Here is a 64,830-nt window from a genome sequence, read left to right on the forward strand (position 1 = left end):
TGACCAGGTGGACAAGAGATTACCATGTTCGTGCACATTCTTGGCATCCATTTACGAAATCGTTACCAGTCTTAATCAATGAGTTACCAGTGCCAATCAATAAGTTACACTGAGTTACACTTCCACAGAATGATAGACTGACGGACTAGTGGACTGATGGAATGATGGACTGACGGAATGATGGACTGACAGAATGATGGACTGACTGAATGATGGACTGATGGACTGACAGACTGATGGAGTGATGGAATGATGGACTGATGGAATGATGGACTGAAGGAATGATTTACTGACAGAATGATGGACTGACGGAATTATGGACTGATGGAATGATGGACTGACGGACTGATGGACTGATGGAATGATGGACTGTCGGAATGATGGACTGATGGAATGATGGACTGATGGAATGATGGACTGACAGAATGATGGACTGATGGAATGATGGACTGACAGAATGATGGACTGATGGAATGATGGACTGATGGAATGATGGACTGACAGAATGATGGACTGATGGAATGATGAACTGACGGACAGATGGATTGATGGAATGAAGGACTTCTTTTTTTGTATACAAGATCGAGGCTCGTGTAAGAGCTAACATCAATCACAAAAAAAAAACGGACACATAAAACATACAATAAAGGAAGCGGGAGACAAGATGGGGAGAGGGAAGCGCACAAGTACAACAGCAGACTGATGGAATGTTGGACTGACGGAATGATGGACTGATGGAATGATGGACCGATGGAATGATGGACTGATGGACTGATGGAATGATGGACTGAAGGAATGATTTACTGACAGAATGATGGACTGACGGAATTATGGACTGATGGAATGATAGAATGATGGACTGACGGACTGATGGACTGTCGGAATGATGTACTGATGGACTGGCAGAATGATGGATTGATGGAATGATGGACTGACAGACTAATGGACTGATGGAATGATGGACTGACAGAATGATGGACTGACAGAATGATGGAATGATGGACTGATGGAATGATGGACTGACAGAATGATGGACTGATGGAATGATGAACTGACGGACTGAAGGACTGATGGAATGAAGGACTTTTTTTTTTTTTTGTATACAAGATCGAGGCTTGTGTAAGAGCTTGATGGACTTGATGGACTGACAGAATGATGGACTGATGGAATGATGAACTGATGGAATGATGGACTGATGGAATGATGGACTGACAGAATGATGGAATGATGGACTGATGGAATGATGGACTGACAGAATGATGGAATGATGGACTGACGGAATGATGGACTGACAGAATGATGGAATGATGGAATGATGGACTGACAGAATGATGGAATGATGGACTGACGGACTGACAGAATGATGGAATGATGGACTGATGGAATGATGGACTGATGGAATGATGGACTGATGGAATGATGGACTGACGTAACCCCCTGTCACGTGTCTGCGAAGCATCGAAGAGTGAGTGTGGAGGATTTAAATCAGTCTGGACAGCTCGAAGTGATGTGTGTTTGTATCGGGTGTGTCTGATGGATGATACTTCTGGAAACAACACCCTTTCAAATTCTCATAAACCATAAAAATAAGTATAAAGGAAACAGTTGAGAGGAAAACAATGTAACTCGACGAGTTTGTGCTTCATCTTGCTTTTTTTTTTTTTTTTTTTTTTTTTTTTACAAGATCGAGGCTCGTGAAAGAGCGAACATTAATCACACAGAAAGACAAACCGACACATAAAACATATAACATCGGGAGCGGTAGCCAAGATGGGGAGAGAGGGGGAAGGACACAAACACAACATTTGAGAGCAGGGACCGAGAGACATGGAGACATCGAGAGATCTGAGAGAGGGCGTGGGCTTTGGGGGGGGGGGGGCATGGGAAGGGGGCGGTGGGAGAGGTATAAAACATATGGACACTGCCAGGACTTCCAGGAAAGAAGTTGGAATTTCAAACAAGGTGGATCTGGGGTGAATTAGCGGGGGTAGAAAAGATCAAGGTTTTGGATGGGGGAAGATAAGAGATGGTGGTGAACAGCTGTTTTAAAGACCTGGAGGGAGGAGTGGGATTGAAGGGAGTGAGGGAGTTTGTTCCAGAGGCGGGAGAAAAGAGGAATGAAAGAGTGAAGGTGAGCAGAGAGCCGAGATTTCGGCAGTTTAACCATCAGAGGGTTGCTGGCAGATCTTGTGCGACCTGTAGGAATATTTGGGGGACAGAGCACAGAGAGAGCTGGGGGTGCAAGGCCGGAGAGGAGTCGGTAGAAGACAGGAAGACCACCTACCTGCCTGCGGTGAGTGAGTGAAAGGCCCTCAGAGATAGCTTCATCGCGGGAGATTCCAATAATTCTGAAAGCTTTGGTTTCAACAGCGTGAAGCCGAGCTAGGTGTGAGGCAGGAGCACCGGCCCATAGGGGAGAACAGTATTCCATTGAGCTGCGGATGAAAGCCTTGTATGTGGTGAGGAGCTCAGGTGTGCCGAGGAAGGACTTCGCACGACGGAGGATGCCCAGTCGGCGACTGGCTTTGGAGGCTAGCTTGGAAATGTGGTTTACCCAAGAAAGATCATGGCAGATAGTGAGACCCAAAAGCTTGAGCGACAGAACTTCTTGGAGAGGATTGTTGAGAAAGTAGATGGGAGGGTTGTCCAGTCGATCTTTTCGGAGAGACATAGTAAGAGTGTGAGATTTGTCAGGATTGAAAGACATGTTCCACTTGTTTGACCAGTCTGTGATTTTGTCCAAGTCTTCAGAGAGTGAGGAGGCTGCAGACTGCCGATCTGAGGGAAGAGGAATGGAGCGGCAGAGAGTGGAGTCATCAGCAAAGAGATAGAGAGGACATGCTTTGAACATTTGTTACTTTACCCCGGGCGTTCTGAACATGGAAAAGGGGAACAGGAATAAATCTCACAAATATCTGTTCTTCGTTCCATCCACATGTCATTGTATTCATTATCACACAGGACTGGCAATCTCACATGGCTGTCCCTTGCACCCTTTTGGTCATATTGTCCAATAATTAATGATAATAATTAATAATTAATTCGAAGAACTAATTAATGATAGTGCTCTGTCGTGCACTGTTGAGCTTTCTTTCTTTCTTTCTTTCTTTCTCTTTCTCTTTCTCTTCTCTCTCTCTCTCTCTCTCTCTCTCTCTCTCTCTCTCTCTGTCGCCACCTATCAGCCGTCGGTGCATTGGGTGTAGCGTCATGGCGGCTGTGAGCAACTGCTCTGTGTTTTGGTGAGTCCGTCGTGAGGTTTCCCCCCTCTCCTGCCCTCCCCTGCCCCCCTCCCTCTCCTTTTCCATCCTGTGTGCCTTGGCATTTGTTTTCATCTGTTCTACACCTTTGCCTTCGAGAGAGAGAGGATTGAGAGCGGGCCCATTTTGGGTGCGGCCTACTGGCGTTGACGGCGCGTTGTAAGCCATTTCTGTGCTTATAATGCACGTTTATTTTTTACTTTAGTTCGTTTATTTAGGTTTGATACCCTCTTGTCCGGCTCGGACAAGCGGGGGGAGGGGGGGGGGTATTTTCGCCGGAATGGCGAATGCACGCTCTCGTCGCGATGACTTTGAAGGCTTAACCAGGAAGCACACGTTTGTGTGCGTGCCTCCGGATGGAGTCCCCGTCGAGGACATCATCCTCGCTGTGGGGAGCATTGTTGGGGATGAAAATATACGTGCAGCTTCGCGTATGAACCAGAAAGTGGTGGTGTTCATTTCGGACGAGGAACTCGTCCATGACGTGGTAAGTGCGGGAATAACCACGGAAAGCGGTCACTTTATGCTGGCGTCGCCGCTATTAACTCCTGCGACGAGAGTGGTTATTTCTAACGTACCACCATTTATCCCAAATGACAAGTTAATGACCGTGCTATCACGGTACGGTAAAATGGTATCGAGGATTTCAACAATCCCTCTTGGGTGTCGGAATGAACGTGTTAAGCACGTAATGAGCTTCCGCAGACAGGTGTATATGGTCCTTCCAGACCGTGGGGACGACACAGGCCTCAACATCACTTTCAAAATTAATTTTGAAGAGGCAAATTTCCAGCTATACGCATCGTCCACCACCTTAACATGCTTTCAGTGTGGAGCGTATGGACATTTAAAACGTTCTTGTCCCAAAGCCTCCTGTGTCAGGTGTGGCAAGACAGGTCACACTGCCATAGTTTGTAAGGAGGAGGTTGCTCTGCTAATGAATACGCCCAGTGGGAGGGAGGTTAACGCTGCTCCACTAATGAATACTCCCAGTGGGAGGGAGGTTAACGTTGCTCCACTAATTGAGATTCCCAGTGGGGGGGAGGTTAACGCATTGCCACCGCTTAAAATTCCTAATGAGGGTGAATCCAGTGTTCCAAGCGTGAACGTATTTATTCCTCCTCAGCAAAATGTTGAAATGGACACTGATAGTAAAGTGGGGACGAGTAAACGAAGGGCTCCGGATGATAGTGACTCATCTGGAGCAGGTAAAAAGGTTGTGCTCGATTTGCAGGCTGTTGGTGGAAAAACTCTTCAGGATGCACCTGGAATCTCTCTGCAAAGCGTGGACCAAATAAATAAAGAGGAAAACCCAGAAAAGAGCATCAGGGTTCAGCCGCTAAAACAACGCGCTTCCATTACTCACACAGACGACGTTAATGATGTAAATAATTCAGGCCATGATACCGTGAATGGTGCATCATTGATCCAAGCGAATGTCGCCGAACAGGCTGACATCCATAATAAATCTGCCAATATAGCAGAAAAGGGCGGAAACATAAATCCACAGGAATGTGGGAATAATGATTTCATGCCAATTGAGGAAATCAGTAATCAATGTGCTGATGTTTCCCAAACACAGCACTGCGTGGACCCCCCAGACAAGGGAAGGCTAGGTTGCATAGCAGGAGAAGAAATCGGTATTGACCCAGACCCCATTGGACCACTTTCTGATTTATCAGAATCGGAAGAGGAGGTGGAGGTAACAGCATTATCACAATTAATGGCAGATCAACCCCCAACCCCTCCCCATATTGTTCTCTCATTCCTCAATGAAACGTATAGACAGCGAAATGTCATCATTGGGGATCATTTCCCTGATTTGGCTCCCTTTATTCAGGCTGCAAAACTAGTCATAAAAAAATCTGAGGAACTAAACCTAACAAAATCGCAGTTTCATCGACTAAAGAAAATCATAACAAAGGCAAAGAGTGAGTACTCACAGTGTCAGACAAAATTTACTAATGAGTGATGAAGACGCTTAATCTTGCAACACTCAATATAAATGGCGGTGGGGCCAGTCACGTCCGCCAGATCCAAGTGAATAGTTTATTCAAACGGAAACAAGTTGATGTAATATTACTGCAAGAAACTCATATTATTGAGAAGGTTGAACATGACTGGTGCAGCATGTTCAAAGGTAAATGTTTCTTCAGTAATATGTCATCTGTATCTGCTGGAGTGGGGTTTTTGTTAAAACCAGGGCCTGTACCTGAATCTTGCCTCTTTCAGGAGGTGATTCGGGGACGTTTTGCCTCCCTAGAATTGGTGATCAATAGCCTGAAGTTTATTATTTTTAATGTATATGCACCAAGTGAGCGTACTGACCGTAAAGCCTTCTTTACTGAAGTGATAAACCATTTAAATTTGTTTGACCCAAATCAGTGCATATGGATGGGGGGAGATTTCAATTGTACGCTAGAGCCCAAAATAGACAGAAATTCACCGGAACCACATCCCGAGTCCCATGGTGACCTCTCCCAGTTTCTTTCAGGTGGGGCTTTTTTGGATGTATGGCGATTGATGCACCCAAATGACCGGCAGTTTACATGGTGTCGATGCTCCAATGGCCAAGTATCCTTAGCGAGGCTTGACCGCTGGTACATCACCCCACGATTAAGGAATATTGTAACCTCCTCAACTATTACCCCTTCCATCTTCTCTGACCACCACATGGTCACGATGGGCCTATCTTTCCCTCAATTCAAACGGAGGAGCGCCTATTGGAAATTCAATACAAGTCTTTTGGATGATACCCTGTTTAAGGAAGCCTTTCGCATCCTATGGATAGCTATAGTTGGAAAAAAGCCCCTCTTTGCTTCCACTAACCTTTGGTGGGATAATATGAAAACTCATATACGACTGTTTTGTCAACAGTTTAATTCCCACATCACTCATGAAAGTCAAATCACATTGGCACGGTTGGAAACCGAAATTCTAAAACTGCAAAACAAAATGGCAGAGCAAGAAAATGAGACAAATTATAAATTGCTCCTTGAAAAAAGGACCCAACTCCGGGAACTATTACAGGAGAAGGCTGCAGGACTACTAGTTAGACTGAGAGTAAAAAGCATTAAAGTATCGGATAGTCCTAGCAAAGCCTTCTTTCACTTAGAAGCTGAAACGAAGCCTCCCCAGCTTATTTTATCAGTTAAGGACCCCAGTGGGAATGAAATTACAAGTTCTGATGGGGGTAAAAATCACTATTAGAAAGTATTATTCTGAACTATTTGCTAAAAAAGATATATATGAGGATAAAATAAAATGTTTTACCTCCCATCTCCCAACCCTAACTGAGACTCAACGCCTGGAGCTGGATGTGCCTTTAAGCCTTGATGAGTTACAGCGTGCCCTGGTTGGAATGGAATCTGGAAAGGCTCCGGGAATTGATGGCCTGCCAGCTGAGTTTTACATGGAATTTTGGGACATTTTGGGCCCGGAACTATTGATTGTATTCCAAGAATCCTTGCGAAAAGGTGTAATGCCACTAAGTCTAAGGAGAGCAGTGGTGAGTCTTCTCCCAAAGTCAGGAGATCTCCGGCGGATGGAGAATTGGAGACCGGTTTCAATAATGTGCACTGACTATAAAATGGTTTCGAAAGCAATGGCAAATCGTTTGAAAAAAGTCATTGGTGATCTGGTTTTACCTGATCAGACATTCTGCATCCCCAGTCGTTCGATTTACGACAACATTTTTTTCGTGCGGGATTTAATGTATGCTCGCCATGACCAAAATGATTTTGGAATATGTTTTCTAGACTTTGAAAAAGCCTTTGACAGCATTGACCATGTTTTCTTGTGCCATGTTCTTGAAGCATGTGGGTTTGGGGTAATTTTCAGGGCCTTTATAACTCTATTGTACACTGACATCTCCAGTGTAATTAAGGTGAACAATGAACTGGTTCCCCCCATAAAGGTTCAGAGGGGGGTACGGCAGGGTTGCCCAGTCCCAGGTTTGCTTTTTGCGTTAGCAATGGAGCCATTACTTTGCACACTGAGAAAGAATATCTCTGGCCTGACCTGTTTTCCTGGAAGCCCACCAATGACTATATCGGCCTATGCAGATGATGTTTGCGTCATTATAAAAAACCACCAAGACATTGTTGCTCTTGTAAAGTCCTTAAGAACCTTTTTCATGGCTTCATCTCTGAAGGTTAATTGGACGAAAAGCAAAGCTCTTTGGGTGCCATACCTTAATAGTTGCCTACCTGTCTCAACACATCTGCCTGCTCTTCCAGAAAACTTGGAGTGGAAAGCAGATGGTGTTGATTACCTTGGTGTGTCCCTGGGCTCTACACAATTTGAGAAAAGGAATTGGGAAGGTGTGACTGGAGAAATAGACAGGAGGCTGAACCTGTGGAAAAGAGCTCTACCGCACCTCTCATTTAAGGGCCGAGTCTTAGTGGCAAACAACTTGGTTGCTACAACGTTGTGGCATCGCTTTATTTGCCTGCAACCACCAGAAGTGCTGCTGGACAGGATACAGGCCAAACTTGTGGACTTTTTTGGGGGAGGCCATCATTGGCTGTGGCCAAGCGTAATATGCCATACTTCATCTGAAGGTGGTCAGAGCCTTGTTCACGTGAGATCCCGTCTCATGGCTTTTCGCCTGTGCTCCATTCAACGCCTCCTATTTGGTGAAAACCTGCCAAACCATGCCTTGGCTTGCCATATTTTACAGCAGGCGGGTAGACTCGGCTATGGTCTCGAAGTATTCCTGACTCACCTTAAGTACGTGAATACATCAACGCTCCCCATATTTTACCAGAGCCTTCTCAGTGCCTGGGAAAGACTTTCCGTGAGCCGTAAAGCGGACACTTACTCCCCAGGGATGTTCGAGGTTGAACCCCTCTTCTTCAATCCTCTCTTCCCTGATGTTCTCAAGAGTCGTCATTTGTGCCAACGCTTTATTGAGGCAGGCATAAACAAAGTATGGCACCTTCGGCCAAACTCCGGTGTCGGGTGGAGGAATGTGGAGGAAATTTCAACCTTGACGGCGATTCGGTCCAAGAGGACAATTGGAACGATTTTGAGGAAAGTTGTTCAAAAACGTCATCAGCTACAGAAACTTTGGACTTGGAATACTTTTGGACACCCCAACGAGTCCCCGTTTCCGAAACTGATTTTTGACTGCTTTCCCAAGGAACTTCCACCTGTTAGCACAGGGACAAGTGTATTGCACGCTGAGAGCAGCAAGAGCCTGTATAGGTGGTGGTTATCTCAAGTTCTTGGTATTCCTCCGCTAAATGGAGTAGCACGATGGAAGAGGCTACTCCCTGCCGGGCCCCCCAATGAACCTGTATGGGAATCAATGTATTGTAAGCTGATTAACAAAAGAACAGGTGATCTTCAGTGGCGCCTTGCCCACTGGATCATCCCATGCAATACATATGTATGGAATTTTGCCCCAATATCTGCATGTTGCCCCTTTTGTTCTGTAAATGAGGATGTTTTTCATTTTTTTATTGGTTGTGAAAGACTTTTTAATTTATTTGAATGGTTAGACTTTGTGTCGTTCAAAATGAATTTCAGATTTACTTTTCGATCCTTTATTTTTGGGCTCAAAAAGAGACGGCAACACAACAAAGAATATGAACTGTTGTGCTTTTTTGTAGCTACAGCAAAGCTTGCTACTTACCTGTCCAGAAAGGAGAGGCGGAATGGTAAGCCCATTCATCAATGCAATGTCATGACGTTTTTCAATGCACTGTGTGCTGCAAGGCTAAAACATGAGTTTGAGTTTTCCAAGATCATGGGTGAAATTAATGGATTTGTAGAAAAATGGTGTTTGAAAAGTGTCTGTGAAGTCTGCCAAAACGAGTTGGTATTATTTTTCTCTTGATTGTTCATAATTTCTACACTTCGTAGTATTGCTGCAGAAGATTGCATTTGTTTTCGGTAAAATTTGAACTGATCAGCGCATGTATCTGTATTGTTTCCTCGCTTCATCGTTTTCTCTTGTTTTTGGCTTTGTTGATTTTATACACTGTACATCCATGCACTTTATATTTTTTGGAATAAAAGGACGTCAAAAGTCAAAGTCTCTCTCTCTCTCTCTCTCTCTCTCTCTCTCTCTCTCTCTCTCTCTCTCTCTCTCTCTCTTTCTCTCTTTCTCTTTCCCCCTGCTGGGCGTTCGTGTATTGGGCGTGGCAAGATGGCGGCTGTGCATGTGTGGTGAGGTGCGAGCTGCTCTGACTTTCGATCTCTCTACCCCCCCTCCCCTCCCACCCCACTTTTTTTGGTCGTTGTTTGCACCTTTTCCTTTCCATTTTTGTTTATTTTCACATTGTCTATTCTCTGTCTCCCCCCACCACTCCATCAAACCCAGTACCACAACCCTCGTCCTCCCTTCCCATTTTTCCTCCCCCCACCTCCCAGTTCCACGCCCGTTCCCCCTTACCTTATTCACATGTCGCGGTTATCTTATCCGCATGTGACGGTTACCAATACGATATGTTTGGTCTAACCCACGCGCACGGGCTGTTGGTTGTGTGGTCGTGACACACGCGCGGCTGTTGGAGCCACGCCCTCTGAAGAGGGTTTTTGGTTTATATAAGCCGTTACGACTTCCATTCGCTAGCAGTTGCTGGAGATTTCTGTACAATAAACAAGCTTTGTACCCAACGAAATGGCCTCTTCTTGTCGTCTTTGGCAACTACTAAACCAGTGACCCCGTCGCCCCCGAACGTATTCGGGGGCTGCACATGAACACGGCAGTATTGCGACCGCAATTTCTTCCACAAGACCTAAACTCGAACTGCCGGAGTTTCAGCAACGACGAGCGGCCATGTGGTTTGCGCATCGCGCTCGGTTCCTCCTCTACGACTAGAGGGGCGAGCCTGCTCCGGGACCCTCCGAAGGAACGCCGTTACGAGGCATTGGCGGCACGGCTGCTCGTAATCTCTGCGCACACAGGCCGAGTATGGCTGCTCGTAACCTCCGCGCACACAGGCCGAGCACTGCTGCTCGTAACCTCCGCGCACACAGGCCGAGCACTGCTGCTCGTAACCTCCGCGCACACAGGCCGAGCACTGCTGCTCGTAACCTTCGCGCACACAGGCCGAGTACTGCTGCTCGTAACCTCCGTGCACACAGGCCGAGCACTGCTGCTCATAACCTCCGCGCACACAGGCCGAGCACTGCTGCTCGTAACCTCCGCGCACACAGGCCGAGCACTGCTGCTCGTAACCTCCGCGCACACAGGCCGAGCACTGCTGCTCGTAACCTCCGCGCACACAGGCCGAGCACTGCTGCTCATAACCTCCGCGCACTGGAGTCTCGTTACCTTTGCACGTGCTGGAGCCTTGTTACCTTCGCGCGCACTGCTGCTCGCCACTCCCGCAACTCCTACTGCTGCAACTACAACTGCTACCGCTGCTCGCCGCTCCCGCAACTCCTACTGCTGCACCTACAACTGCTACTGCTGCTCGCCACTCGCGCAACTACGACTCCTACTCTACATCCTCGGGAGGCCCGCGAGGAACCTCGGCAGCCTCCCCCGAGGCCTTGACCAGCCCCTCGGTCGACTCAACCCCACGGTGGCGTTTTTTCGCGCGTACCGAGGCCGAGCACTGCTCGAGCCTTCTCAGCACTGCCGAGCGCGCCTGCGAACTACGTACATGCCCGTGGGAGTGCATTCTGGGGGGGCGCATGTAGCGGTTACCTTATTCGCATGTCGTGGTTAACTTATTCGCATGTCGTGGTTAACTTATTCGCATGTGACGGTTACCTTATGTTTGGTCATAATCCACGTGCACGGGCCTGTGGGGCTTTTGGTTGTGTGGAAGTGACGCACGCGCGGTTGTGGAGCCACGCCCTCCGAAGAGGGTTTTGGCTTTGTAAAAGCTGTACCACTTCCATTCACATTCAGAGTGCTGGAGATTTCTGTACGAATAAACGAGCTTCGAACCCTACTAAATGGTCTCGTCTTCTCGCCTTCCGCAACTCCTAAATGACAAAAATTGATTTTTCAATATGGCCGCCCTGCCGCGCCCATTTTTGGGCGTGCAATGCCCAAATGCAATCCCAAACTAGTTTATGTCTTAAAGATGCTGCATAACAAGTTTCATCAAACGTAATCAATATTTGTGACTTTTAGAGCGTAGAGGTCGAATTGTTTACAGACGACAGACAGACAGACAGACGGACGACGGACGACGGACACTGGGTGTCGACAAAAACTCAGCTGGACATAGTCCAGTTGGGTTAATAAAAGATTGAAGGAATAGAACGACTCATTCAATGAACGTTAATCCAGACTTGCACGGGATGCTGAGCAACAAAGACATTGGAAGGTAATGTGTGCTCAGCAAACATATACAAGAGCAGCTGTAAAGAATTCGGATGAAGTATCGGATAATATTGTTGAAGATCATCATTGCGGTGCGAGTCCAATGACGTCACCATGCGTGTTTCCGATACATGCAAGTTTAAAAATGAAGAAGAGTCATGGACTCCATCGGCCTCTGATGTGCATTTTAACACTGAATCAACACGTCTTCGATCATAAATTACTTTTTGAAGAAAAAAAGATACATTTTGATTACAACTCAAGCGAAGGAAACCAGTTAATGCCTGTTTCGTTCGGAGCGATTATATACCGCCCAAAGAAGATGCATTTCATAGCTCCAGGAAATAAAAGTGAAATTTTTAATAATTTGTTTTTGTTTTCGCACGAGCTTCCATGTGTGTGTGAGACCCCCCCCCCCCCCGCCCCCATGTGTGTGACCCACTCCCCCGTGTGTGATCCGCTCGTCTGTGTGTGTGTGTGTGTGTGTGTGTGTGTGATCCACTCCCCTGTGTGTGTGTGTGTGTGTGTGTGTGTGCCCCACTCCCCAGTGTGTGTGTGTGTGTGTGTGTGTGTGTGTGTGCCCCACATTTCCCATGTGCACGCACATGCATTCACATGTTATCAGAAGTAAATACATTGTGTAGATTACATCATTTGTGGATCTGATAAATTGCCAGTTACCATTTTGTAAAACTGAATGTGCAACATCTAAATGAAGACGTCCATGCCCGTGGGATTCCCACGGGTGATCCCACGAGTATAGATATATACATACATACAGACATACATACATACATAACCACATACATACATACTGTCGCGTAGACGACTCGATTAAGTCAGAGCGTCCATGGATAGCCAAAACGAGCTTTAACCTGAGGCGACGATCAATGGTGGATTTGCTATACATGTGTAGGAGAAAGATGGGGAAGAGGAAGAAGCGGCGAGATTTACCTGACACGATCTCGCCGGGCAGTCTTCAACCTGCAGGAAATTAAACTCACAAACGGAATTTATGTACAAAAGAACAAGGCTTTATTGCCACGGATGCCAATAACAAGAACGCGCCGGTAATTAAATGTCCTAAATCGGGACGTCCCCACACAGACTTCAGATACAAAACAATGGAAGAATGAATAAAATATATCGTTGTGTTTGCATTCGTGTTTGGGCTTATCTGTCTGGATGTGGTCATCAGGAATTGTCCAGGATGGTCAGTTCCAAGCGCAGTCGTCCGACCGCGCTCCGGGTTGGCGCGAACCGCTCGGGCGTTGGCGTGAACACCCCTCGCTGCACGGTCCATCCCGCGCCACACAGCACAGCACGCAGGCACCAGGAGCACGAACAACAGGGGAGGATGATCATCGGCGTTGGTCTCTCCACCAAAGTCCAAAGGCCAGAACAGGTCCAAGTGCAAAAGACAGCAAGAAGGGAAGAGAGGTAGAGGTGAAGAGAGAAAATGTCCGTCAGCGAGTCGTTTTGCTGATCGTCCTCTGATGTCCGCTCTCTTCTCGAATCTTCCGATCGCGCTGGTCGCCTCTTATTGGCCGAGCGCTTGACGCCTTGCTCCCATGCCATTGGTTGGTGGCCAATCACAAGTCCTTCTTTACTCTCCAATCGGTGCTCTTGGTGTTGCTCGCCCTTCCCCCTTGTCAATCAAGAGTCCTTCTGGGCATGGCTATTGCTTACCTTGCACGATGTCTGCTTGCCATGGCGCCGTTGTACGTGGCCGCTTCCTGCTTGTCTTTCCGGTCAGTCCTTATGGCGGCGGGGGAATTAATAAATGTGGTGCGCTTTTGGGCCTTGCTAATGTCTATGGGATGTATTGCCATAAGAGACACCGGGATGTTCACAGAGGGCCTAAGCCTGGACCTAAGCCTGGACTCATGTATTGATGAATAATACGTTTTGTGAAACATCACATTTGATATGAGGACTTATGCTTTATGAAAACACTGTTTGCTTCACAGATGAACAATCATCAATCTGACGAGGATCCATTAACTAAATCACGCACTCATTTCTCACTTCTCTGGACACAGCAATAAATGTAATCTGTACATATACTCTCTAAATGAAACTTGTTGTACGTCATTATTCGGAACAAGTTTGTAATTTCGTTCATGCATATTGATTTGCATAATTAGCTTCTCTATGACGTCACAAATAAAGATAAACGATTGTTTTTTTTTGGAGGTGTGACGCATCGTGTAACATGTGCATCCTTGAGACACAAGACACCTGTATGGCTGTCTGTTGTGTTTTACGACGTCATTATAATCAACGATATCATGAAGAATGTATTGGCATATATGAATGTTTGAAGGTAAAGTATGGCAATTGAATTTCGGTTACACAAACTCTGAAGAAGTCTGTGAGTTCATGGTGCATGACTCATGATGTTCAAACATGGTACATGACTCATGATGAAAAATCCCGTTCTCTGTATGGATCCATTTATTCACAATACAGTCATTGTACATCATTCTTACGAAATTCTAAATCGGGGCAATGTTAACCTACTTTTAAAACTGCGAGCTATTTTTGGCAATACGACGTGGCATGTGTGATGACGTCATGGGCATTCAGTATTGACTAAGGTCTGGTAATATTGGGTATAGAGGTGGCTTTTTGTGAGGACACGACTTTGTGGGTTCATGTGCAGCCGAAGGCAGCAAGCTTTATCAAAAGGATTTGGATTAAAAGCTTTAGGAAGTTAATATGTCGAGGCTCATGGAAGAGCTAGAGTAGAATGGAAGGAAACAAACTGGAAAGGGGGGAAACACCAACAGCAGAGTAGAAGTGAGAGTGAATGAGATTGAGGGGAGGGGAGAGAAGGACACATTGGGGTGAAGAAGATGCACGCAAGGTGAATGAATCACAACGAGAAGAGGAAGGGGAAAATGGGAATGAAACCGAAAAGGGACAAATCGACCAACAACTGAAAAACGAAAGGAGGTGAAGGAGAGGGGGAAATCACAATAACCTGGAAAAAGGGAGTGTTTGGGAATGGGATAAGTTGGGGGTAGAATAGATCATGGGAATGGATGGGGGATGACATGAGGCAGGGGTGATCAGTTGTCTTGAAGCCCTGGAGGGAAGAATGGGATGAACATACTGGGGAAGTTGGTTCCCATCAGATGAAAGAAAAGCGGAACGAATAAGTGGAGGTGAACAGTGAGCCTGGATTTTGGTAGTTCAACAAGAAGAGGGTTACTGGTAGACCATGTGATCCCTGCAGAAACCTGGGAGGGGCAGAGCCAAGAGAGTAAGAGACTCGTGTACAAGTAGAAGTCGTGTACTGGGTCATCAAAGTAGAACTTGTGTACTCGGTCATCAAAGTAGAACTTGTGTACTAGGTCTTCAAAGTAGAACTCGTGTACTGGGTCATCAAAGTAGAACTAACCACTACTGAAGCAAAACAGTGGGGCAAACCTCCCGTCTATCTATTACGTACACACTATGTTAGATCAATGAAAGAAAGGACAAGAATGAGGCAGATTGGAAAAATGTAACAATTATTATTTATTTACACACACAACCAGGCAATTATGAAGCACATTATTCACAAAGCAAAATCAAAGGGTAAAGGGGATGTATTTACAGCAAAAGCAAGCAAAGTCAACAGGCACAAAAGAGCAGACCTATCGGGAGCACGTATTCTTAGGCAGTCTGATCGACACACACCGGACATGGCAACCATCATTCATTCCGCGAAGAAGTGAGAACAGAACGAAAGAGGCAGTTCGGAATGTGGGGACGACTCCTCGCTTACCTCACACAACCAGGTGGGGTTGTGTCAGGCCAGAGAATATAAGTGGCGGGGGGTGGGGGGAAGAGGGGGTGAAGGGAGAGGGGCTGGGTGTAAGGTTAAGGATGGGGAGGATGGGCAGTGGATTGTCGATGCGGTGTCGAAAGCATGTGCTGTAAGCGTGGTGAAGCTGTGAGGTGCACCAGGGGACTCTGTGACGTCACTGTACTTTACGCATTTGAGCCATTTTGTACATTTGAGATTTGAGAGCGTTGTCGGTGGTGATTGTTGAGGTGCAGGGAAGGAAAAATGTGGGAAGGAAGTTTGAACCCCGTACAGCTTTTTTTAACGGAGGTTGGGGGTGATTTGAAATCCGAATAAGTATGGGTTGGACAGACGAACAGATTCATAATTGGGAATGATAAAATAATGAGAATTCCGAATGGTGAGGGACAGATAAACAGATGGATTGAATTAAAAAAAAAAAAAAATTGAATGATTGAATGTGAGGAAATAAAAAAATAAGTGGATCGAGTGTACAGATGGATCGAGGAATGAGAACAAACCAATCGCGGGGTTGAAGGAAAGACCAATGGGGTGAAGAAGGGGTTGACGAATTGAGGTCTTGTGAATTGAGGTTTGGTCAAGCGGACGATGGGGGATTGAGAGAAAGAGATTGCTGGAACGGACCGATGGAGGATTGAGAGAAAGAGATTGCTGGAACGGACCGATGGGGGATTGAGAGAAAGAGATTGCTGGAACGGACCGATGGAGGATTGAGAGAAAGAGATTGCTGGAACGGACCGATGGAGGATTGAGAGAAAGAGATTGCTGGAACGGACCGATGGGGGATTGAGAGAAAGAGATTGCTGGAACGGACCGATGGAGGATTGAGAGAAAGAGATTGCTGGAACGGACCGATGGGGGATTGAGAGAAAGAGATTGCTGGAACGGACCAATGGGGGATTGAGAGAAAGAGATTGCTGGAACGGACCGATGGGGGATTGAGAGAAAGAGATTGCTGGAACGGACCGATGGAGGATTGAGAGAAAGAGATTGCTGGAACGGACCGATGGGGGATTGAAAGAAAGAGATTGCTGGAACGGACCGATGGAGGATTGAGAGAAAGAGATTGCTGGAACGGACCGATGGGGGATTGAGAGAAAGAGATTGCTGGAACGGACCGATGGAGGATTGAGAGAAAGAGATTGCTGGAACGGACCGATGGGGGATTGAGAGAAAGAGATTGCTGGAACGGACCGATGGGGGATTGAGAGAAAGAGATTGCTGGAACGGACCGACCGATGGGGGATTGAGAGAAAGAGATTGCTGGAACGGACTGATGGGGGATTGAGAGAAAGAGATTGCTGGAACGGACCGATGGAGGATTGAGAGAAAGAGATTGCTGGAACGGACCGATGGGGGATTGAGAGAAAGAGATTGCTGGAACGGACCGATGGAGGATTGAGAGAAAGAGATTGCTGGAACGGACCGATGGGGGATTGAGAGAAAGAGATTGCTGGAACGGACCGATGGAGGATTGAGAGAAAGAGATTGCTGGAACGGACCGATGGGGGATTGAGAGAAAGAGATTGCTGGAACGGACCGATGGAGGATTGAGAGAAAGAGATTGCTGGAACGGACTGATGGGGGATTGAAAGAAAGAGGCATTGCGGCAAATAGGGAAACATTACATCGAGAATACATAGATTATCCTAACAACACATTTCCCAGTACCCGTAGCCCTAGGGCCTAGACCCCTAGACGATGGGCAAAGGTCTACTTCACACAACCTCTTGAAATAACTGTGGATTCGTGAGGGTCAGGACTGAGGCCCAAGGCAAGGACCATGGACACAAACCCCAATGTGGGGGTGAGGGCCATTATAAACCCGAATGTGAGGGTTAGGCGTCCCAATGTGAGCACCAGAGCTGGCTCCGAAAGCGAGGGCCAAGGCTTTTGATGGGAGGGTCTGGGGCCCCGATGTGAGGGTCAAAGACATAAGTTCCATTGTGAGGGCCAGGGATGGAGCCATGACAACCAAGACCTCAACAGATGTATCCTCGAAAGGCAATAGATTGGCGCTTCACACTTCTCTGTTGTATAATTGCTGTGAGCACTCGAGGGCCAAGCTCGGTATTATACAACAGGAGGAATCCATTAGGGTATTGACCATCACAACTACACCCCCAACCCATACATCAAAACCCACACCCCCAACCCGATATCAAAACCACAAACTCTCAAACCAAAATCCCCAATCCCCACATACAAACCAAACTCCAACACTCAAATCAAAACCCTCAACCCCCACATCAAAAACCCAACCATAAACCAGCCCACCAATTCAAACGCAAACCTCCACATCCAAACCCACATGAATACCCTTCCTTCAATTTATCTTTTTTTTCTCTCTCTTTTTTAAACTTCAATATGTTTTTCTTTTCTGCCAGTTCTGTCTTGAAAATGCAGTTTCAGTTCTGTCAAATTTGAAGAAGTAGAAAGGCAGAGGGAAAGAATTCCCATTTCTTCCCATCACTTTCTCGATATTGCTGAAAATTAATAAACAAATACATTATTTATCTAATATTCAATGATACAATATTTTATTTAATTAATTTTCAATCAAGTAAACTTACCTTGCATCAATCACCAGCCAACAAAAAATCCAAGGGTCTCCATGTTACAACTCGTGTGCTGGGACATAAGGGTAGAACTCGTGTGCTGGGTCATCAGGGTAGAACTCGTGTGCTGGGTCACCAGGGTAGAACTCGTGTGCTGGGTCATCAGGGTAGAACTCGTGTGCTGGGTCACCAGGGTAGAACTCGTGTGCTGGGTCATCAGGGTAGAACTCGTGTGCTGGGCCATCAGGGTAGAACTGGTATGCTGGGTCATCAGGGTAGAACTGGTATGCTGGGTCATCAGGGTAGAACTCGTATGCTGGGTCATCAGGGTAGAACTCGTATGCTGGGCCATCAGGGTAGAACTGGTATGCTGGGTCATCAGGGTAGAACTCGTATGCTGGGTCATCAGGGTAGAACTCGTATGCTGGGCCATCAGGGTAGAACTCGTATGCTGGGTCATCAGGGTAGAACTCGTATGCTGGGTCATCAGGATAGAACTCGTATGCTGGGTCATCAGGGTAGAACTCGTATGCTGGGACATCAGGGTAGAACTCGTGTGCTGGGTCATCAGGGTAGAACTCGTGTGCTGGGTCATCAGGGTAGAACTCGTGTGCTGGGTCATCAGGGTAGAACTCTTATGCTGGGCCATCAGGGTAGAACTCGTATGCTGGGTCATCAGGATAGAACTCGTATGCTGGGTCATCAGGGTAGAACTCGTATGCTGGGACATCAGGGTAGAACTCGTGTGCTGGGTCATCAGGGTAGAACTCGTGTGCTGGGTCATCAGGGTAGAACTCGTGTGCTGGGTCATCAGGGTAGAACTCGTATGCTGGGTCATCAGGGTAGAACTCGTATGCTGGGTCATCGGGATAGAACTCGTATGCTGGGTCATCAGGGTAGAACTCGTATGCTGGGACATCAGGGTAGAACTCGTGTGCTGCGTCATCAGGGTAGAACTCATGTGCTGGGTCATCAGGGTAGAACTTATGTGCTGGGCCATCAGGGTAGAACTCGTGTTCTGGGTCATCAGGGCAGAACTCGTATGCTGGGTCATCAGGGTAGAACTCATGTGCTGGGCCATCAGGGTAGAACTCGTGTGCTGGGTCATCAGGGCAGAACTCGTATGCTGGGTCATCAGGGTAGAACGCGTGTGCTGGGTCATCAGGGTAGTACTCGTATGCTGGGACATCAGGGTAGAACTCGTGTACTGGGCCATCAGGGTAGAACTCGTGTGCTGGGCCATCAGGGTAGAACTCGTGTGCTGGGCCATCAGGGTAGAACTCGTATGCTGGGTCATCAGGGTAGAACTCGTATGCTGGGTCAGCAGGGTAGAACTCGTGTGCTGGGTCATCAGGGTAGAACTCGTGTGCTGGGTCATCAGGGTAGAACTCGTGTGCTGGGTCATCAGGGTAGAACTCATGTGCTGGGCCATCAGGGTAGAACTCGTGTGCTGGGCCATCAGGGTAGAACTCGTATGCTGGTTCATCAGGGTAGAACTCGTGTGCTGGGTCACCAGGGTAGAACTCGTGTGCTGGGTCAGCAGGGTAGAACTCGTGTGCTGGGCCATCAGGGTATAACTCGTGTGCTGGGCCATCAGGGTAGAACTCGTGTGCTGGGCCATCAGTGTAGAACTCGTGTGCTGGGCCATCAGGGTAGAACTCGTGTGCTGGGCCATCAGGGTAGAACTCGTGTTCTGGGCCATCAGGGTAGAACTCGTGTTCTGGGCCATCAGGGTAGAACTCGTGTGCTGGGTCATCCTGGGTCATCGTTGTTTTATATATATATACAGTCACGTGAAAAAGTAAGTACACCCCATGTACACTTTTGACTTTTTCAACATATTTCAACATACAGCTATTTGATCTTCATTTCAACAATATTGATAGGTAAAGGTGATATAATATAACAAATATCATGAAACATTTACATTTTGTAGTCCATTGTATAATTTAAATAAACGTGAATGCAAATTTCACATGTGGAAAAAGTAAGTACACCCCGACATTTATCACTACTTCAAATTCCTAAAATTAGAATCAGGTGAACCAGCTCAGGTGCAAAAGATTAGAACATCGTTAGAGAGGATCTTGGAGGAACCTGTCTTATTTAAACCTCAGACATTTCGTTTGGTTTGCTCTTTGTTGTTGAAGTGTGTGGCGTCACCATGCCTAGATCAAAAGAGCTCTCTGAGGCCTTCAGAAAGAAGGTTATAGATGCCTACGAGTCTGGGAAGGGATTTAAAAAGATCTACAAACAATTTGAAATCAAACATTCAACTGTCCGGAAGATCATCTACAAGTGGAGAAGATTCCAAACAACTGCCAACTTGTTCAGGCCATGCCGCCCCAGCAAGTTCAGCCCGAGAGCAGACCGCAAGATGCTGAAAGAAGTCTCTAAGAACTCCAGAATGTCATCATGGGACCTACAGGTAGCTCTTGCCACTGTTGATGTCAATGTGCACGAGTCTACCATGAGAAAGAGGTTGCACAAATTTGATCTACATGGGAGGTGTGCCAGGAGGAAACCTTTGCTGTCCAGAAAGGACATCAGGGCAAGACTAAAGTTTGCCAATGAACACCTCGGCAAAGACCAGCACTTCTGGAACAATGTGCTCTGGACAGATGAGTCAAAGGTAGAGCGATTTGGCCACAGTACCAGAAGACATGTTTGGCGAAAACCAAAGACAGCATTTGACCACAAGAACCTGATACCAACTGTAAAGCATGGTGGTGGAAATATTATGGTTTGGGGCAGCTTTGCTGCATCAGGGCCTGGGCAGCTCAACATCATAGAATCCACTATGAATTTTTCATTGTACCAGAGAGTGCTTGAGGATAATGTGAGGCCATCTGTCGGAAAGTTGAAGCTCAACCGAAAGTGGACCTTGCAACACGACAATGACCCTAAACATACCTGTAAATCCACCAAGGAATGGCTGAAAAGAAAGAAATGGAGGGTTCTGGAATGGCCAAGTCAAAGCCCGGATCTAAATCCCATCGAGATGTTGTGGGGGGATTTGAAACGAGCTGTGCATGCAAGAAACCCCTCAAACATCGCGCAGCTGAAAGAATTCTGCATGGAGGAGTGGTCAAAAATTTCTCCCAGTCGATGTCAGAGACTGGTAGTATAGACAGTTATAAGAAACGCCTACTTGAGGTTGTTTCTGCCAAAGGGGGCAATACCAACTCTTAGAGCCAAGGGTGTACTTACTTTTTTCACATGCGCAATTTGCATTTATGTTTATTTAAATTATACAATGGACTACAAAATGTAAATGTTCCATGATATTTGTTATATTATATTGTAGCGGAACCCGCTGAATGTACACAATCGCCTTGCACCTGCCAGGACGCGGCCAGGGCGCGATCGCCATGCCGGGCTCGTCTGGACGGGCCCAGACGCGCCTCTCCTGGGCATGCCCGGACTCGCTGTTCCCGGGCACGCCCGAACCTCCCGGGCATGCCCGGTCTCGTCTTTCCCGGGCATGCCTGCTCTCGCCTTTCCAGGGCTCGCCCAGAGCGCCCGGGCACGCCCAGCCTCGACTTGCCAGGCCGCCCGGGCATGTCCAGACTCGCCTTTCCAGGGCTCGCCCAGAGCGTCCGGGCATGCCCGCTCTCGCCTTTCCAGGGCTTGCCCAGAGCGCTCGGGCACGCTCAGCCTCGACTTGCCAGGCCGAGTCCAGGACGCCCGGGCATGTCCAGACTCGCCTTTCCAGGACTCGCCCATGACACCCGGGCATGCCCGGTCTCGGTTTTCCCAGGCAAATGCCCCGGCATAAATGTGTATATATATTGCTGCCCGATAAACAGGCTGGTGAGAATACCTGAGCTGTTTTGTTTCAATAAAGCAACTCGGACGAATTCCGTCTTTGGTCGCGTCAATTCTTTCGACTCGCGTTGGAGCGCAGCTCCTTCAATATCATCTTTATCTTTCAATATTGTTCAAATGAAGATCAAATAGCTGTATGTTGAAATATGTTGAAAAAGTCAAAACTTTACATGGGGTGTACTTACTTTTGCACGTGACTGTATATATATGTATATGTATATGTGTATACTGTTACGGGTCGCGGACAAGATGTTACTTTGGGCCGAGCGGATGGTCAACTGCGACCGCTACAGGATCCCCAATTAGCCCGACTCCCCCAACGTTGACCAATCGCGCCACAGGTATTCAATCGGGAAACCTCTAAAGCGACCGAATGTAAAGAGGAAGAGAGAAGAAGACAGAGTACGGAGGAATAACAGGATTTATTATACACACAAGCAAAAAGAAGGAGCGATCAAAGTTATTTACAAGCAATGGATGGAAGAAGCAGTCACACAGTGAATCGTTAGCTTATACTATTCAATTTACTTAAAAACCCCAGGACAACATTCAAGACAGACGACGTTCACACTTACACGGGGGATATTGCAGGCAGGTATGGCTTGAGGATGGATGGTTGTTTTGGGAGGCAATGGAGGGTCCAGCGTGGATTGCTGCCTGGCGCGTCCTTTTCGTGGCCTGCGGCCCCTTAGCTGCCCCCTTAGCTGCAGCGCAGCTGGTCGCACGATGGCTCGCACACACCTGCTCGTTCAGGCGTCTTCCTTCTCCCCAGCAACAACGAGCGACAGCAAGAAAGAGGACGGGGTCAGAGCAAGAGGGTGGAGTGCGTCCCGCGGCGGCTTATATTGGTTTTCTCACCGAACCTTCGCGCACTTTCTCGGGGGTTCCCGCTACGCCCTCTCTTAGCCAAACCCCTTGTTCTGGGTTGGATGAGCGGGGCCGACTTACTCCTCCCCCCTATGACGAGGGGGGCGACCCATCTTCTCTAGCCACTCCCCTTGTTCATAATGGCCGCAAATGGCGAAAACCGGTCAGCAGCTGCAGGTAAGGCGCCGTCACGTTGCACAGCAGTTCAGTACTGCAATAAACGGTTGCTGTCAAAGCTCAAGTGGGGGAATCCCTGGCACTTGAGCTGCCATGGATCATCGGAGGGGCCTACGCTTTATTTCGTTTGATGCAATGCAGAGTCAATCTAGTGGGAAACACATATTTAGCCTACATAGAATAAGGAAATAAACTATTTAAAAAGATATATCGTGGCCTGTGTGTAAGTTTCATGGAATTAACTAGGAGGACGGCTGCGACCATTATTTACATTACGAGGGTGTTACACACAACAAAACCATACTTTTCACATTCGTTACACTTTCTCCAAAATTGTTACACTTCTCAAAACCGTTACACTTCTCAAATTCGTTACACTGCACCCTCCTTTCTTCAGGCCCGCCCTCGGGCCTACAAAACTTTAACTTAGTGTGACACGTAGGTGTAATTCCCTCTACAATTAACCTGACCCTGAGTGTGACAATCTTAAAACACAAATAAGTATGTCCCCCTATTGCATTGCACCCTGTCAAACAGACTCAAGCCCACAGCTAACCGAATTACGGAATTGTTCTCAAACTATACATTTACGGTGGGGAGCATTATTTACAGTGACGTTATTTCTTATTTACAACGCAACCCAGGACTGGTGTTTTTTTTTCCTTTTTAGGGAACAAGAAAAAGAAATTCCTGTTGGGAGGAAGGAGACAACACGCATTGCATCGATGCACCAGTACCAATACCACCAAAGCACCCAAAAGCACCACCAAGCACCACAAAAGCACCAAAAGCACCACTCGATGCACAGTCACCACTGTTCATAATAAACACAACAAAACAACTGGTGGTGGTCTTCTCTTTCTCTGCTGGGCCGATGTTCTTCCCGACGTCTTCTGGCTTCATGCGGCCTACTTGGAAATAATAAAAAGCACAACTTGTGTTCATTTTTATTTAGGGCCTCAGGGGCCAACTAAGGGTGGTCCACCTGTTTGGCATAGGTGCCACCTTACCGAGGTCCGCAAGCAAGATTCCCTGGCCACTATGGCCGGTCTCCAACAGAGGTGCCCTGCCCCAGAACCTGGGGTCCATCAAGTGGTACTTTGCCGCAGAACAGCGGTCCATAAAGTGGTACATCAACGCAATGCATGCTGGTTCTGAGAATCTCGTGCGCACAATGGCCATCTCACGCACGCTCCCCTCGGCGCCCAATGGCGCACAGGTCCTCAAGTGGGAGACAAAAGGGGGGAAGACAAATGAGCGAGGGGTAAGGTCACAAGGGTACACGTCAATAAAGGCAATGCAGGGTGAAGTGTGTACGGAGAGCGAAGTGAGAAAAACTCGTCCCTACCGTACGTCACCCCCCCGTCACCTACACTACCCTTGCTCTTACCCCATATTTACAACAATTTACACCTTTACAAATCCGTCGCTACTGTCACGTCTTCCCCTTATTTCCCATACCAAATTCGTCTCCACAATCCCACTATCCAAAATTTGCCATCATCAATTCATCATCAATCCTCATAAGGAGGAAGAGATGGAACATCAAGCACCATGTCACACCCACGTCATGATGCGTCTCACAATCCAAAACATTTGCATCAAAAATAATTAAACATGGCATGGTGCGGAGTACCTGTCACCTCAGGTGAGTGGATGCAGATGGTGCGAGGAGACTCCAATCCTAACTATCCTCAAAATGACTTTAACACACTTTACACTACCCAGGGTCTTTCCCTGCCAATCCATTGGCCAACTTACACTATGGGTTCTAAAAACCAATTCCCATTGACCAAACTGTGGTGCTTCTCAATTTGGGGTCTCACTCCCCCGATTCATCTCCCGGTGCCCTTGCACAATTTCTGGGCTGTGACGTGTAGCTCTCCCAGCAGGTCTACCCACCTGCACACCTCCACCACTGTAGTTGCCAGCCGAGCTTACCTGCTCCTCACCCTAACTTATCTAGCTGGGGAAGGCCCCTCCTGGCTCTGTCACCCCACTCGGTGCCCTCTGGCACTGGGCTACCTGGGTCCGTCCTCCGGATCCTCGGGCCCCATCCACAACAACTCTACCGGCTCCCAGAGCCCACCTGCGGCCTCACCTGGCCGACATCCTCACAGTGGTGGAGTGCCCAAACCAACTACACACACTAACAGGCTACACGCCCAGCCATTGCCACAACACTAATGCACCCATCCATACATCATTCTTCCAACCGCACCACAGATGCCAATATCCAACCACAATTTACCTGTACCCTCTACCTAACACTTACACTACCTGCCCCGGGTATTCGTGATGGGGGTCCATCCTTCCCCCATTCACACCTTCGCACCATCCACTCCACTCCATAGTTTCCACCATACTCACTCCACGACCATCCATCCCAATACGCCATATAGCCCATACCATTTATTCCACACAACCATTCTCCATACCTGTTGTTGCACACCTGTGCACTCACACCTGGTGCCACCTGCACCCTCCTTTCTTCCTGGACCATTTGGTCAACACAACACGCAATCACCACTACTCCCGCATACACTGCTCCATACACCTGTTCAGTTGCACACCTGTGCAATCACACCTGTTCAATCACACCTGTTCAATCCTCAAACACCCGGCATCATCTCATCTAACTACTCCCCTCTGAAACTTGCGCTTCCCAGTCACCCCTTTAAGCTATTGCGCTCCTACGTCATTATCATCCACACTAAACTACCTGCGTCCCCACTACAGGTATCCTTGTCACTAACTAATCTTATCGTTACCTAATGTCATCTTCTAGGGCCCTACACACAATATCTTAACCCACCCGGGCTAGTTTTCACTCACTACCATACACCCCATAATCTATAGCGCATTTGCCCCCCTCTGTGAGGGATGGTGGATTGGCCATCCCATCACATGGGGCATCTCCCACTACCAATTTTGCACATCAAATTTCAACAAATCAAAAATTTGCCAATCACTACCCATCATCTGCCAATCACCGTACCAATCATCAAATTTCGCCTTTTTCTAATTTTTGGTCCAAAACACTAACCTCATCATTACAGTCTACTTACTAATGCCTCTCGGTGCGCCAATTCACTTCTAAAGCTCGGCTTCGTACAGCCAAGCCATGAATGCGGATTGTTTGGTGCCAGCGGCTGGATACGTCCCGCATTCGGTGCAGGGAAGGAGGTTTACCCGGGCCGAGGTCCCACGCACCATCTCGGCATGGAGCCATCCCATGGCCCGATCTCGACCTGCCAGAATGCCTCAACAAAAAGTGGTCGCCATGACGACCCTTCCTATCGGGCTGCCCGCTCCGCCTAGTGGAGCACGGACGCGACCATCGCGTACGGCGGTCCTTTCGAACCTGCCGTGGCTCGGATCCCCGCTGGTTCTCGCGGCACACGAAGCCCGGCACGCACCGAGGGCCCGATTCGGCTATAAGTCGCTCTAACCGCTAACCCGGTTACCGTCGATGCCTCACCTGCATGCTTACACGCATACGCTACCCCTTTCTTGCTCATACATCCAGCCGTTTCCCTGCTCTTGGTCATTGCACCTTCTCTTACACACCCAGGTACACTCATTCCACTCACAGACTTGGTCACACACCTGACCACCGAACATCTTGGCACACATTCGTCGCTCGCACACCTCACCAACACACCTCTTCGCGCCCCCTCCTCGGTCACCTCCTCTGTGACGATCACAGGTGTGCTCTCACTCGCACCCCCAACCACGTGCCTCACTACCAACTCAAGTGTGCATTCCCACACACGCTCTACCATTCCAGGTGTGCATCCTTCCATTCCCGGTGTACATCCTCGCTCACCTGTCACAACCAACTCATGCTCCGTGTCACTCTCCCTACTGTCACCTCCACTCTCGGTCGCGCACTCACCCTTACTCTTGACAGCGCACTCTTTTCTCATGCCCCTGTCCGTTACACACCTTTCTCGCGCATCCTCTTGCGCACACTCTTTCGTTACTTCCTCCGTAACACTCGCCACACCGCGCTTCCATGTGCTCCCTCGCACACGCGCTACGACCGACTCACTCTCGACAGCACACTCACTGGTCGGCGCGCACTTTTTCCTCACACACCCCATGGTCGGACATTCTCGCACACCTCTTTTTTCGCACACCAGACCTGTCGCACACTTCACCAACGGCCTTTCACGAACACCCGGATCCAAACCAATCCCCAAGCCGACTGAAGCTTTCCTCACATCATATACATTGCCGAATATTTCGCCACTCACCTTGGCACCTCGTCTCCGCACCTCTTTTGCCACCTGTAAACTCTTTATTTGATTAGTGAGCAGCACATCATGAGTTGAGCACCGACCTTGTACATAATCCATTACTTCCTCCTTTATCTCCCTCTTAGTTTCTGTCCGTCCCTTCTTAATTTCACTCACCTCTTCTTCCACTTCCTCTAATTTTTGCTTCACCTCTTTTATTTCCCGGTGCGTCTCCTCAAGTTCGTCCTCTAAGGCTACCGTGACCGTCTCTATGTGCATCCTCACCTGCCGGTCCTTTGTCTCCATTACTTCTGTCACCTCATCCAACCTCATTGTCAGTCCCTCACGTACCATCTGACATTGCCTCTGTGTCGCTATTAAGTCATTTTTAATTTCTTTTTGTGTCGCCTTTAACCCTCCTAGTACCGCAGTGTTCTTTTGAACCTGCTCCACTAACTCCGTCTGTCCCTCTGTCAGCTGTTCCACCTCCTCCGTCAGATCTTCTATTCCCCCTTGTAACTTTGCCGTCCCATTTCTCACCTCTTTCTCCATACGCTTCTCACCTCGCTTTACCTCCTCGCGTAGCCCCGAAACCTCCTCACTTACACCTCGTCGTATCCCCTCTTTCATCTCCTCCATCTCTTTTGTAGATGCCACCCTCATCTGTCCCAATTCATCCCTCTGAGCATCCAGTTTACTTTCTAACCCGATTTGCACCTCCTTTATCTGGTTCCCCATTCGTTTGATTTCCCGGGCAGATTGTTCCCCTACTTCCCGCAATTTGTCTTCCATCCTATTTTCTAACCCCATTAACCCATTTTTCACCTCTTTTATCCCATTGTCTAACCCCCCAAATTTTTTTTCTAATCCCTCTATTCTACTCCCTAACCCTCCGATCTGGGCCCCCATGTCCTCCCTCAATTTCTCGCTATTGGACCTCATGTCCTCCCTCAATTTCTCGCTATTGGACCCCATGTCCTCCCTCAATTTCTTGCTATCGGACCCCATCCTTTGTTCTAACCGTTGGCTATTGGCCCCCATGTCCTCCCTCAATTTCTCGCTATTGGACCCCATCCTTTGTTCTAATTGTTCGCTATTCTGGGCCATAAGGGCCTTCATTTGTATAAAAAAAAGGTTCAAATCCACCAGCGGCGCTGCTACGGTTGCGGGCGCCGTGGCCATGTGCGAGGCGCCATTTTGCGTGCCCGTAACCTCGTGCGCGAGGCCGCCATTTTGTGCGCCTGATACTCCCTCAACCACATTGCCATTGCTCTCCTCCTCCCTTTCCTCCACATACATTTCCCCGAGGTCCTGGGTTACCCCTAACCCGTCTATCTCCCCCACCGACATCCGATCGCCTTGATTGTCCATGGCGCGATCTCAAAATTCGGGTTTTATAAAACAACGCAATTTCGGCAGCTCGTAATTTTGACCAAATGTTGTTTTTTTTTTTCTACACGTTTTAAAGATTTGGTTCGGGCCTCGTATCCCACTCCTAGACACCAATTGTTACGGGTCGCGGACAAGATGTTACTTTGGGCCGAGCGGATGGTCAACCGCGACCGCTACAGGATCCCCGATTAGCCCGACTCCCCCAACGTTGACCAATCGCGCCACAGGTATTCAATCGGGAAACCTCTAAAGCGACCGAATGTAAAGAGGAAGAGAGAAGAAGACAGAGTACAGAGGAATAACAGGATTTATTATACACACAAGCAAAAAGAAGGAGCGATCAAAGTTATTTACAAGCAATGGATGGAAGAAGCAGTCACACAGTGAATCGTTAGCTTATACTATTCAATTTACTTAAAAAACCCCAGGACAACATTCAAGACAGACGACGTTCACACTTACACGGGGGATATTGCAGGCAGGTATGGCTTGAGGATGGATGGTTGTTTTTGGAGGCAATGGAGGGTCCAGCATGGATTGCTGCCTGGCGCGTCCTTTTCGTGGCCTGCGGCCCCTTAGCTGCCCCCTTAGCTGCAGCGCAGCTGGTCGCACGATGGCTCGCACACACCTGCTCGTTCAGGTGTCTTCCTTCTCCCCAGCAACAACGAGCGACAGCAAGCAAGAGGACGGGGTCAGAGCAAGAGGGTGGAGTGCGTCCCGCGGCGGCTTATATTGGTTTTCTCACCGAACCTTCGCGCACTTTCTCGGGGGTTCCCGCTCCGCCCTCTCTTAGCCAAACCCCTTGTTCTGGGTTGGATGAGCGGGGCCGACTTACTCCTCCCCCCTATGATAGGGGGGCGACCCGTCTTCTCTAGCCACTCCCCTTGTTCGTAATGGCCGCAAATGGCGAAAACCGGTCAGCAGCTGCAGGTAAGGTGCCGTCACGTTGCACAGCAGTTCAGTACTGCAATAAACGGTTGCTGTCAAAGCTCAAGTGGGGGAATCCCTGGCACTTGAGCTGCCATGGATCATCGGAGGGGCCTACGCTTTATTTCGTTTGATGCAATGCAGAGTCAATCTAGTGGGAAACACATATTTAGCCTACATAGAATAAGGAAATAAACTATTTAAAAAGATATATCGTGGCCTGTGTGTAAGTTTCATGGAATTAACTAGGAGGACGGCTGCGACCATTATTTACATTACGAAGGTGTTACACACAACAAAACCATACTTTTCACATTCGTTACACTTTCTCCAAAATTGTTACACTTCTCAAAACCGTTACACTTCTCAAATTCGTTACAATACATATAATAATAATAAAAGGCAGTGTCCATTTGTGTGTCTGTCTGTCTCTCCCATATCCATATATATATATGCACACATATAGTTTATTAAAAGTACTTAACCAGCTTAACAATACCGCACCGTGAAACTAAAAAAAACACATCATCATGTTTGCGGCTCGTAGATTGTGTTTTTTTGTGTATGTCCAGCTGCTTTATGCATGTCTGGTGAAAGATGGGTTTTATAAATGTCAAGCTTGGGGCTCGTGAAATTTTTCTTTTTGCGCCCCTGAAAAACCGCTACAATAAATCATCGTGTGGATTTGCTAAACAATATCGATATGTATTAACATTGGGAGTTGTACAATTTTTATTGTGATTATTGTTGCAAATGCACACATGAAACAGTTCTTATTCCACTTAACCTGCTTTCTTTGCTCATACTATAACCTCAACACCTAATTTTGTAATAGTCCTGGAATAGTTTTGTAATATTTTAAAAATCAATTTAGCATGTGACAGTGCTTTCTTTCCTTGGGATGGAGCGTTCCCGTTGCACAGTGTTTATCACCACTCACACGTTGATATGTTTTGTTGGCCAAGTGAGACCCACCCTCAGAGGCCGACCCAAAGATTATGTACCATGATCGGTGATCTCTCATCTCTCGTTTTCTCGAGGCCCCATGGGTTGCATGACTCTCACACCGCCTTGGCCCAGGGCCATCATGGAGTTCAGGTGACCTGCTTACCCCTGCGGTAATCCATCAGTGGCCCCAAAGGACCTTTCATACACTGGAAACAACCACTCCCTTCGAGAGCATTGGCAAGTCGTCTCACCTAAGTCAGTTGCACCTCATCCTCAGTTCATAGTTCAGTCAGTCAATGTCATTACCATACGCGAAATAAAAGCTATTTTTTTTACTCTTCACCAGGTTTGGCTTTCCTCTTCTATTTAAAATGAAGCCACCTGGTGCACTCTTCGCACAGGTACATTAACCAGAGGGAGCCAGGGATATGGTGTGAGGGAAATATTTCTAGCAGCTAGGGATGTGCGGCCGGAGGGAGGAGGGTGGGAGTTGGGGTTGGGGGGAGGGGAGATTGGGGCGAGGTGGGTGTGAGTGACGAGGGGGGTGGGGGCTCGAAATGCAATGTTTCTGTCTTTTGGTATATGTATATGTAAACCGGTATTTAGTGGTGACAAAAAAAGGACAGTGGAGCCACCAAACATGGTTTCGCCCTTGTTATGAGATCCTCAGGATGGCACACCACACAATCATTGTCACAATCACAAGGCAGAACGGTTATAACGTCAAATCGATATATAGTCCATAAACATACAAAGTGCATTTAGAAGGAACACAGGAAACATCCTTTTCCTGAACTTTAAACGAATTTTCAACCCAGATGCCGCATTTAACCTTCTGTATCTATTATTGCCATGGCAGTATAGTTAGTCGTAGAGTCTCCTTGATTTCAACCCAGATTTTCTACTTTTAGCAGTTCTTTGCTTTATGAGTTATATTAAGTGAAGCGTTTGTTATAAACATGTCTTTTGGGATCTAGAATCGTGGTAAAATTTCAAGAAAGAAAAAAGTATTCAGGCTTCGTCCCGCCTTCTTACTGGTTCTTACAGTCCACGTGACCGGCAGAAGCGTCAGCGTCATGGCTGTTCCCGCAGCTCGCACGTGTGTTCCGATCGCTCGACGGTTTATTGGTATGTGCCTTGGGCTGCAATCAAACTACATGATCTTCACACATTGCCACCACTTTCTCGATCTTCTTCTGCGTTTTATCAGATCCCTATTTTCTCACCTCACCGCCCACTCTATTTGTGTGTACGTAATAAGTAGATTCGCCATTACTTGTTGCCATTTAATGTTGACAATTTACAGCAAATTTTCCGATGGTCTCAGTGGGAAATGTTAGAGAGGGGGATGAACGACACCATATTCTAATGAAATTCCTGAAATTGAGCTTTATTATGCTTCAACATACCCAAAGTACCTTTCTTGTCTCTAATGTCTAATGTAATTTCTTCTAATGTCTTTGTAATATTTGTGTACATCTGCAATGCTGTCGAGGAATGTGTTTGTTCTGCACATGGTATGTGTGTGCAAGCTCCTCCATGACTGAGATGTCACTGCTAATAAAGGTCATCTAGGACCCACCCATGTCAATTATCCATCCATCCGCACCCTTTGGTTCCAGAACATCCGTTTTGCCGAATCAGACAGATTGCCATCCATCACAGGTCAAGGCCTCGGCCGGATTTTTTAATTTGACCAATTTACCAGCAGGCAATGGCCTTCTCCTTTCAAATAGTACGTTGGCATTTTAACATCCACAGTCAAACACTAGCAGGCAAATACATGTGGCGTAACTTCCCACCGAAGGAAGGTGCATTTAATGGTGCGACACCTTGCCTTTGACGCACCAGGGCGGCACTTTGCATTCGGATCAACAATCAAATCCAGACTCGGCTCAAACCCGAGTTTGCACAACTTGAGATATCCTAGAACTTTCCATTTGCTCGTGTGTCAAAACTCTTGCCAACTGCAGAATTCATAGAACACCTCGCCCCATGCAGTCTTGAGAAACCAGAACATGCGTGGGATCTGTGAGCGGAAAATTCGATCGGTTGAGATGTAAAATTCCATAATATTTTGTCCATGACCTGCTGCGATGAAGCTAACTCTGAAGGCCTTTCTTTCAATCACCGCAGGCAGGTTGGTGGTCTTTCTGTCTTTTACCGACTCTTCTCCGGCCTTGCTCCCCCAGCTCTCTCTGTGCTCTGTCCTCCAAATATTCCTACAGGTCGCACAAGATCTGCCTGCAACCCTCTTATGGTTAAACTGCCCAAATCAAGACTCTCTGCTCTCCTTCATTCCACTTTTCTTCCGCCTCTGGAACAAACTCCCTCACTCTCTTCAATCCCTCTCCTCCCTCCAGGTCTTTAAAACGGCTGTTCACCACCATCTCTTATCTTCCCCCGTCCAAAACCTTAATCTTTTCTACCCACGCTAATTTCACCCCAGATCCACTTTTTTGATATACCAACTTCTTTCCTGGAAGTCCTTGCAGTGTCTTTGTGTTTTATACTTCTTCCCCCCCTCCCCCCCCCCCCCATGCCTCCTCCCCCCAAGCCCTCTCCCTCCCACAGATCTCCCGATGTCCCTGCTCTCTACTGTTGTACTTGTATGCTTCCCTCTCTCTCTCCTCATCTTGTCTCCTGCTCCCTTTATTATATGTTTTTGTGTCCGTTTTTTTTTTTGTGATTAATGTTACCTCTTCCACGAGCCTCGATCTTGTATCCAAAAAAAAAACCGAATGGTTTTGAAAGTGTCCATAAGACAATTTATGTTCTACAATGTTCAAGTATTTAATTCAATTGAAGTAAAATGGAGATTTTAAAGGGTGTAAAAATGTTTTTTTGGAAGTTTACCGCGAATGATGCAGCGTCTTTTCCATCACCTTATTTACCACGTTACGTTAGTTATTCGTGTCTCTTTGTGTCCTTCATTGAATGAATGAATATGAATGATCGTTTTAAGGCCATTTTCCCCACGAGAGCGGGGGTTAGCCTTGCGGGCCCCATGACAATCATGGTTCCCTGTTTGAGGCAATGTTTTATGGCCGGATGCCTTTCCTGACGCCAACCCTTGGTCACGCTCTTACGATACGCAGGGATACGGTGTACCTATTCTAAATCGGGGTACGCACCGTGATCATTCATCTCAGCAAGCTGGTACTCAATTTGCCGACCTCGCAAGGATGACAGGCTGAGTCAACCCTCCTGGCGTTAATTCAGCGATCGACCGGGATTCGAACCCAGGATCCTCGGATTCCAAGCCGGCACCCTAACCGCTAAGCCAACACCAGGCTAAAAACCTTCATTGCTTAGCTAAAAACAGTAAGTTTCCTGTTTGGAATGATTTTCAATTCTACTTAACTGCCAGACAGGAAGACAGAGTAAGACAATTATCTCACTAATCTGTGAGCATGTCCGATCGGGACAAATTCAGAGCTAAGTTACTGTAAGACGGCAGGTTCGTTTTCCGATTCATGTTCAAAATAAAACATTCAATTGAAAAAGGTTCCTCAAACATAAACTGATGTTTGTAGACAGACAGACAAAGTGAAGCACTTGCTCAACCCCACTTTACGCTTCGTGTCCACGGGTTAAAAACAATGGTCTCTTCCCTCTTTCTTTTCACGGATGCCTTTGTCTATCCAAAATTGTATGTATGATTCATGGAAAAAATTAAAATTAATTGTTGCATATTTGACAAACTTCCCAGAAATAATCACATCACATCACATGAAAAGGGTTATTTTTATTATGCTCATGCATTTGGTCATTACAAACTCCTTTTTTTTCTTCTTTTTTTTGTATACATAATCGAGGCTCGTGAAAGAGCTAACATTTATCACACAAACAAATCAAACAGGCAAACAACCAAAGTATATAAAAAGGGGAGCGGTAGACTTCAAAATGTTCAAACTCTCTGGTCACACACAGTCAGTCATGGCAGTCATCTACCGCCCTCCCAAACCACACCCATCATTCCTGTCTGACTTCTCTTACTTTCTGACCCAGCTCTGTTCCTTCTCCCCCTCAATCCTCCTCCTCGGTGATTTCAATATCCACATGGACTCCACTGACTCCACAATAACCACTGACTTCACTGATTTACTCACCTGCTTTAACCTCACTCAACATGTCAACTTTCCTACCCATAACCGTGGGCACATTTTGGACCTTGTCTGCTCTACTGGATTAATTTTGCACCATCTCTCTGGCTCCGACCTCACCCTCTCTGACTACTTAGCCATCACTATGACCATCAACATCCCCACCCCAGCACCAAGGCATTATCGCACTATCAACTTCCGTAAGCTAAACGCTCTTTCACCGACCTCATTCTCATCCACCCTCTCTGAAAAAATGTCCACTTCTCCCTTCGTTGACCTCCACACCCCTTCTGACCTCACTGACTACTACAACCACACTCTCTCCTTCTGCCTCAACCAGCTTGCGCCTATAAAAACCAAAACAGTTTCTTTCACCCATTCTGCTCCCTGGTTTACCCCTGAACTCTGCCTGATGAAAACTCGTGCTCGCCAACTTGAAAGACTCCGCAATAAAACAGGTCTCACAATTCACTCCCAAGCCTACAAGGACCACCTGCAGCACGACAAAGATGCCCTCTCCCGCGCCCGCTCCGCCTACTACTCTCAAATTATCCACTCTGGCTCCAGAAACCCAAAAGCACTCTTCTCTACAATAAACAAACTCCTCAGCCCCCTGGACACCACCACCCAGTCATTCACAGTAGACAACTGCATCTCCTTCCTTTCATTCTTACAAAACAAAATTGACAACATCTACAACAGCTTAACCACCACCGCACCTGCTCCCCCTCAAAATACCTGCCCCCCCTTATCCTGCCAACCCCTGTCTCAATTCTCCCCAGTCTCCCCTACTGACCTCTCTGAACTCCTCATAGGAATGAAAACTGCCACCTGCACTCTTGACCCCATCCCCTCCAGCTTTGTCAAGGCCTCCCTTCCTGCTCTCTCTCCACTTATCACTGCAACAATAAACTCCTCCCTGTCTACAGGCATCGTCCCACCATCCCTCAAAATTGCTGCTGTTACCCCCATTCTGAAAAAACCTGGACTCAACCCTGACACCCTTAATAACTTCAGACCCATCTCCAACCTACCCTTTCTGTCAAAAGTTTTGGAACGCGCTGTAGCCACTCAACTCAAACATCACCTCTCTGCCAATAACCTGTATGAAACATTCCAATCCGGAATCCGCTTCAACCACAGTACTGAAACTGCTCTCCTCAAAATCACCAACGACCTTCTCCTCTCCTCTGACGCCGGCAACCTCAACATTCTCGTCCTCCTCGACCTCAGCGCTGCCTTTGACACCATCGATCACACCATCCTCCTCACCCGACTTGAATCCACCTTTAACGTTACCGGCACTGCCCTCTCTTGGATCAAATCTTACCTCTCTGACAGACGCCAGTTCATCTCCATCAATAACTGCAAATCCCCCACTGCTCCCCTCCCCCAAGGTATCCCCCAAGGTTCAGTTCTCGGCCCCCTCCTCTTCATCCTGTCCCTGTCCCCCCTTGGTCACCTAATCCGCCGTCATGGTCTCCAATTCCACTGCTTCGCCGATGACATCCAGCTTTTCATCTCCACCAAGTCCGTCTCCACCGCCACCCACTCTATCCTGACAAACTGCATCACTGAAATAAAATCCTGGCTTCAAATCAACTTCCTCAAACTTAACTATGATAAATCTGAAATAATCATCATTGGCCCAAAAACGCTCACCAAATCCACCCATAACTTCGCCCTCAACATCGACGGTTTCCCAGTATCCACCTCCCCTCACATCCGGAATCTTGGCATCATCTTTGACCAAACCCTCTCCTTTGACAAATACACTAAACAAATCACAAAGACAGCCTTCCTTCACCTGAAAAACATCGCCCGTCTCCGTCCATCCCTCTCCTCCACGGCTGCAGAAACCCTCATCCACGCCTTCATCACCTCCCGTCTGGACTACTGCAACAGCCTCCTCTATGGTTCACCCTCAATAATCATCAATAAACTCCAATACATTCAGAACTCCGCTGCCCGTCTACTCACCCACATTCCCGGACCCGTGACCACATCACCCCCGTCCTTTATAAGCTTCACTGTGACTGACCTCCACTCCAGACACACTCCCACCCACAACCGCCGCTCTGCTGGTGCCAACCTCCTTTCCCCCCCAACCAGACCAAATTCAGATCCTAGGGGGACAGGGCCTTCTCCATCGCTGCTCCCACCCTCTGGAACTCACTACCTCACACCATCAGAGACTCCTCCTCACTCACCACATTCAAAACATCACTCAAGACCCACCTGTTCAACACTGCATTCAACATTTAACCCACAGCATTTAACCCCTGACTATCTCTTCTCCTTCTCCTTCCTTTTGCTTTGATTATTTACCTATTGATTTTTGTCTTTTTGCACTTGTTTTTTGTACTCTGTCAAAGCGTCTTTGGGCTTTTTGAAAAGCGCTATATAAAATAAATGTATTATTATTATTATTATTATTATTATTAGACAAGATGGGGAGAGAAGGGGAAGCACATAAACATAACATTTGTGAGGGACATTGGGAATGTGTGGGAGGGAGAGGGCTTGGGGGGTGATGGCGTGGGAAGGGGGGGGGGGGGTGGCGGCGTGGGAAGGGGGGGGGGTGGCGGCGTGGGAAGGGGGGGGGGGGGTGGCGGCGTGGGAAGGGGGGTGGGGTGGGAGAAGTAACTCTTTGAAAACTGATGAAACACTCGAGGAGCACTCCGTTGGAGTGCTTACCTCCACCTGGCTGAACCGTTTAACATTCACCTCTGCAGTCTCTTTCTGGCAGCTTTTGTCGAGTTCCAGCATCGGTCTCACCCCCAAAACAGAAACTCGTGTTTCGTTGCTCTGCTTCGGCCTTTCACGCTTTTCGGAACCTTTGAGATCGTCTCAGGAAATCCTTTGATTGAACAACCGTGGCACTGCCCATAATTCCTGTTGGTCCAGCCCTACTTGGTACTCACTGTCCTAAGATGTGACCCATTATAGCATCATACCCAGCCAGCCTCCAGGTGACATCACCTCTAGCCCTTCATGTGAGGATTTCGGTACCTTGACATCCCCACTTGTGTGTGTTTGTGTTTGTGTCCTTCCCCCTCTCTCCCCATCCTGTCTGCCGCTCCCCTTATTTTTGTGTTTTATGTGTCGGTTTGACTTTTTGTGTGATTAATGTTAGCTCTTTCACGAGCCTCGATCTTGTATACAAACAAAAAATATATATATATATTTTTAAAACTTCCTCCCACGCCCCCCCATTTTGTGTACAAAATCTCAAAAAATTTTTTTTGTTCATTTATTAATTTTCACATTGATCCCAGGCTATTGGAGGACTTGAACTGTACATAAATAACCTGCACGTACCGGCACTTGGTGACCTATACCATGCCGATGGGTGTATGAACAAGAACGTGATGACGACCTTGCCAAAGAATGCCGTTTTATTCTGGAATGAACAAAATCGTACGTAACATTAGGTATAGCCGGTCCCTTGATTAACTTTCTGATGAAGGAGTTCACGACCATACATACACGCTCGGCCTAATCTCACCTCCAGAATCTGTACGGCTTGCTGGACTCCACCATCTATGGTCTCATTTTTTGTGAAGACGGTCATAGACACACTGAGCAAATACAACCACATTAGTGGACGATGGACCAACACATCAAGTACATATATGGGATTTTATGATACACAAATTTGAGACTTGGACTGTTTGCTGTTGTGTTGTTCATGAATGCTGGGATCGCGGATACAAATCCCGTATGTTATGTTGATTTTCCCATTTTACTTGTGTTTGGAATTCATGTAAAAGTACAGGTGTGTGTGTGTGTGTGTGTGTGTGTGTGTGTGTGTGTGTGTGTGTGTGTGTGTGTGTGTGTGTGTGTGTGTGTGTGTGTGTGTGTGTGTGTGTGTGTGTGTGTGTGTGTGTGTGTGTGTGTGTGTGTGTGTGTGTGTGTGTGTGTGTGTGTGTGTGTGTGTGTGTGTTTTTTGTCCATTAGGGAATTCAAGATCAAATGCAGAACATAAAAATAGGATCATGGGTCCTGAAGCTCACCTGGATCAGGCGCAACAGTCACTCAAACCCCTGTAGATCCTGATTATTATTTTTTTTTTTTATGCCATGAACAAACTTTGGTACATCACAGGTGATGAAGGTTGTGGTCAAGTTTCATCAGAATTGTGTGTTTGTAGTTTCGGAGATGAGAGGAAATACATATTTTTTGGCCAACCTGCCGATGGGTCTATGAACGAGAATGGGTGTATGACCCCCTCCTCAACACCCCTTATTCATTAATTAAGTGAATAAACTTTGGTGCATCATGGGCGATGAAGGTTGTGGTCTAGTTTCATCGAAATTGTGTGTCGTTTCAGAATGAAAAAAATATATGAATGATCGATTTAAGGCCATTTTCCCCGCTAGAGCGGGGGTTAGCCTTGGGGGCCCCATGACAATCATGGTTCCCTGTTTGAGGCAATGTTTTTATGGCCGGATGCCCTTCCTGACGCCAACCCTTGGTCACGCTCTTACGATGCGCAGGGATACGGTGTACCTATTCTAAATCGGGGTCCACACCGTGATCATTCATCCCAGCAAGCTGGTACTCAATTTGCCGACCTCGGAAGGATGACAGGCTGAGTCAACCCCCCTGGTGTTAATTCAGCGATCAGACCGGGATTCGAACCCAGGATCCTAGGATCCTAAGCCGGCACCATAACCGCTAAGCCAACACCAGGCCACCAACACCAGCCAATACCAACAAAACGAGGAATAAATTACCTCAACAACTCCCATGGGAATCTCATGATAAATCTTGGCACCCAAGCTATATTACATCAAAAATGTGTGAAGAGTACAATAAAATAGGGTTCCATTTTTTAAATTATAATCCTGAAGGTCATTTTGAGGTCACTGAAGGTCATGACCCCTAAAAATGTGCTTTGAAAAAAATCTAGTTTTTGTAACTGTCTGGAATATAGTTGTGTAGCAAATCAAATTGAAGGATATTTTATATACGTTGTAATGACAGTCATTGAAACATATTCCATGGTGATTATGGCAAAGTAGAAAACATTCATAGATGTTTGAACAGAAGAGAGCAAATACTGGGGGGAGGATAGGGAGGGTGGGGTCAAACCCTGCACCCACCCCATGTCGACCCCCTTAATGAGTGCAGATTTTGATGAGGTCAATATACCTCCGTCAGTCATCACTCATCAGATATGAAGCTTGTGGACAAGTTTTATCAAAATCGCTTGTTTGGTTCAAGCTATAATGAATGAAGTGTTTACGGACTCACTCACTCACTCACTCACCTACGGACACTGAGTCTGGGCCTATCAGGTCGGTGTTCCTTCTGTCTTCTACCGCCTCCTTTCTAGTGTTGCACCCTCTGCTCGTTCCGTGCTTTGCCCTCACTCCCCACCCCCCATTTCCCCAGGTCTCTGCAGGGCACACACAATCCATCATCAATCCCCTTCTGCTAAAACTACCTAAATCCAGGATCACGGCTCACCTCCACTCATTTGAGTTTCCTTCTGTATCCATATTGTCCACCCCATACATCCTCACACCCATTGTTTGTCCAAGTCTCCCTCTATCTTGGCCTTCAACTCTGCTGTTGGTGTTTCCCCCTCTCGCAACTATTCCTTTTGTCCTGTTGCATCCTGATCCGTTCAGTGTATTAGTACCAGCTCTTCCACGAGCCTCGACTCTATACAAAAAAAACCCCAAAACGAACCCATCAAAACAAGCAAATGAAGGTTTTAATTAGCAGGTGTGCAAGCTCACTACCTTTGTCTGCAAATTGTCGGCCTGAGAGAAGAGTGATGTGACAGAAGCCAAAAAGGCACCGCACATGACTGCGGGCAGCAAGCGAGGGAACGAGTCGAGTAAAGATCAGTGAGTGTGAAGCCTTGACTTTGAGAATTGAATCAGGAAAGGGTTAATGGAAGAACACGTGTATCCTGGTGGAACCTTTTAGTATTTGTTCAGTGATCGATCATGGGTTGTTTGGCTTCATTGAGCTCGAAAGTAATAGCGTTTAGTTCCACAGAGTGGAGCCTTTTCTTGTTTGTGAAGGTTGTTCCATCAATGACATTTTCAGCTTCTGTAATTGATACTTTCAAACATGTGACACTGGATGTCCAATACAACAACAACATGCATGTTAAGGCCATTTTCCCTGCTAGAGCGGGGGTTAGCCTTGCGGTCCCCATGACAATCTTCCCCATTTTGCCCTATTTTCTACATCTCTCCTTGTTAACCCCCTTGCCTGCATTTCTTCTTCCACCATCTTTAGCCAAGTCTTTCTCGGTCTTCCCCGTCCTCTACTTCCTTCTACATTCATTTCCATCATTCTTCTCAACCAGTCACTTTCATCCTTCCTCAACACATGACCAAACCATCTCGACCTGTTCCTCTTCACAGCATCAATCACAGGCTCTATTCCCATCATCTTTCGCAATTCATCATTTGTCTTCCTCTCTCTCAACGATACTCCGCACATCCACCGAACCATTCGCATTTCCATCCTTTCCAGCCTTCGTTGCTGCTCTTCATTCATTACCCATGTCTCGCTCCCATAAATCATAACACTTCTCGCACATGCAGCATACACCTTTCCCTTCAGCTTCAACGACACTCTCCTCCTCATCAGCATGCCACTCAGTTCCCGAAACTTCTTCCATGCACATCTCACTCGAGCAACCGTTGCCGAGTCTGATCCACCTTCTCCATTCAGCAATGTGAGACTATTGATTTATTTAGACTATTCTCCCTGTGAGACTATTGAGACTGTTTATTTAGACTATTTATTTATTTATTGGATGTCCAATCACCTGATATATTTAGTGCTGGCTTTTAGACGAAGATTGGTTTGGGCCGTTCACGTGCTCGTCAATCTTGTGTTTCCCTCTTTAATTAGGAATGTTGTCCAAGTTGCTGATCAGCGATTGGCTGATTTTATTGCCAATTGTCACCAAGTTTGATCAGCCAGGGATTTTTTTTGGCTGAAGTCTTGCACGTACCAGGTGGCCAGGCCCGCCGTTCAACTGAAGATGGCAGGAGCTGCAGTTTGCTCCGGGTGCTGGCGATGACTCCCCGACTCTTCGCGAGAGATGCCGTGGGATTTTTAATGTCCCCCAGCAATCGATGCCCGTATACGGCATCTCCGGCTTCACGATTAGGACTTGAGGCCTAATCGTGCCAATTACATTCGCAGCAATTGGGGAAAAAAATATTGTATGGGGATGAAAAATCCCATTGCCACTGGTTGTTCATGTTTTGCCCGGATATATAATTATTTATTTATTTGTTTGTTTATTCATTTGTTTGTTTATTCATTTGTTTGTTTATTTTTCCAGACATAGGCGTAAATCTCACGGACCCCGTTTTCCGGGGAATCTACAGAGGCAAAAGTAAACACCCCGGTGAGACATTCCTCATTTTCTTGACTCTTCCCTACGAATCGATGCGATACGTGAGCAGGTAGTTGTTTTGAGTGTGCACTCACCGCCCTGTGCTCTTTCTGTTCCAGACGATTTTGAGGATGTTGTCCTGCGCGCAGTGGATTCTGGTGTCCAGAAGGTATCTTGAATGTGACCCTAAATTATTCAAGTGCTCCTGTGCACTCATCCAGGGTGAGGTGTGACATATATTTTGCTGCTTTCAGTTTCTGATCACCGGAGGGAGCCTTCAGGACAGTGCTGATGCCTTAGCACTCGCGAAGACCGATGGTGAGGGAGAAACATCTTCCGCACATTTATTGATCTCACGATGTGTTCAGGTTCTGCCGATGTGTTTTTAACATGCACCTACTCGGTGAGATTTATTTTGAGCCTTTCAAATGAAGTGCGAACAACACCATGTATGCTTGCTGCTTCCTGAGGTATGATGCCCCAGGCAGGTTTTACTGCACAGTGGGATGTCATCCAACTCGCTGCTCTGAGATGGAGGCTGCAGGGCCTGAAATATACTTGTCTGGGCTTCTCTCATTGGCCCAGGGGAATCGTGGGAAAGTTGTGGCTATAGGAGAGTGTGGTCTTGGTGAGTTGTGTTGTCTGTCGTGCCCACTTTGTTTTCTTGCCTTGGGCCTTTTTCTCCGCAGACTTGGGCTTTTTTCTTCGCAGACTTGGGCCTTTTTCTCCCCAGACTTGGGCCTTTTTCTCCCCAGACTTGGGCCTTTTTCTCCCCAGACTTGGGCCTTTTTCTCCCCAGACTTGGGCCTTTTTCTCCCCAGACTTGGGCCTTTTTCTCCCCAGACTTGGGCCTTTTTCTCCGCAGACTTGGGCCTTTTTCTCCCCAGACTTGGGCCTTTTTCTCCCCAGACTTGGGCCTTTTTCTCCACAGACTTGGGCCTTTTTCTCCCCAGACTTGGGTCCTTTTCTCCCCAGACATGGGCCTTTTTCCTCTGCAGACTTGGCCTTTTTCTTCCCAGACTTGGGCCCTTTTCTCCCCAGCCTTGGGCCTTTTTCTCCGCAGACTTGGGCCTTTTTCCTCCGCAGACTTGGCCTTTTTCTCCCCAGACTTGGGCCCTTTTCTCCCCAGACATGGGCCTTTTTCCTCCTCAGACTTGGGCCTTTTTCTCCCCAGACATGGGCCTTTTTCTCCCTAGCCTTGGGCCTTTTTCTCCCTAGCCTTGGGCCTTTTTCTCCACAGACCTGGGCCTTTTTCTCCACAGACCTGGGCCTTTTTCTCCCCAGACTTGGGCCTTTTTCTCCCCAGACTTGGGCCTTTTCCTCCCCAGAATTGGGCCTTTTCCTCCCCAGAATTGGGCCTTTTTCTCTCCAGACTTGGGCCTTTTTCTCCCCAGACTTGTGCCTTTTCTCCCCAGACTTGTGCCTTTTTCTCCCCAGACTTGGGCCTTTTTCTCCCCAGACTTGGGCCTTTTTCTCCCCAGACTTGGGCCTTTTTCTCCCCAGACTTGGGCCTTTTTCTCCCCAGACTTGGGCCTTTTTCTCCCCAGACTTGGGCCTTTTTCTCCCCAGACTTGTGCCTTTTTCTCCCCAGACTTGGGCCTTTTTCTCCCTAGACTTGTGCCTTTTTCTCCCCAGACTTGGGCCTTTTTCTCCCCAGACTTGGGCCTTTTTCTCCCCAGACTTGGGCCTTTTTCTCCCCAGACTTGGGCCTTTTTCTCCCCAGACTTGGGCCTTTTTCTCCCCAGACTTGGGCCTTTTTCTCCCCAGACCTGGGCCTTTTTCTCCCCAGACTTGGGCCTTTTTCTCTCCAGACTTGGGCCTTTTTCTCCCCAGACTTGGGCCTTTTTCTCCCCAGACTTGGGCCTTTTTCTCTCCAGACTTGGGCCTTTTTCTCTCCAGACTTGTGCCTTTTTCTCCCCAGACTTGGGCCTTTTTCTCCCTAGACTTGTGCCTTTTTCTCCCCAGACTTGGGCCTTTTTCTTCCCAGACTTGGGCCTTTTTCTCCCCAGACCTGGGCCTTTTTCTCCCCAGACTTGGGCCTTTTTCTTCCCAGACTTGGGCCTTTTTCTTCCCAGACTTGGGCCTTTTTCTCTGACCCTTTGTTTTCTTCATGGACTTGCAAAGCTAACATAATTATCTGCTGTCGTTTTTTTGTGGACAGCATTTTATTTTCCAACTTTGAGAAATTGAATACTTATGCACATCTGATAATGTATCAGCTAGCATATCATACATTAATGATAGATGTTCTATCATTTATATCAGATAGATGTTGTAGCAGAGAAAATAAATCATTTTAATTTAGAGGGGAAGGAGATCAGACAAGAACTAGGTTTGAGTATCTGGGGGGAACAGTGACTGGGGATGGTAAGTCAGAGGCGGAGGTGTGGACGAGGATTCAGGTGGGTGTGAATATATGGAAGAGGGTGGAGGGAGTAATGGCAGACAGTAAGATTTCAAGGAGATTGAAAGGAAAGGTTCTGATATCTTGTCCAACACCGGCCTACCTTTATGGTCTAGAGACAATGGCACTGACAGAGAGATAAAAACAGAGGCTGCAGGTTTGTGAGAACACCTGGGTTAGGAGGATTGCGGAAGTGAAGAGGGTGGATAGAAGGAGGATGGATGAACTTAGGGAGGAGATTGGTGTGCAGATGAGCTTGACGGGGAGATTGGTGAAATGCCGGCTTAGATGGGCCGGACATTTGGTGCGGATGGGGGAAGAGAGAATGGCAAAGAGAGCAGATAGGTTGAGGGATCAAGGTAGGATGAAAAGAGGTAGACCAAAGTTGAGGTGGGAGGATTGTGTGAAGAGGGATATCAGTAAGGTGGGGATGGTTGGAGGGTGGAGAGATTTGGCTGAGGACAAAAGGGAGTGAAGGAGGATCGTGGTCGAGGCAAGGCAGGAGCTTGGTACCATTGGACCTCACCCCTTGTAAAAGGAAGAGGAAGAAGAGGAGAAGAAGTTCTGAAGAATGTTTTTTTATTTTTTGAATCATCAGAGATTATTGATAAATTCCCATACCTTGTTTGCAATGGAAAGTAAAATAAAATGAAGTTTTTATGGATCCCATCATTATCCGTCTGTGTGTCTGTATTCTGCAGACTTCGACCGGCTGGAATTCTGCCCGAAGGAAACACAGCTGAAGTAATTATTTTTATCATTACCCCGTTTTGTATTATTTTGTGTAGACAGCTTTGCGGTTTTGCTAATTTAGCTGCAAATCTCCACAAAACACTATTCATGAACACTTTGAAAATCAAATCAAGATCACCGACTTTGGAAAGCTTAGCTCTTTCACGACCCTACATATCCAGAAACTGGAATATATCGCGTTGTCCGTGAGAGGGTCTCATCAAAACGGTGAATGTGCTGTAAGTGTTCATTCTTCACCCTGCAACCATCCCCATCCCCACCCCCTAAAATGGGAATAGCAAAGACAAAAAAAAAAAACCATGGTGATTTCCCTGTTCCTGGCACACTTGTCCCCACAGCCACTCTTCTATCCCTGCCCTCCAACCCACCATCCCAAGTGAAATCAGGTAGATAAGCTGATATAATGAATTAATGTGGTGTTGAAATAGCACAGGCATTATGGGCCAAATGACCTCTTCCTGTGTCAAAATTACTTGTAAGTCCTCTTATTCACAGACAAATCTTACTATATTACAATGTTTGCCTGTACACGTGCCACAGTGCAAGTGGTTTACTGACCCCTGCTGCAGATGGGGGATTATTAGCCACGGCACAAAATATATTTGCCCCACCTATCCCACTATCCCCTCCACCCAGAGCCATATAATACCACAGTTCGGCGAACTTAACACAAGGCGGCATATTGTTACCCAACTGTTCATGTGTGGTTAGCGTTAGTTACGTGCGGAACGTAACATTTAGACCTTTGAGATCCCTTCGACCTTTTTTCAGACCTTTGACTTTAGACCCTCAAACCCGAGACATTTTAGACCCATTATATCCTCAGAGCTTTAACTTTAGACCTTTATTGAAAGACTCCTTTAGACCCCTTAACCCCTTCGTACAGTTAGGCACTTTACACTATTTAACCCCTCACGATACTTAAGACACCATTCGACTCTCAAGACCCCATTAAACCATGAAGCCTCTGAAGACACTTAAACCCCCAAGACACCATTCGACCCTCAAGACCCCCATGAAACGCTGAAGACACTTAAAACCCCAAGGCACCATAAGATCCACAAGCCCCTTAAAACACCTTGGATCCTCAAGACCCCATTAAATCCTCAAGACCCCATTAAATTCTCAAGCCCCTAAAGACACTTAAACCCCCAAGACACTATTAGACCCTCAAGCCTCTTAAAACACCTTAGATCCTCAAGACCCCATAAACCCTCAAGCCCCTAAAGACACTCAAACCCCCAATACACCATTAGACCCTCAAGCCCCTTAAAACACCTTAGATCCTCAAGACCCTATTAAACCCTCAAGCCTCTAAAGATACTTAAGCCCCCAAGACACCATTTGATCCTCAAGAACCTTTGGTATGAGACTATCTATTTTAATAACTTAGGATGAACTTGTTGAATGCACCAGGTATATCAGGTACCAGGTAGTGTTTAGTCACAGACAAAGTTTCTTATAACTCAGCTTACCCTTACTGAGACAAAACATCACCATAACACGTCACCGTTTCATGCCGTTTCATGGTTTCTGCAGTAGTAATATTGCTTTCATGCATGTAATGTATGATTCACTCATGATTGTGTGTGGTCCCATATATGTAATATGTAATGTTACATGACATATGCATGTCGTCACATACAGATTATTTTATTATTTGGACCAAAACTTGTATTACATTCGTAATAGAAGAGATTGTCTGCTATAAGATCATATTACCACAACATAGGATGTCACATGGTACAACTCCTGATTCTACTTGGCATGTAATAGATCATTTCAGCACAAAATTAGCTTACTGTGCGACGGATAGAGAAGTCAAAACAAATACGAAGTAAATACTTTAAATGGTAATTGATCCGCCGTGAGAGAAAGTGAATCTGCAAAAGGAAATCCCTTTCTCTCATGTCGGATCATTTACCATTTAAGTAATTTACCTCTTATTTGTCCTGATTCTATACTTAGCTTGTTTTAACAGCAACATAATTATTTTTATCACCGCACACAGAACCGAGTCGTCGTTGGCTCTCCATTCCGCACGATGAATGTTTACATATTTTCCTCCTTTCTGGATCACGAGGTAAATGATGCCTCTTCCTTCTTTGTCTGATTGATTGGAACTGCCCCATATCGAACAGCACAGCATCTTTTACACCCCAAAACTGACTTCAGAATGAAAAATTATGATGAAGAGATGTAAATATGACAGAGTCCACGCAGATTCACCCAATTTAGCACTTCGCTCGGCGAAGATGAGTAACAAGATGGCGCCTTGCGGTCATGTGATCACGTATCCTCCAATCACGATCGTTCTCGTTCAAACAGAGTTTGCCAAACTCTGGTATTCCCAGATATGAGACTCAAGCCCCAAGAACTGGTATTCCCATGACCATAACACTTTAATCCCAATGTCATGAATACAAAGTTAATGGATTGATGCGGTGTATGGTTCATGAATCGATGATAAGCGGTGTATGGTACTAACAACCGCGGAAGTAAGGAATTCACCTCGCTTTTTTGATAGCATGTTATTAACCCAACCCTTGTGGGGTATATAGATTACAGTAGATCTTCCCTCAGTTCTGTAAGTAAAACTTACCTCACGGATGTTGGGATTCCTCTAAATTAAGCATTAGCGATTTTAAAAAAGCGAATCATATGTGTTTGTGGTTTATAATATTTTACAAGTCAAGCTTCGCCGCTGTTAGACTTTCGGTCTTGTTTTTCTGTCTCTCAACAGGTTCTTTGAACGGCAATTTGAACTTGCAGAACAAACGCAACTTCCCATGTTCTTCCACTGCCGCAACGCGCACTCACAGTTCCTCGGTAAGGACATCTTTACACTAACACAAGCGCGTCAGGAAATTAAAATCTAATAATTCCGTTTCTATGGAAATGCATTTCTTCTTTGTCGACCTTTTTCTCTATTTGTATTCGTGTTTTCCCCCTTTTTTCATTTTTAACTCAACTGGACTATGTCCAGCTGAGTTTTTGTTGACACCCAGTGTCCGTCGTCTGTCGTCTGTCGTCTGTAAACAATTCGACGTCTGCGCTCTAAAAGTCACAAATATTGATTAAATTTGATGAAACTTGTTATGCAGCATCTTTAAGACATAAACTAGTTTGGGATTACATGTGCGCGTTGCACGCCCAAAAATGGGTGCGGCAGGGCGGCCATATTGAAAAATCAATTTTTGTCCTATATTTTAGCACGTATAATTTTTGTATTTTGTTTTGTATTTTTTGTATTTTTTATGTATACTATTACATACATGTATTTTTTTTTTTTTTTTTTTTTTTTAGCACGTATAAACTATATAGTTTGTGGTTCTATTATGCATATTCTAACCATATTGATATAGACCAGTTGAGTTCAGGTTCCCTGGAACCTCTCCAGTTATGTTTTAAGTCATGTCCTTCCTCAATTATTTCGACACTTCCGTACAAGATTTCCCATTAAGCCATCCTCGGTGCATTTATTGCAAGCTGTGTACACGTCATTCTTGTTTCAGAAGCAGTAAAACGAAACAGGAAGAGGTTTGTCGACGGAGTGGTGAGTCTATTTTTAATGTCTGTTAAACGTGAAATGCATTTTGATTTCTCGTATTTATTTTTAAATTTCTCGCTCTCTAGTACGTGTGATGGACGTGTACGTACGTGTCTAGTACGTGTGATGAAGTACGATATAATTATTATATTATAATCACAAGATGACCGCTATTTTGTGCTTCCATTGCTCGTCACACATTTTACGAGATGTGTGTTGAACAGGTGCATTCTTTCACGGGCTCTAAAGAAGAGGCGGCAGCGTTGATCGCGCAGGACTTGTACATCGGCATCAACGGATGGTTAGAGGTTTTATTTTATTTTTTGCTTTGTGATGTTTTGCTCTCTTGTGGTATGACGCCTGGTGGCTCGTTTGCTTCTGAGCTGTTCTGTCTCGACTTTTGGCTCAATTTTGTTACCAGTGGGTGGTGCCGCATCTTGGAGTATCACACCCTTTTGAAGTTACCAGTGAAAACCGTCTTGTTTTTTTATGTAAAAAATCCCACGCTCAACGCAGAAGGCCATTAATCCCATCAAGCCTGTCCAACCTATACCCTCGTAGTTGTTTGTCTGTGCTCATCGTTTTTATACATTGAGAGCCAAGCAAGGAAGCAGCACGTACCATTTTTAATGTCTTTGGTCTGACTCGGATGACTCGGCTGGGGTTTGAAACACCGGCCTCCCAGACTCGGATTGGATGCTCGGACCATTATGCCACCGATTCTTGTATTCCTTTTACCTTTCATGTTGTGACTGTTTTTGTCATCTTTATGGATGTCCCAGTAACCTTGTCCAGTGTATGGTATCCATAACATGGTATCAGTAACATGGTATCAGTAACATTGTATCATTAACATGGTATCAGTAACATTGTATTAGTAACATGGTATCATTAACATTGTATCATTAACATGGTATCAGTAACATTGTATCAGTAACATGGTATCAGTAACATTGTATCATTAACATTGTATCATTAACATTGTATCATTAACATGGTATCAGTAACATTGTATCATTAACATGGTATCAGTAACATTGTATTAGTAACATGGTATCAGTAACATTGTATCATTAACATGGTATCAGTAACATTGTATTAGTAACATGGTATCAGTAACATTGTATCATTAACATTGTATCATTAACATGGTATCAGTAACATTGTATCATTAACATGGTATCAGTAACATGGTATCAACAACATGGTATCAATAACATGGTATCAGTAACATGGTATCAGTAACATTGTATCATTAACATGGTATCAGTAACATTGTATCATTAACATGGTATCAGTAACATGGTATCAGTAACATGGTATCATTAACATGGTATCAGTAACATTGTATCATTAACATGGTATCAGTAACATTGTATCATTAACATGGTATCAGTAACATTGTATCATTAACATTGTATCATTAACATTGTATCATTAACATGGTATCAGTAACATTGTATCATTAACATGGTATCAGTAACATGGTATCAACAACATGGTATCAATAACATGGTATCAGTAACATTGTATCATTAACATGGTATCAGTAACATGGTATCAGTAACATGGTATCATTAACATGGTATCACTAACATTGTATCATTAACATTGTATCATTAACATGGTATCAGTAACATGGTATCAGTAACATTGTATCATTAACATTGTATCATTAACATGGTATCAGTAACATTGTATCATTAACATTGTATCATTAACATTGTATCATTAACATTGTATCATTAACATTGTATCATTAACATGGTATCAGTAACATTGTATCATTAACATGGTATCAGTAACATTGTATCAGTAACATGGTATCAGTAACATTGTATCATTAACATGGTATCAGTAACATTGTATCATTAACATGGTATCAGTAACATGGTATCAACAACATGGTATCAACAACATGGTATCAATAACATGGTATCAGTAACATTGTATCATTAACATTGTATCATTAACATGGTATCAGTAACATGGTATCATTAACATGGTATCAATAACATGGTATCAATAACATGGTATCAATAACATGGTATCAACAACATGGTATCAATAACATGGTATCAATAACATGGTATCAGTAACATTGTATCATTAACATTGTATCATTAACATTGTATCATTAACATGGTATCAGTAACATGGTATCATTAACATGGTATCAATAACATGGTATCAATAACATGGCATCAATAACATGGCATCAACAACATGGTATCAACAACATGGTATCAATAACATGGTATCAGTAACATGGTATCATTAACATGGTATCACTAACATTGTATCATTAACATTGTATCATTAACATGGTATCAGTAACATGGTATTATTAACATGGTATCAGTAACATTGTATCAGTAACATGGTATCAGTAACATTGTATCATTAGCATTGTATCATTAACATTGTATCATTAACATGGTATCAATAACATGGTATCAATAACATGGTATCAATAACATGGTATCAATAACATGGTATCAACAACATGGTATCAACAACATGGTATCAACAACATGGTATCAATAACATGGTATCATTAACATTGTATCATTAACATGGTATCAGTAACATTGTATCATTAACATGGTATCAGTAACATTGTATCAGTAACATGGTATCAGTAACATTGTATCATTAACATTGTATCATTAACATTGTATCATTAACATGGTATCAGTAACATGGTATCATTAACATGGTATCAATAACATGGTATCAATAACATGGTATCAACAACATGGTATCAATAACATGGTATCAATAACATGGTATCAATAACATGGTATCAGTAACATGGTATAATTAACATGGTATCATTAACATGGTATCACTAACATTGTATCATTAACATTGTATCATTAACATGGTATCAGTAACATGGTATCAGTAACATTGTATCATTAACATTGTATCATTAACATTGTATAATTAACATTGTATCATTAACATGGTATCAGTAACATGGTATCAATAACATGGTATCAGTAACATTGTATCAGTAACATGGTATGAGGAACATGGTATCAATAACATGGTATCAGTAACATGGTATCAACAACATGATATCAATAACGTGGTATCATTAACATGGTATCAATAACATGGTATCAATAACATGGTATCAATAACATGGTATCAACAACATGGTATCAATAACATGGTATCAATAACATGGTATCAGTAACATTGTATCATTACCATGGTATCAACAACATGGTATCAACAATATGGTATCAATAACATGGTATCAATAACATGGTATCAATAACATGGTATCAATAACATGGTATCAATAACATAGTATCAATAACATGGTATCAAAACGTGGTATCAATAACATGGTATAAATAACATGGTATCAACAACATGGTATCAACAACATGGTATCAACAACATGGTATCAACAACATGGTATCAACAACATGGTATCAATAACATGGTATCAATAACATGGTATCAATAACATGGTATCAATAACATGGTATCAACAACATGGTATCAACAACATGGTGTCAACAACATGGTATCAATAACATGGTATCAATAACATGGTATCAACAACATGGTATCAATAACATGGTATCAATAACATGGTATCAATAACATGGTATCAATAACATGGTATCAATAACATGGTATCAATAACATGGTATCAATAACATGGTATCAACAACATGGTATCAACAACATGGTATCAATAACATGGTATCAGTAACATGGTATCAATAACATGGTATCAGTAACATTGTATCATTAACATGGTATCAATAACATGGTATCAACAACATGGTATCAATAACATGGTGTCAGTAACATGGTATCAATAACATGGTATCAATAACATGGTATCAGTAACATTGTATCATTAACATGGTATCAATAACATGGCATCATTAACATGGTATCAGTAACATGGTATCAATAACATTGTATCAATAACATGGTATCAGTAACATTGTATCATTAACATGGTATCAATAACATGGTATCAGTAACATGGTATCAATAACATGGTATGAATAACATGGTATCAACAACATGGTATTAATAACATGGTATCAGTAACATGGTATCAACAACATGGTATCAATAACATGGTATCAGTAACATGGTATCAACAACACGGTATCAATAACACGGTATCAGTAACATGGTATCAGTACCATTGTATCATTAACATGGTATCAATAACATGGTATCAGTGACATGGTATCAGTAACATGGTATCAGTAACATGGTGCCTTAACTGTGCTTGCACGTTTCCTTGCAGTTCCTTGAAGACCGAGGCAAACGTTGATGCCATGTGCTCCATACCCAGTGACAAAATGATGATAGAAACAGGTGAGTGGGTGATTTTTTTTTTTTTTTTTTTTTTTTTTTTTTTTTTTGTATACAAGATCGAGGCTCGTGAAAGAGCGAAAATTAATCACACAGAAAGACAAACAGACACATAAAACAAATAACATCGGGAGCGGTAGACAAGATGGGGAGAGAGGGGGAAGGACACAAACACAACATTTGAGAGCAGGGACCGAGAGACATGGAGACATCGAGAGATCTGTGGGAGGGAGAGGGCTTTGGGGGGGAGGCATGTGAAGGGGGGGGGGGGGGGGTGGGAGAGGTATAAACATATGGACACTGCCAGGATATCCAGGAAATAAGTTGGAATTTCAAACAAGGTGGATCTGGGGTGAATTAGTGGGGGTAGAAAAGATCAAGGTTATGGATGGGGGAAGATAAGAGATGGTGGTGAACAGCTGTTTTAAAGACCTGGAGGGAGGAGAGGGATTGAAGGGAGTGTGGGAGTTTGTTCCACAGGCGGGAGAAAAGAGGAATGAAAGAGTGAAGGTGAGCAGAGAGCCAAGATTTCGGCAGTTTAACCATCAGAGGGTTGCTGGCAGATCTTGTGCGACCTGTAGGAATATTTGGGGGACAGAGCACAGAGAGAGCTGGGGGAGCAAGGCCGGAGAGGAGTCGGTAGAAGACAGAAAGACCACCTACCTGCCTGCGGTGAGTGAGTGAAAGGCCCTCAGAGATAGCTTCATCGCGGGAGATTCCAATGATTTTGAAAGCTTTGGATTCAACAGCGTGAAGTCGAGCCAGGTGTGAGGCAGGAGCACCAGCCCATAGGGGAGAACAGTATTCCATTGAGCTGCGGATGAAAGCCTTGTATGTGGTGAGGAGCTCAGGTGTGCCGAGGAAGGACTTCGCACGACGGAGGATGCCCAGTCGGCGACTGGCTTTGGAGGCCAGCTTGGAAATGTGGTTTTCCCAAGAAAGATCATGGCAGAAAGTGAGACCCAAAAGCTTGAGTGACAGAACTTCTTGGAGAGGATTGTTGAGAAAGTAGATGGGAGGGTTGTCCAGTCGATCTTTTCGGGGGGAGACATAGTAAGAGAGTGAGATTTGGCAGGATTGAAAGACATGTTCCACTTGTTTGACCAGTCTGTGATTTTGTCCAGGTCTTCAGAGAGTGAGGAGGCTGCAGACTGCCTATCTGAGGGAAGAGGAATGGAGCAGCAGAGAGTGGAGTCATCAGCAAAGAGATAGAGAGGATTTTCCAGAGAGTCAGAGAGATCATTGATAAAGACCAGAAAAAGCACAGGGCCCAGCACACTTCCTTGGGGAACTCCAGCCTGAACAGGAAGGGGAGATGAGAGAAATCCATTCAGGGCCACACGTTGACTACGACCAGAGAGGAAGTCCGCAAGCCATGCATGGAGATTTCCATGGATACCATAGGAGGAGAGTTTGGTGAGCAGAGCTGGGTGCCAGACCGTATCAAAGGCCCTTGATATGTCAAGGGAGACAGCTCTAATTTCCTGTTTGGCATTCAGGACCTCCATCCATTGTTGAGACAGCAGAAGCAGCATGTCCAGAGTAGAGTGACCTGGTCTGAAACCAAATTGATGATCAGAGATCAAGCCATTGGAGAAGAGGAAAGATTTCATATCCGAAGCAATGATGGATTCCATGACTTTGCTGATAATTGGGAGCAGGCTGATTGGTCTGTAGTTGCAAGGATCTGTTTTTGCACCTTTTTTGTGTAAAGCGGTAATGTTAGCTGATTTCCAGGATGCTGGCAGATGACCTTGAGCAAAAGATAGGGTGAAAACAACAGAGAGAGGGTGAGATAGAGCGGCAGAGCAGGATTTTAGGACCCGTGGGCTGATGCCGTCTGGTCCAGTTGCAGAATCAGAGTCGAGGTTTGACAAAAACTCCTCCACCTTGTCAGGAGAGAAGGACACAGAGTCCAGGAGCATTTGGGTTCGACTGGGAAAGGTGGGAACAGAGAGAGATGGGTTTGGGACTAAGGATTTCGAGGCGAACACAGAGTTGAGGCATTCGGCTTTGTCACGTGCGATGTCAACTGTGTGGCCATTTGAGGTAAGGGAGGGGATGGAGGGGGAACAAACACCAGAAACGGATTTGACCAGACGCCACCAGGATTTGGAGGAAGGAGACAGGTTTGAGAGTTCATTCTTGAGTGAGGAGAGATAGTGCTTCCTGGCACTCCTGAGGGTAGACACACACTTGTTCCGAGCTTGGTGGAAGGAACTGAGATTTCCTTCAGTTGGATTAGCCTTCCAAGAGGCAAAGGCAAGTTGTTTCAGGGCAACTGCCTCACCACAAGATTCAGTGTACCATGGACGGGAGGAAGGGTAAGACAATTGAAGGCGAGATGGGATAAATCTGTGCATGAGAGAGATCAGTTTGCTTTGGAAGAATTCCCAGGAAGAATTGATGTCAGAGGCAGTGGAGATGGGAGACCAATCTAGACGATTGATGGCTGCTTGAAGACCGTCCCAGTCAGCCTGATTGAAATGCCAGACTCGTCGACGCTGAGGAGGCTCTCTGAGAATGGCCAGAGAGATGTCCACTTTGACAAGCACATGATCAGAAGAACCGATTGGAGCAGAAGAAGAGCAGCAGACATTAGCAGGGAAGTTTGTCATAACCAAGTCTAGAAGAGAAGATACTCCATTGGCTGAGATCCGGGTCGGGAAATTGACAGATTGTGTCAATCCCAGTGAGTCACAGAAGTCCTTTGCTGAGGTGCCATGACTAGTGAGAGAGGAACCCACACCCAACCAGGTGGCATGATGACAGTTGAAGTCACCACATATGAGGAAGAGAGAGTTGGGATGAGTGGATAGAAGTTGGTCCATGTTGTCAGACATTGAAATGTAGATGGAGTCATCACTGTTTGGGGGACGGTACAGAACACATATGAACAAAAGGTGGGAGCGGAGAGGAAGCCGTAACCAGAGGTACTCCTGCGGGTGAGGAGGAAAGAGAGCAGTGCAAGGTGAGTGAGGAAGAGAGTTTTTGACAAAGATAGCCACCCCACCACCAGGCCGAGGCTCAGGTCTATCATACCGGAGGAGGGAGTAACCAGGAAGAGATATTAAGGAATCAGAGACATCTTGAAGGAGGAAAGTCTCTGTTAAGCAGATCAAGTCTGGATTGTCAGAAGCAACCTGTATGGAGAGATCAGTCAGGTTTGAGCGAAGGCCCCGGATGTTTGAGGTCCATACCGTTAATGAAGAGAGAGGGGGAGCATCGGGTACAGGACAGGGGAGGGGAGGAGTAGGGTAAGATGAAGGATGAGAGGGGGAGGTAGGGAGAGCAGTTGATAGTGTTTCAGATGTTGCAGAAGAGTTCCAAGAAAGGGAAGGATGAGGAGGATGAAAGGTTTGCTGGTGAAGGGATGAGGCAGAGTGAGGGGTTGTTTGAGGGGGGGCAGAGGAAAGTAGAAGGTTTGGGGGGGTGGAGGTATGAGATAGAAGGGAGACGAAGTGGGGAGGAGGCAGCTTGGAGGAAGAGGGTGGAGGAGAGAGAATTGGAGAGGAATGGTATGGGGGGAGAATTGAATGGGAGGGATTGGGGGGGAGTTTTGAAGGGGAGGAGTGAGGGGGGAGTTTAGGAGGGGAGGGGCAAGGGGGGAGTTTTGGAGGGAAGGGGAAAGGGGGGAGATCAGGAGTGGAGGGGCAAGGGGGGGGATTGGGAGGGGAGGGGCAAAGGGGAAGTTTAGGAGGGGAAGGGCAAGGGGGGAGTTCAGGAGTGGAGGGGAAAGGGGGGAGTTTAAGAGTGGAGGGGCAAGGGGGAAGTTTCGGAGTGTAGGTGCAAGGGGGGGGATTTGGATGGGAGGGGCAAGAGGGGAGTTTAGAAAGTGGATGATTAATGAAAGACGAACATTGATAACAAATTGGGTTTGTTGTGATTTTCAAGTTAGCAATCCGGTTCAGGATGATGGAGGAGGGATGGAATGAATGTGAATTTAGACCATGTAGTGAGGGAGACGTATAAGATATTGAATTTCTTTTTTTTGAGGTGGAATGAGTTGGAGAGGAAATTGAGAAAAGCCTTTTAAATAGGAAGAAAAACAGCGTGTTGTAATATACCACTGAATAAAAAACAGAAGGGGAAAGGTTAAACATATTTTAAAATATTTAAACAGAACTATGAACAATCTTATATGCACAAAAATACCAACGGGGGGAGAGCCGAGAGGGACCACCACGAATCACGTGAACAGGGCAAACGGTGGATGGCAAGGAGATAATGGGGGATTTCATGAATATTCTCTTCCTGTTCGTAGTTAATGTTTCCAGAGGAGAAATAAGAAATGCATCAGAGAGCTTGGTTTTAATAAATGTGAAATGAAGGAGTCATTTTTCTGGCAGCGATTGTTTAAGGTCTTCGTGATTTGTTTTTTCTTCTGGTAGACTCTCCTTGGTGTGGAATTAAGAATTCGCATGCTGGTGCAAGACACATCCGAACAACATTCCCAACTAAGAAAGCGTGGGGAAAAGGTCATTGTGTGAAGGATCGTAATGAACCTTGCCACATCACGTGAGTACATACATGTATATCTCGTCCTTCTTCTCTGTCTTTCTGTCCTTCTTTAACAGCCCCAATTATTCCCACCTTTTGGAGTTGGCCAGGTGATACGACTCTCGTCCATGTCTTCCTGGAACTGGCTAACAAGGCCTGACATTTGACTGTATCAGGAATTTGTAATTTATTCAGGGTGCTGGTGACAACTTGCCCAAACTTCATGAAAGATACCATAGCATCTATAACGTCCACCAATGCCCTTTATAAGTTGGCTCAAGATAATACGAGTGTGTGTGTGTGTTTGTGTGTTTGTGTTTGTGTGCGCACGCGCGCCGTTTTCCCCTTGGTTGGTGCACCATGTTTATGAATTTTTTTTTTAAGGTACCTTCTTTATCCTTGCAGGCAAGTGTTGGAGGTAATATCTGCGCTGAGGAATGAAGATCCAAACCTGTTGGCTGACACTCTCTACAATAACACCATTAAAGTTTTCTTTAGGGATTAGGCTGTGACATTCAGCCTCGTCTTGTGCTCCGCATGTGCAGAAGCTGCTCTTTGTCAGGTAAAACCAGACAATGTAAATTCATTTGTAATTTATTTTCGATTGTTTTGACAGTTTTATTCCCCCTGTATTGCCCTTTGCATAGCATTTTAGCAAACACACCTGCGCATTCTACGTTTGTCATCACTTGTATGAGATCAAAAAAATTTTTTTGCAAGAAAAAGCTCATTGTTCGTTAATGTGAAGTCTCAGGCGGTGCTGCTTTTTGGCCCAATTTGATGCTCATCCCATGCCACCCTGAGAAGATGGTGGTGGCTCTTCTCTTTCAACCACTGCAGTATTTGTGGGGATGGTTTCCTTGGCAAATGGTAGTGAATTGGCAGTGTCAATTATGCTTCCAAATATGGATGTATTTTTGTTTTTTAATTAAGAAAACGGATGCAGGTGTAGTTGTCTTTCACCTCACCTCATTTGCTGACGTTGTGGTTGACTCCACATTTTACTTTTCGGTAAATTTCATGTGAGCTTTCAAATATCTGGGGACATTCGGGAAAAAAGGGAAACGTGATCAAGCTTCACTTTGAAGAGAGTTCTCAAATTCTTCAGGCCTTTGTCATAATCCGTCCTCACCTGTCAACCTGATCCAAGAGACTGCCAAACACCCGTGCCCACACTTGTATATTCTCTATAAATAAAAAATTTAAAAAAACCCCGAGGATCGAAGCGAATGACTCATTTACATTTATAGATGATGAAAACAATTAAAATTTCTCCGCTAACACAAAGCCTATGTTGGTAACCTGCAAAAGACTATCCTCCTGCGATTGTAAATGGTAAAGACTGTTTGGTGAGAAATTAAACACTGCACATACATATTATACTGTATCTGAGCAAAATAAGAAGAAGAAGAAGAAAAAGGATTTTCTTGTAGGAAAAGAAAAGACAAATCCAAAGATCATGGAATACCTTTTCTTAATTTCCTGCTATATGCTCTACCTGGTGCACAACCATCATGGCTTAAGGGGGCATGTAGCAAAATGTCTATCCTAAGGAATCTATCTCGCAGAACCTCATTAATTAAATTAAAAATTCCACTTTAGCCAGTTTTTCACGATGTGGACGAGAGTTGGCACTCTGACATTCCTTAGAGAGCGAAGATGAAAGGCAAGCTGTTTAAACATGCTTTAGACAAACTATTGAAATCCTGTACACACTCTCGTCTTTTTCCGATGAGCTCATACAATGTTCACAAAATTCGGTGCTTTCTTTCTTCTTTTTCCCATTTGCTCACAAACCGCAGGAATTTCCTTGCTTTCTAAAAACTGCTGAATTTTGGTGATTTCAAGACATATCCAAAGCCTTAACCTTATAAGCTCTTACATGAGCCATGACTTTGTGTACAAGGAATAAAAATCAAGAACGATTACCTTGAAATGATCTTTTATTTATTTATTTATTTTTGTAGCCAAAATCAAGGCTCATGGAAGAGCTACGTGACAGAAGCAATGAACATGCAGTGGGCGACACTTGGAATGAACGACCAGGAAAAGAGCAGAAAGAGGGAGCGAAAGGTAAACTGTAAGAGGTTTGCGTTAGGTAGGTTTAACTGGCTGGTGGGTGGAAGGGAAGAGAGAATTGCAGGTAGGGATGGTTGGTGGGGTGGAATGATGGGATGGTGGTGCCACTATGAAGCCCTATACACAACAACAACAGGCATTTTAAGGCCATTTTCCCTGCTAGAGCGGAGGTTAGCCTTGCGGTCCCCATGACAATCTTCTCCATTTTGCCCTATTTTCTGCATCTCTCCTTGTTTAACCCCCTTGCCCGCATTTCTTCTTCCACCATCTTTAGCCAAGTCTTTCTCGGTCTTCCCCGTCCTCTACTTCCTTCTACATTCATTTCCATCACTCTTCTCAACCAGTCACTTTCATCCTTCCTCAACACATGACCAAACCATCTCAACATGTTCCTCTTCACAGCATCAATCACAGGCTCCATTCCCACTGTGAAGCACTATAAATAAATAAATTCTGAAATCTACTGCCATTTCCCAGTGTCTATTACATCACCTTATCTAACAAGTTACATTAGTTATTCGTGCCCGTTGTTTGTGTCCATTATGATGTCTTTAAACCCATCCGGAAGCAATGGGAAGGCACGGCCAGTTGTGGTAAACCAAGGAGACTGAAGCAGAGGAATTGGTCCTCTCTCTCTAAATGTAGAAATGTAGGTCTCTAACAAATCTCTAAATGTTTGACTCATTGGAAACTTTCAGTACATTATTTAGATAACTCTTCAGGACTTCTCTCACTCTCTGCAGACCTGGACAAAATCACAGGCGAGTCAAACAAGTGGAACATGTCTTTCAATCCTGACAAATCTCACACTCTTACTATGTCTCTCCGAAAAGACCGACTGGACAACCCTCCCATCTACTTTCTGAACAATCCTCTCCAAGAAGTTCTGTCGCTCAAGCTTTTGGGTCTCATTATCTGCCATGATCTTTCCTGGGAAAACCACATTTCCAATCTGGCCTCCAAAGCCAGTCGCCGACTGGGCATCCTCCGTCGTGCGAAGTCCTTCCTTGGCACACCTGAGCTCCTCACCACATCCAGAGCTTTCATCCGCAGCTCAATGGAATACTGTTCTACCCTCTGGGCCGCTGCTCCTGCTTCACACCTAGCTCTTAACGTTGTTGAAACCAAAGCTTTCAGAATCTTTGGAATCTCCCGCGATGAAGCTGATTCTGAGGGCCTTTCACTCACTCACCGCAGGCAGGTTGGTGGGCTTTGTCTTCTACCGACTCCTCTCCGGCCTAGTTCCCCCAGCTCTATCTGTGTGTTGTCCCCCAAATATTCCTACAGGTCATACAAGATCTGCCAGCAACCCTCTTCTGGTGAAACTGCCAAAATCAAAACTCAAAATCAAGATTCAAGACCCCGAAAACTCTCTGCTCACCGTCACTCTTTCATTCCTCTTTACTCCCGCCTCTGGAATAAACTCCCTCACTCTCTTCAATCCCACTCCTCCCTCCAGGTCTTTAACACAGCTGTTCACCACCATCTCTTATCTTCCCCCATCCAAAACCTTGATCTTTTCTACCCCTGTTAATTCACCCCAGATCCACTTTTTTTTTGAAATACCGACTTCTTTCCTGGAAGTCCTAGCAGTGTCCATGTGTTTAATACCTCTCCCACCCTGACCCCCCTTCCCATGCCCAAGCCCTTCCCCTCCTACAGATCTCCCGATGTCCCTGTTCTCTACTGTTGTCCTTGTGTGCTTCCCTCTCTCTCCCCATCTTGTCTCCCGCTCCCTTTATTATGTTTTATGTGTCCGTTTATGTTTTTTTTGTGATTAATGTTAACTCTTACATGAGCCTCGATCTTGTATCCCAAAAAAATAAAATAAAATAAAAACGACCTCCACAGAAAAGGATTACGTTTCTTGGACATGCACTTCCCACAGTGGCATTAATGATGTTGTGGGCAGTTAACCATTTGGGCAGCACTCCAGCATGACATCAACCTCTCCTGGAATCCGTATTCCAAAACTCTCAACATTATTGCCCGTACACCCCACGAGGCAAGTAGCGGAGTTAAGCCATTGGTTCATGTCTGTCCGTCTTACCACTTTATGATCGAGCAACAACTTATTTAAGCCTATTGATTTTGAGGTCAAAACGTCAACATAGGCCAAAGGTCAATAACTTATAGGTTCCATTTCTAAAATCCTCATTCAACCATCAGTTCTTTTTGAGGTCAACATTGGCCAAAAGGTCAACATAGGTCAAAGGTCAACATAGGCCAAAGGTCAACATAGGCCAAAAGGTCACCAACTTATTTTAGGGATCTCACAAGTGTCTTGTTACTGGCAAAGTCGAAGATTTTTCAAGTATATTGGTCGGTCCACTTTGTTATCTTGACTGTTTGTCAATCGCCTACAGGTCACAATTTTAAACCGATCATCATGAAACTTTACCAATTTCTAGAGGTAGTCACAACTGAGAAGCCTATTGATTTTGACGTCAAATTTCTAAAATCGTCGTTTTTCATCTCATTGACTTGAAAGTTGAACAACATTTGCTTATTGAGTCAGTGAATTGGGAAACCAATTATTTTTAAGGTCAAAGGTCAACTCAAGGTCAAACTTCTAAAATCATTAATTTTCATCTGAAAAATCATCAATTTTCATCCGATTGACCTGAAATTGAATAAGATCGTTAACTTTAATCTCAATGAAATGGATATGTTGTATACATGGCAACTTTTTTACTTTTTGGGGGGGAGGCGGGTGGGGGGGTGGGGGGGAAGGAAGGGCTGGGTGGATTTTGCAAGTATCGTGCTCTGCATGATGTCTTTCTTGTTTGTTTGTTTGTCTAACGTCGGCCACAAACGTTAGACAAATGGCCACAAATAATGTGCTAACGTAGGCCACAAACGCCACCTAGTGGTTGCCAGTGTACACATTCTCTTATTTATTATTATTATTATTACGAGAAACGGTACCTGCCCTATGGGCGGGGCTTCAATTGGGATGCCCAAATGAAAAGGCAAAATATCAGAAATTGAAGGCTTTTTTATTTTAAACGATTTATAATGGACAAAATAAGTTAGGGATCATAATTTTCATTTCATTTATTTTCACGTGGAAAAATGAATTTTTGGAATTCTCGATACGAAAACATAACAGAACAATTTGTTAACAACTTGAAAAAGAATATGAGCAAGTTCATCCAACCATAACGGAGCAATTATTTGTTTCATCCCCCAAAATCAATGTGAAATTCACTATGGGGCCAATAAATTCATTCACTAAAAATGTCTTGCTAATAGTCTCAATAAGATGTGTGTCCTCCATGGGCTCCAATAACAGCACCACACCGCCTCGACATGCTGCGAATCAGGCACCGGAAGCTTATTTGTGGGATTCTTGGCCATTCCTCAAGAAGCGTGGCAATCAGTTGCTGACGATTTGCAGGAAGGTGTATGCGATCAGAAACACGACGCTGTAGCATGTCCCAAACATGCTCTATCGGGTTCAAGTCCGGAAAACGGCTTGGCCAGTCCATGCGGTTTATGGTCTCCCTCTCAAGGTAATGGTCTACTGTGGACGTGACTCATCCGTGAAAAGAACAGGACGCCAGTTACGCAGTTGCCAATTCACATGGACATGGTCATTGGCCCAGCGATTCCTTGCTATACGATGGAGTCGTGTGAGTATGGGGCGCACACCTGGACGACGAGCGTGAAGATTGGATGCGTGAAGCCTGTTCCTTACAGTCTGTGCAGAAATTCGTATCCCAGTTGCTTGGCGAAAGTCAGTATTCAGCCTGACAGCACTAGTAAAGCGGTTTCGCCTCGCCGACAGGCTTAAGTAGTGGTCCTGCTGGGCTGTTGTGGAACGTGGTCCACCTGAACGTGGCCCTTCTGCGACGCTACCTGTCGCATTAAAGCGATTTCACAACCTGGAAATGACGCGAGGACTCACATTCAAATTTGCTGCCACATTTCTCTGTGACTGTCAAGCTTGCAGCAACCCCACTGCTCGACCTGCTTCAGCTATGGTGAGATACCATCTCATGCTGCTAATTGAACCCGAGACCATACTAAACGTCAAATAATGCAAAAAAACCCAGCAAAATCAGTCGCCTTCTTCAAGTTCAGTTGAAGCTACAGAATGGCAGATACACGATGTACACTTTAGTTTTGGAGCAACCGAGACAAATTATCGTGCCACAGCTGAAAAACAAGTTGCACGTGCTATCATTTTACACACAGTTATTGAATACATATGGACGGTGGTAATTATTGAAAAGTTTTAAAAGTAACTTTATTTTCTCGTAGAAAAAATAACTTGAAAAGGCAATCCCTAACTTTTTTTTTTTGTTTTTTTTTGTATACAATATCGAGGCTCGTGAAAGAGCGAACATTAATCACACAGAAAGACAAACAGACACATAAAACAAATAACATCGGGAGCGGTAGACAAGATGGGGAGAGAGGGGGAAGGACACAAACACAACATTTGAGAGCAGGGACCGAGAGACATGGAGACATCGAGCTGTGGGAGGGAGAGGGCTTTGGGGAGGAGGCATGGGAAGGGGGGGGGGGGGGGGGGGTGGGTGGGAGAGGTATAAAATATATGGACACTGCCAGGACTTCCAGTAAAGAAGTTGGAATTTCAAACAAGGTGGATCTGGGGTGAATTAGTGGGGGTAGAAAAGATCAAGGTTTTGGATGGGGGAAGATAAGAGATGGTGGTGAACAGCTGTTTTAAAGACCTGGAGGGAGGAGTGGGATTGAAGGGAGTGTGGGAGTTTGTTCCAGAGGCGGGAGAAAAGAAGAATGAAAGAGTGAAGGTGAGCAGAGAGCCGAGATTTCGGCAGTTTAACCATCAGAGGGTTGCTGGCAGATCTTGTGCGACCTGTAGGAATATTTGGGGGACAGAGCACAGAGAGAGCTGGGGGAGCAAGGCCGGAGAGGAGTCGGTAGAAGACAGAAAGACCAGCTACCTGCCTGCGGTGAGTGAGTGAAAGGCCCTCAGAGATAGCTTCATCGCGGGAGATTCCAATGATTCTGAAAGCTTTGGATTCAACAGCGTGAAGCCGAGCCAGGTGTGAGGCAGGAGCACCAGCCCATAGGGGAGAACAGTATGTTCCAACACACGAGTTTTGTCCAGTATATATAAACATCCGTTAAATCGTATCACACACAAATCATCAAAATCTAAACAGTATTTGTAGAATTTCAATAAAAGCCACATCACTGTTCATATCGGTAAATATTATTCCATCATGTTTGGAAAAACTGGAAAATTGGGGAAAAAATTGGAAAACCAATATAGCCTATTTTACTCCAGAGGGTCCCAGGATTACCCACCCAAAATTTTGTTGCGATCGGTTCAGCCGTTTTTGCGGTACCTGGGAACAGACGGACAGACATTTGGTGAATTATAGTAAGATATATATATATATATT

General features: G+C 45.6%; 1 protein-coding gene across 4 annotated transcripts; it reads left to right on the forward strand.

Annotated features, from left to right (window-relative positions):
- Positions 1-31,344: 31,344 nt before the first annotated feature.
- TATDN1 (TatD DNase domain containing 1) lies at positions 31,345-59,278 on the forward strand. Of its 4 annotated transcripts, XR_010986857.2 has the most exons (13): positions 31,345-31,430; positions 41,733-41,798; positions 41,906-41,955; positions 42,041-42,104; positions 42,271-42,414; positions 44,892-44,934; positions 47,687-47,772; positions 48,459-48,499; positions 48,718-48,794; positions 52,785-52,855; positions 57,244-57,370; positions 57,758-57,914; positions 59,155-59,278. XR_010986857.2 is itself a non-coding variant. In XM_068134826.2 (12 exons), the coding sequence occupies exons 1-12, from the start codon at positions 31,379-31,381 to the stop codon at positions 57,855-57,857; spliced, it is 921 nt and encodes a 306-aa protein (XP_067990927.2). In that variant the 5' UTR covers positions 31,345-31,378; the 3' UTR covers positions 57,858-59,278. The 4 variants fall into 4 exon arrangements, 3 of the variants coding, with proteins under 3 accessions (XP_067990927.2, XP_067990928.2, XP_067990929.2); XM_068134826.2 differs by having other exon boundaries at positions 57,758-59,278; XM_068134827.2 differs by having other exon boundaries at positions 31,348-31,430; positions 42,275-42,414; positions 57,758-59,278.
- Positions 59,279-64,830: the final 5,552 nt, after the last annotated feature.

Source organism: Myxine glutinosa, chromosome 13 (assembly GCF_964187855.1).
Source record: "Myxine glutinosa chromosome 13, kmMyxGlut1.1, whole genome shotgun sequence".
In the NCBI taxonomy this organism is placed as follows: Eukaryota; Metazoa; Chordata; class Myxini; order Myxiniformes; family Myxinidae; genus Myxine; species Myxine glutinosa.

Coding starts and splice junctions, on each gene's coding strand:
- TATDN1 (XM_068134826.2), top strand. CDS start 31,379: ATGGCTGTTCCCGCAGCTCGCACGTGTGTTCCGATCGCTCGACGGTTT. Junction 31,431..41,732: donor GATCGCTCGACGGTTTATTG/GTATGTGCCTTG, acceptor TTATTTTTCCAG/ACATAGGCGTAAATCTCACG. Junction 48,795..52,784: donor TACATCGGCATCAACGGATG/GTTAGAGGTTTT, acceptor GTTTCCTTGCAG/TTCCTTGAAGACCGAGGCAA.